This window comes from Sphaerodactylus townsendi, linkage group LG01 (assembly GCF_021028975.2).
Source record: "Sphaerodactylus townsendi isolate TG3544 linkage group LG01, MPM_Stown_v2.3, whole genome shotgun sequence".
NCBI lineage: Eukaryota > Metazoa > Chordata > Lepidosauria > Squamata > Sphaerodactylidae > Sphaerodactylus > Sphaerodactylus townsendi.
In genome coordinates, this window is record NC_059425.1 from 9,207,368 (window position 1) to 9,268,958 (window position 61,591).

At 48.0% G+C, this 61,591-nt stretch overlaps 2 protein-coding genes across 4 annotated transcripts; both read right to left on the bottom strand.

Moving 5' to 3' along the window:
* Positions 1-497: 497 nt before the first annotated feature.
* Positions 498-10,297, bottom strand: LOC125440711 (complexin-3-like). Of its 2 annotated transcripts, none has more exons than XM_048510631.1 (4): positions 10,211-10,297; positions 6,794-6,953; positions 1,388-1,475; positions 498-841 (listed from the first exon to the last, which is right to left on the bottom strand). In XM_048510631.1, the coding sequence occupies exons 2-4, from the start codon at positions 6,940-6,942 to the stop codon at positions 644-646; spliced, it is 435 nt and encodes a 144-aa protein (XP_048366588.1). In that variant the 5' UTR covers positions 6,943-6,953; positions 10,211-10,297; the 3' UTR covers positions 498-643. The 2 variants fall into 2 exon arrangements, with proteins under 2 accessions (XP_048366588.1, XP_048366598.1); XM_048510641.1 differs by having other exon boundaries at positions 10,199-10,265.
* Positions 10,298-20,881: 10,584 nt separating this feature from the next.
* CLK2 (CDC like kinase 2) lies at positions 20,882-60,028 on the bottom strand. 2 transcript variants are annotated; one of them, XM_048510587.1, is made up of 13 exons: positions 59,900-60,028; positions 48,789-48,952; positions 46,979-47,213; positions 42,232-42,325; positions 41,756-41,822; positions 38,491-38,607; positions 38,194-38,360; positions 36,146-36,240; positions 35,153-35,279; positions 32,833-32,915; positions 28,273-28,352; positions 24,942-25,032; positions 20,882-21,555 (listed from the first exon to the last, which is right to left on the bottom strand). In XM_048510587.1, exons 2-13 carry the CDS (start codon positions 48,950-48,952, stop codon positions 21,373-21,375), a joined length of 1,503 nt encoding a protein of 500 aa, XP_048366544.1. In that variant the 5' UTR covers positions 59,900-60,028; the 3' UTR covers positions 20,882-21,372. The 2 variants fall into 2 exon arrangements, with proteins under 2 accessions (XP_048366544.1, XP_048366537.1); XM_048510580.1 differs by having other exon boundaries at positions 35,153-35,282.
* Between the last annotated feature and the right edge of the window lie 1,563 nt (positions 60,029-61,591).

Genomic DNA, 61,591 nt, shown 5'->3' on the forward strand with positions numbered 1-61,591 from the left:
AAGTCTCTCCTCGTAGGGCATGGATTCCAGACCTTTGACCATTTTGGTTGCCCTCCTCTGGACCAATTCCAGCTTGTCAATATCCTTATTACATTCTGGTGCCCAGAACTGAACACAGCATTCCAGGTGAGGTCTGACCAATGCAGAGTAGAGTGGTACAATTACTTCCCTCGATCTAGACACTATACTTTTATTGATGCATCCCAGAATTGCATTGGCTTTCTTGGCTGCCGTATCACACTGCTGACTCTTGTTCAGTTCACGTTCAACCTCCAGAAGTTGGGTCTCGAAGGCTTAACATCGCCTGCCCCCACCCCCCGCCACCCCCCCAAGTTTACTCTAGAACATAGGTGCCAAACCCGCGGCCCTCCAGATGTTATGGACTACAGCTCCCATCATCCCCTGCCAGCATGATGCTGGCAGGGTATGATGGGAACTGTAGTCCATAACATCTGGAGGGCCGCGAGTTTGACACCTGTGCTCTAGAACTACAGAGCAGCAGGGCGAAGATGCCGCACAGGTGTTCCAAAAAGCCCCCGCCTCCCAAAACCCCAGGGGATCTTCGAGACGTCTGCGGTTCGAGCAAAGGAGTCCTGCGTCCCACGTGGCACCTGGTGTGACAATGAGCACCTGAGGCACAGGTTCACATGATGGGGCACTGAATCGGCTGCTGTAAAGACTGCACGGCATTCTGGGCCGTCATCCGGAAGGAGCTGAAATCCAGGCTGGGGAAGAGGGAGCCGGCTTCCGAGGGAGCCTTGGACTTCACAATAGCCAGCAGGTCTTGGGGCAGCGTCACCTTCTGCCCGGCTGCTTCCACCTGCTTCTTATCCTTCCGGCTCTTGGGAGAGAAACAGGGGGAAAACGGAATGAGTAGAATGCACTTTTATCCCGCCCTTCTGCCAAAGGACTCCGCAAAACAAAATACACAACGACCCTGTAAGGTAGGGCCAAACGAGAGAGGAGCGGCACGGCTGAAGAGTAAGGTTGCCAACTGTTGGATTTATATCCCTCCTTTCCCTCCTGTAAAGAGACTCAAAGGGACTTACAAACTCCTTTCCCATCCCCCCTCACAACAAAAACCCTATGAGATGGGTGGGGCTGAGAGAGTTTTGAGAGAACTGTGACTAGCCCAAGGTCACCCAGCTGGCGCGTGTTGGAGTGCACAAGCTAATCTGGTTCACCAAATAAGCCTCCACAGCTCAAGCGGCAAAGCGGGGAATCAAACACGGTTCTCTAGATTAGAGTGCACCTGTTCTTAATCACTACACTATGCTGGCTCTCAGGTGTGGCAGGCACCCACCGTGCCCACGTTGGGGATGCCTCCTATACACGTTCACCCACCCTTGTTCTCCCATCCTCACGTAGGAGCTTGAAACCTTCTTACCCTGGGCAGCTGGTATTTCTCCCGGAGATGGGCCCGCATAGCAGCACGCTCAGCCTTCTTTTGTACAAACACCGCATCCCGGTTGCTTCTGTGGGAAAGCAATAAGAGAACGGCGTCAGAGCCAGGTGTGGCCGAGAGAGATGGACAACCAAACCTTTATTGGCATATAGGACGATACAGGTAGGATACACAACACAAATTTAAAACAATCCCCAAATAAAATAATAAAAGAGAGTCTCTTAATGACAGAGTGACACAGCAAAATTAGAAGGAACAGAGCTATCTTCTGGGGCACAGGTGTCAAACTTGCGGCCCTCCAGATGTTATGGACTACAGTCCCCATCATCCCCTGCCCACATGATGCTGGCAGGGGATGATGGGAACTGTAGTCCATAACATCTGGAGGGGCGCGAGTTTGACACTTATGCTCTGAGGTATATAATTTCTAGCAAAAACTTGCCCACCAATTCACAAACTACAGGATCAGAATTATTTAGCAAGTGTAAGATAATTTGAGCATCTGATTTCCTGTCATAGTTCAAAAGAAGAGCATTTGCATATTTCCCCCTCATTCCCTCATATTTAGTGCTATGAAAAAGGAAGTGGGCTGAACTTTCCAGCTGATTTGAATTATAGGAGCAGAATCTCTTCGAAGAAGAAGAGGAGTTGGATTTATATCCCCCTTTCTCTCCTGTAGGAGACTCAAAGGGGCTGACAATCTCCTTGCCCTTCCCCCCTCACAATAAACACCCTGTGAGGTGGGTGGGGCCGAGAGAGCTCCATAGAGCTGTGACTAGCCCAAGGTCACCCAGCTAGCGTGTGTGGGAGTGCACAGGCTAATCTGAATTCCCCAGATCAGCCTCCACAGCTCAGGCGGCAGAGTGGAGAATCAAACCCGGTTCCTCCAGATTAGATACGCAAGCTCTTAACCCCCTATGCCACTGCTGCTCCTTAGCTGAGAGCAGAACAATACAATTAGCCATTGATATCGGCTCTCCTAAGACTAGGGTGGATGGGAGAGCATTTTGGGAAATGTATTGTCGAAGGAAAATGTATTGTCGATGGACACAGTGTGCAACAGACTTCTCTCTGTGATACGCCTCTGAAGATGCCGGCCACAGATGCAGGCAAAACGTTAGGAACAAGATCCACCAGACCACGGCCACACAGCCCGGAAAACCCACCGCAACCATTTTGGAAAATGATTTTTGTCTTACTTCCTATTAGAATAAATGATTTTAGGAGAATAACGTCACTTGATTTCGTAATCTCTGAGAGACAGCAGGAGGTGATCCCGTGGGGTTTTCGAGGCCAGAGACGTTCAAAGGAGTTTGCCGTTGCCTGCCTCTGTGTCACAACCCTGACGTCGCTTGGGGGTCGCCACCTGAATACCAATCAAGGCCAACCCTGTTTACCTTTGGAGATTTGATGAGATCAGGCTCACCTGGGACGATCCAGGTCATAACTCTATTATGGACCGATTCCCAAATTGCTGCTTGTGGGATTTATATATACCCTCTGCCCTTTCACGTATGAAAATACGGATACTCCAGTTCTCATCCTAAAGATCACGACCCAAGCTTCCACCGCTGTGCCTTGTCAATATTTCCATATTTATCTATTTTTGTATTGTTTTTAAGCTATCATATTATGTTTAAATTATTTTGTAAGCTGCCTCGAGCCCTTTGGGGGACTGGCAAGATGAAAAAAAGGAATTACTAAATAACTCTCTCTCTCTCAAATAAATAAGCATCTCTTCCCAGCCTCACAAGATTGGGACATGCACTGATTTTGCACCATGCTGTCTTCCGATGATTTAAAAGCCAGCTGGCTGTTTGTTCTCCGGATTAAAGATCGGCCAGAGCAGAATCATGCGGTGATAAGTTATCAGCCACTCAATGCATACCTAAGCTGTGACACTCTCAGCTGTGCAGGGAACTTTCGGGCTCATCTGCAGATGCTGCGAAAGGGCTATGCTCAGTGGTGGGATCCAAAAATTTTAGTAACAGGTTCCCATGGTGCTGGGATTCAAACTGTGGCATAGCGCCAATGGGGCTGGCAGGGGCATTCTGGGGGCGTGGCCGGGGATTCCGGGGGCAGGGCATTCCTGGGCGGGGCTGTGGCAAGGACGCAGCCACATACCGGTCCTTGGCTTAGAAATCTAATGCACGCGAGGCGCTTAGGCTTCATTATCGCGACGCCGGTGCAACCTGCCCCACTGCTTCAAGTTCTGCGCGCTACTGCTGAGAGGAGGGGCGTCACTCAGGCAAAAATCACGTGGCAAAATCACCAATCAGTAACCCCCTCTCGGCACACACAAATAACTAGTAACCTACTCTCGGGAACCTGTGAGAACCTGCTGGATCCCACCTCTGGCTATGCTAGGAGACAAAACACACCAGTCCCCCTTGGCGAGATTTAACTTCCGCTGTTCCTGCCGAGGAAACGGAACTTGGATGCGATGCTAACAAGTTGTGTCAACAACGCTTTAACAAGGGGTCCCCCCAAAAAAGGGATGGCCATAGAAGTGGGGATTAGGCCGGGGGGCGAAAAAATAAAATCATAGAATCGTAGAGTTGGAAGAGACCCCAAGGGCCATCAAATCCAACCCCCAGCCATACAGGAACACCCAATCAAAGAACCGTTGACATATGTTCATTATTTGTTTGTTTGTTTGTTTGTTTACATGTCTTGCCTGCCCTATTCCAAAGGGCTCAGGGCAGGTTACAACAACACACTAAAAAAATACAGTATTTAGCATTGAAACTAAAAATCCAGGCTCTGTTTAAAAACTTCCAAAGGAGACTCCACCACTCTCCATTTGGAATATAGCAGTATGCACTTAAAGGTTTTTTTTAAATAGCACATGTTTGACCTGGATGTTCCAGGCTGGCCTGATCCCATCAAATCCAGGAAGCTAAGCAGGGTTGGTCCCGGTTAATACTTAGAAGGAGAGTTTGGATTTATATTCCCCCCTTTCTCTCCTGTAAGGAGACTCCAAGGGGCTGACAATCTCCTTTTCCTTTCCCTCCCGCCCCACAACAAACACCCTGTGAGGCGGGTGGGGCTGAGAGAGCTCTGAAGAACTCTGACTCACTCGAGGTCAGCCAGCTGGCATGTGTTGGAGTCAGAGGTGGGATCCAGCAGGTTCTCACAGGTTCCCGAGAGTAGGTTACTAATTATTGGTGTGTGCCGAGAGGGGGCTACTAATTGGTGATTTTGCCACGTGATTTTTGCCTTAGTTACGTCCCTCCTCTCAGCAGTAGGCGCAGAACTTGAAGCAGTCTAGCAGGAGGTGCACCGGCGGGCGTGGCAGCCTGCGCCTGCGTGCATTCGTTTCCCGCCCAGGGACCGGCGCAGCGGCTGCGTCCTTGCCACAGCCCCGCCCAGGAATGCCCCGGCCCCAGAATGCCCGGTCACACCCCTGTCGTGCCCCACCCAGCCCCAGGTACGCTATGCCACAGTTTGAATCCCACCACCATGGGAACCTGTTCCTAAAACTTTTGTATCCCACCACTGGTTGGAGTACACAAGCTAATCTGGCTCACCAGATAAGCCTCCACAGCTCAAGCGGCAGAGGGGGGAATCAGACCCAGTTCTCCAGATTAGAGTGTGCATTAGATCCTTTCCAGGTGGAACTTGTGATTGACAGACAATTTCGTTGTGAAATAGCTGCCGCGGGAGGCAGGAATGCTGGGGTGGGGGCTAGGGGTATAAGTGGGGAAGGGTTGCCAGATCGAGGCTGGGAAACTCCTGGAACTTTGGGAATGGGGCCTGGATACGGCAGAGACCTCAGTGGGATACAATGCTGCAGAACTCAACCTCCAAATGCTCCACGTCCTCCAGGGGAAATTAACTCTGTAGTCTGGAGATGAAGTACACTTCTAGGGGATCCAGAGGTGGGACCCAGCAGGTTCCCACCAGTTCCCGAGAGTGGGTTACTAATTATTTGTGGGTGCCGAGAGGGGGTTACTAATTGGGTCTGCTTTTCTGTTAGAAATTCCATTAGGTCCAAAAATCATAAAGTCCTGTTGTTTCCTATGTGGCTGGTTAGCGAAGGTAGAAAACGGGATAATTCTCCCTGATGGGCTGTTTTAAAAACATGTTTTAGAAATATGGTCAAGTTCCTTGTTGAAGGAAAGTCTCCTTCTTTTGATTTCTAGAAACAAAACTAAGCATTTGAAAGTATTAAGTATTTGACAGGCAGTCGATTAGAGGAGAAGTAGTTGTTTCTGTTGGCAGTAGACGATAGGACTTGCTATAATGAGTTTAAATTATGGACAGAAAGATACCAGCTGGAAATTAGGAACTTTTTTTTACAGTAACAGAGAAATTATCAATGCCCCGCCCCCGGAATGCCCGGACACGCCCCTGTTGTGCCCTGCCCAGCCCCATTGGTGCTACGCTTCTGTTTGAATCCCACCACCATGGGAACCTGTTACTAAAATGTTTGGATCCCATCACTGAGGGGATCCTCAGGTTTCATTTGTATATAACTGTACTCATTTCAATACAAATTGTAAACCGTCTGAAGTTGTGAAAATTACATCATATAAATCATTGCTTGTGAAATTGTGTATTATATACACTGTGGATAAAATTACCCATGTTGTTCAGGGTTTAAGCCATTGGATACAGATTTATATTGTTGCCATATACATTCGGAAGCTAGACGAAAGAAAATGCGGCTCTTTTGGCTCTTTTGTAAACGTGGCTCTCCGCGAGCCACTTGGCAAATACCGCAAACCAGTGGTGGGATACAAAAATGTTAGTAACAGGTTCCCTCGCCAGCCCCCCCTCAGCAAAGGGGGCAGAGGCGTACCTAGGCAAACCTGAGCCCTGGGCAAAACCTGAGTTGGATGCCCCCCCCATGGGCAGCCACCCCACCACGACCCCCCCAATTATTTTTGCACCAGGTCATTTCTAAATCATCATCACATTATAGAAAATGCCCCAACTCACAAATCTGAACCCAGCAATGGTGAAACACACAGGTTCTTTGGTAGAGACTGGTGAGATAAAAGGTACGAAAGGCTGAGAATCCATGAATTGCAGTACCTGGAAGGGATTAACCCAGTTCAGGGAGTGACATTATTAGTCGCAATTGCTATATGGAACCTTCACGTTCAAAGGCAGGATGCCTCTTGGGGAGGCGAGGGCGTGGAGGTGGAAAAGCGGACCCAATGAGTAACCCCCTCTCGGCACATGCAAATAATTAGTAACCCCCTCTCGGGAACTGGTGAGAACCTGCTGGATCCCACCTCTGCCGCAAACCTTTGGAAACAGCCTGCAGAAATAATCGCCAAAAGGCTGTTGAGTGTGCTTCCGTTTGCTGGAATCTCCAGTTGCAGAAAGACCCTCCAATTCCATCGTCACCTGGCCAGGAGGAAAGGATTGGGGACTTACTTCTGTTTCGGGCTGAAGTTCCACTGTGGTGGGTTCTTGCTGGGGCACTGGGGGACGCTGGAGTCCTTCTCCCTGGGGAAGTCGCCCGAGATACAGCACAATAGTTGCCTGGCTGGGACACCACATGCCGATTTCGTGGTTGATCCCATAAGGAAGAGGGCTGGAATGGAGGACAAAGGGAAAAGTCAGACACTGGATATGCCTTGCGAGGTAAAAGCAGGAGTCCATCTAGTCTAGCATCCCGCTCAGTGGTGGGATCCAAACATTTTAGTAACAGGTTCCCATGGTGGTGGGATTCAAACTGTGGCGTCGCGCCAATGGGGATGGGCGGGGCACGACAGGGGTGTGGCCGGGCATTCCTGGGCGGGGCATTCCTGGGTGGGGCTGTGGCAAGGACACAGCCGCTGCACCGGTCCTTGGGCAGGAAACGAATGCACGCAGGCGCAGGCTGCCACGCCCGCCGGTGCCCCTCCTGCTAGACTGCTTCAAGTTCTGCGCTCTACTGCGGAGAGGAGGGGCGTAACTAAGGCAAAAATCACGTGGCAAAATCACCAATTAGTCACCCCCTCTCGGGACACACCAATAATTAGTAACCTACTCTCGGGAACCTGGGAGAACCTGCTGGATCCCACCTCTGATCCCGCTATGGAAAGTAATCAGCCCGATCAAGGTGGGCATCAGCATACGCCAGGCGGGGCAGCTGCCAGAACCCAAGATTATTGGTCAGGGATGGCGCTACACAAAAGTCTCCAAAGTATGACCAATGGGTTTTTGCGGTTCAGGAAGGTCCAATGTGACATATCCGGGACTCCATGTGACTTTTTGGCTTCCTATACTTGGTGTTAAAAAAAGAGAAAAGAATCCTTCTCTGTATTGTTGAAGGCTTTCACGGCTGGATTCAACTGGTTGTGGTGGGTTTTCCAGGCTGTGTGGCCGTGGTCTGGTAGATCTTGTTCCTAATGTTTCGCCTGCCTCTGTGGCTGGCATCTTCAGAGGTGCATCACAGAGAGAAGTGTGTTACACACTGTGTCAGTGAGAAGTGTGTTACACATTGTGTCTTCCCGCTGAACACAGTGCGTAACACACTTCTGACCCTTCTCACTGGACCCAGTGTGTAACACACTCGGAAAACCCACAACAACATAAGAACATAAGAACAAGCGAGCTGGATCAGACCAGAGTCCATCTTGTCCAGCTCTCTGCTACTCGCAGTGGCCCACCAGGTGCCATTGGGAGATCACCTGCAGGAGGTGAAAGCAATGGCCTTCTGCTGCTGTTGCTCCCGATCACCTGGTCTGTTAAGGCATTTGCAATCTCAGATCAAGGAGGATCAAGATTGGTAGCCAGAGATTGACTTCCTCCATAAATCTGTCCAAGCCCCTTTTAAAGCTATCCAGGTGAGTGTCCATCCCCACCTCCTGTGGCAGCATATTCCAAACACCCATCACACGTTGTGTGAAGAAGTGTTTCCTTTGATTAGTCCTAATTCTTCCCCCCCAGCATTTTCAATGGATGCCCCCTGGTTCTAGTATTGTGAGAAAGAGAGAACAATTTCTCTCTGTCAACATTTTCTACCCCAGGCATAATTTTGTAGACTTCAATCCTATCCCCCCTCAGACATCTCCTCTCCAAACTAAAGAGTCCCAAACGCTGCAGCCTCTCCTCAGAAGGAAGGTGCTCCAGTCCCTCAATCATCCTCGTTGCCCTTCTCTGCCCTTTTTCTATCTCTTCGATATCCTTTTTGAGATGTGGCGACCAGAACTGAACACAACCAGTAGAATCCTTCTCCTCTGTACACATCTTTTGAAGTAATTCCAAAAAGCACTGTGGTCGAGGTGGACTCTAGCAAACCTGGTCTTGTTTTGCAAAGAGAAAGGTCCCTTGTGTATCACCAGTAATAAAAGTGAAAGTCTCGATTCTTTTCTCAAAGTATGGGAACCTATGTTGCGATACTTGTATGGTGGTGACCCCCCAAATAAGACATTCATAATAGCAATGTAGAATCTGATTTGCAACACTTGGATGTACTGGGGTGCTGTGTGGTTTCCGGGCTGTATGGCCGTGTTCTAGCAGCATTCTCTCCTGACGTTTCGCCTGCACCTGTGGCTGGCATCTTCAGAGGATCTAACCCTAACTCTATCAGATCCTCTGAAGATGCCAGCCACAGATGCAGGCGAAACGTCAGGAGAGAATGCCGCTAGAACACGGCCATACAACTTGGAAACCACACAGCACCCCAGTGATTCCGGCCGTGAAAGCCTTCAACAATACTTGGATGTACGGTTTGAAATTTTTTATTCTCATCTGCATCAATTGTTATTGTTACTTATGTAAAAGTTAAGCATCAATCATTTAGACAGGCCCCTTCCGCGCATGCAAAATAATGCACTTTCAATCCACTTTCACAATCTTTTGCAAGTGGATTTTGCTATTTTACAGAGTAAAATCCAGCTGGCAAGTGCATTGGAAGTGGATTGAAAGTGCGTTATTCTGCATGTGTGGAAGGGGCCATAGTGTGGATTACATATATTATATTTCTTATCTGTTCTCCACATATATTACATTGACTTATTACTATGTAGATGATGGATGGATGGATGGATGGATGGATGGATGGATGGATGGATGGATGGATGGATGGATGGATGGATGGATGGATGGATGGATGGATGGATGGATGGATGGATGGATGGATGGATGGATGGATGGATGGATGGATGGATGGATGGATGGATGGATGGATGGATGGATAGATGGATAGATAGATAGATGGATAGATAGATAGATAGATAGATAGATAGATAGATAGATAGATAGATAGATAGATAGATAGATAGATAGATAGATAGATAGATAGATAGATAGATAGATAGATAGATAGATAGATAGATAGATAGATAGATAGATAGATAGATAGATAGATAGATAGATAGATAGATATTTATTACGGCCTTTAGGCCAGCCAATAGTTTAAGAACAGAATACATGTGAATACACAGCATTCCATTTATACAAAAATATAATATAAATTGTAAATCCATTATAAAATCTATTGATAAATAACATTAACTTCAGGCATTATGACAGTCCTCGTCACACAGTACAGCTCTTTGTCTTAATAAGGAACTACGCTTGTTGTGTACCAGTATACAAAATTTAGCTACCTTCTGTGAAATGGCGGAAACACGATCTTCTTATTACTATGTACATTCCCGCATTTCAAAAACCAATAAAAATATAATTTTAAAAAGTAATAATGACTGAACCTGGGCTTCTGCACTAAAAAAACCCAAGACAATCTTACTGGATCCTGGAAGATGGGGCATTATCTGTTTGGAGGAAGCAGAAATTAACGGGGAGGATGTCGCGCTCGTCCCTGCCAATGCAGAATGGGAAGATTCTCACCTGGACACTTACCTGGGCGCCTCCAAGTCTTGGGACTCGCCCCACGGCATAGGTAGCGCGTCTGTTCTCTCCGTGTCTCAGAAGGAGAATTACGCCAGCTCCTCGGCACGAGCTCCTTAAAAATAGGATCAGGGAGGATGGAAGGACTCTGGGTGACGAAGGCTTTCCCTGATCCTTTCAGGTGACGCCCGGGACCGGCAGTCACGAGTTGATAGCCAGATGGCACACGGCACACAGGAAGTCACGCCTGCCCTTGAGTACGCAAAGGACGTGTTTGGTGGCCAAAAACGAGACACATCTAATCCCTAGAGTCAGGGGTCTGAGGAATTGTTTTTAAAGCCACCAAGTTCCTAGTCCTTATGAGTATACTGGAGGATAAGGATTTTTTAAAAGATTCTCAGAAGGGACACCCACCTGAAAGATGGGCCAGGAGAGATTTGGACGCCCATATGTCAGCCCCTCTTCTGACAGGTACTGTATCCCCCTCTCCCGAGACGCTGATCCTTCTCAGCTGCCAATTAGCGTTGCCAGGAACAGACGGCACAATCTTCTTCGACAGAGAGGTTTAAGAGAAGAGAATCATTAGAGGTGACAATACCACCGCCATCCTTACCGTAAATTAAATGGGAGCCTGGGACGAGATAGTTCCTTGCTTTGTGAAATTGGTTTAGGCAGAATTGGACATTATTGTAGTTCCGAAATAATGTGACATCTCAAGTAGAAGAAGAGTTTGGATTTACACCCCACCTTTTGCTCCTGTAAGGAGACTCAAGGTGGCTTACGAGCAGTGGCGTATCTGCCTAGGGACAAGGGGTACCCCTTGTCCCCGGGCGCCACTCTTCTGGTCACGTGGGGGGCGCAAACTCGCCCCCCACGTGACCAGGAAGTCCTGCTGTCTCATTATTTTCGTATGCTTCGACCCCATCTGAGCGCCCTCAACCCCACCCTGGACTCCCCCCTCTCTTCAGAAGAGACTGCAGGCTGCCGGCTGGAAATCCCAGCCAGCAGGGGGAGTCTGGGGGGGGAGGTGGGCACCCTAGACCTTGCCCATGTCCATGGTGACATGGGCAGGGTTGAGGTCAGTGGTGGTGGAGCCTGGGGACATCAGGGGTGGTGGGGGGCAGAGCCTGGGGGGCGTCCTGGAGACAATTTGTCTCCGGGCGCCATTTGCCCCTGGTACATTTCTGCTTACAAGTTCCTTTCCCTTCCTCTCCCCACAACAGGCACCTTGGGAGGTAAGGCAGGGCTGAGAGAGTTCAGAGAGAACTAAATTCTAAACGGGACTGCTCTGCTATCCTTTCTTGCTTTGCTTATGAAGAATTAATCTTGCTTGGTAGGAATACTGAAGCATACTTAACAGGACTTGCATGGCCTATATTCCCTGTCAGTAGTTTTACAGCCCCAAATTGTCCATGATAATTAAACAGTTATCAGGTTTCTCAAAAGGCTTTCCAATAGTGAAAGAAGAAGAAGAGTTTGGATTTATATCCCCCCTTTCTCTCCTGCAGGAGACTCAAAGGGGCTGACAATCTCCTTGCCCTTCCCCCCCTCACAACAAACACCCTGTGAGGTAGGTGGGGCTGAGAAAGCTCCGAGAAGCTGTGACTAGCCCAAGGTCACCCAGCTGGCGTGTGTGGGAGTGCACAGGCTAATCTGAATTCCCCAGATAAGCCTCCACAGCTCAGGCGGCAGAGCGGGGAGGCCCTAATAAAGAAGAGTAATTACCTTTCACCTCTTTTTCTGTTTACAGTCCTTAACAGAGTCACAGAGTTGACTTCAGTGGTCTCAGAAATGTGTATTTCTGTTAAGGATTCCCTTATAAATTATCACATATAGGGAAACCCAGGATTCCCAAAGACAGCCCTTGTTAGTTGCCCTAGCACCAGTTTGACTGGTTCAGCAATTAACATGCTGCTGAAATGCAGGCGGTAGGAGTGTGGAAACACATCTGGTTCACCAGATAAGCCTCTGCCAGTCAGGTGGAGGAGTGGGGGGATCGAACCCGGTTCTCCAGATTAGAATCCACCTGCTCTTAACCACTATACCATGCTAAGTCTCACTTTTATCCAGCTCCGGCCTCCGAGGCATTCAGCACGGCATGGAGTATCCCCTCCCCCATTTTATCCCCACCACAACCTTGTTAGATAGGAACAGGTAGGGAGAACCCAAGACAAATAGTGAACTGAATAACAGTGTAAGGGTTCGAAACTGGGTCTGTCGAGTTGTTGTCCAGCCACCATATACTCTGGGGTGCTGTGTGGTTTCCGGGCTGTCTGGCCGTGTTCTAGCAGCATTCTCTCCTGACGTTTCGCCTGCATCTGTGGCTGGCATCTTCAGAGGATCTGATGGTAGGAATGGAAAGCAAGTGGAGTATATATACTGGGAGGTGAAAAGGTGAGGCCATCTGAATAGAGTAGCCTGGCATGTGAGTCACAGAGAAGTCTGTAGCATGGGAGTAACAATGAAGCTAGCAAGGTCAATAGGTGAATGGATCTGAATAGAAGTATCCTGGTCTTTGTTCCCTTTGAGTGCTATAGTCTATAGTTGTCCTGTGTTTGTGTGGAGCTGATCAGTCACTGTCTTGATTCTAGAGTTTTTCAACACTGGCAGCCAACTCAACCCTGAAACAATAAACTCCAACATTTACAACATAGCAAAAAACAAACAACTACCTTCCCAGTAGTTCCCAACAACATTGCAGTTACCTTAACAAGGTGTTAAGGGCTTATACAAACCAAGGTCCGAGTCCGGTAGCCTCGTCTCCTCCAAACTACATGAGCTCTGCAGCCTCTTGCTGCTTTGAGTCTCCACCCCTTTCTGGGTCAACCCATTCTGAGCATGGGGGTTACACTTTCACGGCCGGATTCAACTGGTTGTGGGGGGTTTTCCGGGCTGTGTGGCCGTGGTCTGGTAGATCTTTCTCCTAATGTTTTGCCTGCATCTGTGACAGGCATCTGTGATACACCTCTGACGAATGCACGCAGGCGCAGGCTGCCACGCACGCCGGTGCACCTCCTGCTAGACTGCTTCAAGTTCTGCGCACTGCTGCTGAGAGGAGGGGCGTAACTCAGGCAAAAATCCCGTGGCAAAATCACCCATTAGTAACCCCCTCTCGGCACACACAAATAATGAGTAACCTACTCTCGGGAACCTGTGAGAACCTGCTGGATCCCACCTCTGGACAGCCTACCGCTCTAGTTCCGGAACATTCTTCTGAGCAGCCCCACCTAGGGTACTTTCTGTTACGACAATCTGGGCATCATTAAGGGGTCTATCAATGCAGCCAAATCTTTGTCCTGGAAAAGGCACCCCCGAATCACCCGTCAGACCCAGATGTCTGTCAAGGAGATTGTATCTGGTGATTGAGATGTATTCTTAACCCAATGTGACTGCTGTTCTTATGTTCTTATGTAACCAGCCTTCTATATGTTACTGCTGCTGTCATAGAATCATAGAGTTGGAAGAGATCCCCAAGGGCCATCCAGTCCAACCCCCTGCAATGCAGGAACACACCATCAAAGCACTCCTGACAGATGGCCATCCAGCCTCTGTTTAAAGACCTCCAAAGAAGGAGACTCCGCCACACTCCGAGGTAGTGCATTCCACTGTCGAACAGCCCAGACTGTCAGAAAGTTTTTCCTGAAGTTTAGGTGGAATCTCTTTTCCTGCACCTTGAACCCATTACTCCATGTCCTAGTCTCTGGAGCTGCAGAAAACAAGCTTGCTCCCTCACCAACATGACATCCACTCAAATATTTAAACGTGGCAATCATGTCCCCACTTAACCTTCTCTTCGCCAAACTAAACGTACCCAGCTCCCTAAGCCTCTCTTCGAAGGACATGGATTCCAGACCTTTGACCATTTTGGCTGCCCTCGTCTGGACCCGTACCAGCTTGTCAATATCCTTCTTGAATTGCAGTGGCCAAACTGTACACAGGACTCTCAGTGAGGTCTGACCAATGCAGAATAGAGAGGTACAATTGCATCCCTCGATCTAGACACTATACTCCTATTGATACAGCCCAAAATTGCATTGGCTTTCTTGGCCGCCTGGGACATTCTTTCCTTGATCTTTGCTTTATGGCTTCACACGCCATGTAGATAACTAGGCTTTCCCCTGACACTTTAGTCTCACGGGGAACAGGGTTGTTTCCAGTGTCCCATGGGGCTAGGATGGTTTTATCTCTATCTATTGCCGACCTTGGGGCGCCTCTGTTCCAAACTAACTCTTTCTCACATTCCTTGGGAAACAGGGAGGGGAGATCATCATCATCATCATCATCATCATCATCATCATCATCATCATCATCATCATCTTCTTCTTCTTCTTCTTCTTCTTCTTCTTCTTCTTCTTCTTCTTCTTCTTCTTCTTCTTCTTCTTCTTCTTCTTCTTCTTCTTCTTCTTCTTCTTCTTCTTCTTCTTCTTCTTCTTCTTCTTCTTCTTCTTCTTCTCCTTCTCCTTCTCCTTCTCCTTCTCCTCCTCCTCCTCCTCCTCCTCCTCCTCCTCCTCCTCCTCCTCCTCCTGAGTCAGTTAATTCCTTCAAGGTTCAAAACCTAACCATATCAGAGGGAATCTTCAGAAAGAGGGCGGCCCTCCCCCCAGAACAGGCTGTTGGAAGGATTAGCCGAGTAATCTTTCCACCACCGCCGTAATCTAGATTACCCCGTAATGCAGCTACGTGCGACGGCCTCGGAAGGTGTTCAGAATCTTCAGTTGGTACAAAACGCAGCTGTCGTGGTCTTGACCCCATCGGGCTAAAAGGACACCATTTGGCACCACTGAAGCAGCTTCACTGGTTTCCGGCAGATTTCGGAGCCAATTCCATGTGGTGGTTTTGACTTTTAAGGTACCAAATGGTCCTCGGTATTTCAAGAAGAAGAAGAAGAAGAAGAGTTTGGATTTATATCCCCCCTTTCTGTCCTGTAGGAGACTCAAAGGGGCTTACAATCTCCTTGCCCTTCCCCCCTCACAACAAACACCCTGTGAGGTAGGTGGGGCTGAGAGAGCTCCGAGAAGCTGTGACTAGCCCAAGGTCACCCAGCTGGCGTGTGTGGGAATGCACAGGCTAATCTGAATTCCCCAGATAAGCCTCCACAGCTCAAGCAGCAGAGCGGGGAATCAAACCCAGTTCCTCCAGATTAGAATGCACCTGCTCTTAACCACTGCTGCTCTCTGGTTTCTTCCCATGTGGATTTACTTGGGATGGTTTCCGGATAAAGGGGGTAGCAAAAGCCACGTTCGCCAGAACTGACTTTAGCAAGCTGGGTGTTTCGTTGCCTTCCAGTAAACACTGCTGACCAACAATACAGAGTCCATTTATTGATCCAAGGTCCAAGACCTAACACGTGCCCTTGAGAACGTGCAAAGCACCTTCCCAATCTTTCCTGCATCCATACAACCAGCTCAGAACACGAGAGACTGTCAGATGTAAACTGACCTGCATCATTTTTAGAAGGGAGGGTCTGTCCGGGGCAACAATTGCCCCTCGCAGGCACCACCTCTCCTTCACAGCTTGTGAAATCTACACCCGTAAGTCACACCGAAGCACCTTGTACCCAATGAGGAAGACAGCAGTGTGATGCAGCAGCCCAAATAGCCAATGTGATTCTGGGCTGTATCAATAGTATAGTGTTTAGATCGAGGGATGTAATTGTCCCTCTCTATTCTGCATGGGTTAGACCTCGCCTGGAATACTGCGTCCAGTTCTGGGCCCAGCAATTCAAGAAGGATATTGACAAGCTGGAACGGGTCCAGAGGATGGTGACCAAAATGGTCTGGAATTCCTGTCCTATGAGGAGAGACTTAGGGAGCTGGGGATGTTTAGTTTGGTGAAGAGAAGGTTAAGAGGGGACATGATAGCCATGTTTAGATCTTTGAAGGGATGTCATGTTGGTGAGGGAGCAAGCTTGTTTCCTGCTGCTCCAGAGGCCAAGACAAGGAGTAATGGGTTCACAGGTTTTGGGAATTGTCCAATCAGATCACTGTGCCAACTATCTGTACATTCTGTGCAATCCCAAACAACGCAGAGCGTACACTTTGGCTCGTTTTAACGCTCTGCCTAACGCTATGACTCTTGGCAGGTATAATAACACTCCACATGCGAACGGGTTATGTCAATGTAATATGACCGTTGCTGAGACTGTTCAACATGTACTATTGGAATGTCCAATGTACGAGTCGTTATGCTCTATGTACATCTGTCCATTGATAGAGAGCGCAAACGCTGTCAGGCTACTGTCTGTTATGGATTTCCTACTCAACAGTCCCTGTGATTTTGTATGTGAGAATGTTGCAAGTTTTTTGAGGCACTATTTGGTCCGGCGCAATCATTGCCTACATAGTAGTAACGGCTAGATTATTTTATGTGTGCGGTTTACAAGGCGTGGTTGTGAATGTTCAACGTTGTTTTCATGTATTTTAACGTTTTAATGTCTCAGTAGATAAATGCCCCTTTTTACTAACTCTGTAAATTATAATGCCAAGAAAGGCTTTGGAATTGGATATTTGAAGGGATGTCATGTTGGTGAGGGAGCAAACTTGTTTCCTGCTGCTCCAGAGACGAGGACCAGGAGTCATGGGTTCAAGGTGAAGGGAAAGAGATTCCATGTAAACATCAGGAAGAACTTCCTGACTGTCAGGGCTGTTCGACAGTGGGATGCACTACCTCGGAGTGTGGTGGAGTCTCCTTCTTTGGAGGTCTTTAAAGAGGGGCTGGATGGCCATCTGTTAGCAGTGCTTTGATTGGTGTGTTCCTGCATGGCAGGTGGATTGGACTTGATGGCCCTTGGGGGTCTCTTCCAACTCTATGGTTCTATGCACATGCACAGGAAGAATCAATGATTGTGGGGTGTCCCGCCCCCCCCCCCCCCGAACAGTCTCCCGGCCTCAGGAAATGTCTGCTGGTGATGCACAGAGCTCATTTCCCCCTCCCCCCAAACGTGGCTCACAAAATAGAGCATCCAACTGGGCCTTTCTTGTCTGATTCAATTGATCGACATCCACGTGCCGGAGCCGACTGACGCAGAGGCTTAGACGATGGCCAGCAGATTGTGGAGTAAGCCAAGGACACTGGGACAAGGGCGAATCGTGACAGGTGTGACCCAGTCATCGTTCCTAAGCTCCTTACGGGAAAAGAGGGCAGAGAGAACGGAGGAACATATGTACATTTGATGAAACAGAGGGAGGGGAAGCAACGCACTGCATCGTGCCGAAAAGAAAAAAAACACCCTCGTGGTTGTAGGGAAAATAAGCACGGGAAGTCCAGCCAACGTATCTTTATTTCTCTCCTTGCCAAACAAAACGGAGTTTAAAACATGACAATCCTAAAACGGATCCAGAAGCTGGAATTGCGCAAGATTATTGAACACAGCAGGGCCTAATTTTGCCATCTGGCCTCTGTTTAAATTCCTCCAAAGGAGGAGACTCCACCACACTCCGAGGCAGTGAATTCCACTGTCGAACAATCCAGGTAGTCAGGAAGTTCTTCCTAACGTTTAGGTGGAATCCCTTTCCCTTCACCTTGAACCCGTGACTCCTGGCCCTCGTCTCTGGAGCAGCAGAAAACAAGCTTGCTCCCTCACCAACATGACAGCCCTTCAAATCAGAACAATTACTGGGGAGATATGCTAAAACACCAAAAGAGCTAGTTTAGATGTAGTTTAAATCAGTTTCAATCAGAGCGACGACACAATACACTACACACTTCATGGCCCTTTTTACGCTGCTATCCGCAACAAATATATCAATGATAGTGAGGAAGAGAAAGTTTGCTTTCTGATGGTGGACCTGTATGCCGAGGTTACATTTAAAGTAGCGATATTCATGTTTTTAGCAGCGAACATAAGAACATAAGAAATAGTCTGCTGGATCAGACCGGAGTGCATCTAGTCCAGCTCTCTGCTACTCGCAATGGCCCACCAGGTGCCTTTGGGAGCTCCCGTGCAGGAGGTGAAAGCAATGGCCTTCTGCGGCTGTTGCTCCTGAGCACCTGGTCTGCTCAGGCATTTGCAATCTGAGATCAAGGAGGATCAAGATTGGTAGCCATAGATTGACTTCTGCTCCATAAATCTGTCCAAGCCCTTTTTAAAGCTATCCAGGTGAGTGGCCATCAACACCTCCTGTGGCAGCATATTCCAAACATCCATCACACGTTGCTTGAAGAAGTTTTTCCTTTTATTAGTCCTAATTCTTCCCCCCAGCATTTTCAATGGATGCCCCTGGTTCTAGTATTGTGAGAAATATATATAAATTTCTCTCCTGTCAACATTTTCTACCCCATGCATAATTTTATAGACTTCAACTCTGTTATCCCCTCAGCCGTCTCACTCTCCAAAAACTAAAGAGTCCCAAACGCTGCAGCCTCTCCTCATAAGGAAGGTGCTCCAATCCTTCAATCATCCTCGTTGCCCTTCTCTGCACTTTTTCTATCTCTTCAATATCCTTTTTGAGATGTGGCGACCAGAACTGAACACAGTACTCCGAAAATCAGAGAACGTTTAACTGATGTTCAAAACATACAAGCTAAGTTGTAATAAAAGTGGTTAGAAAACCTTTATAATTACAATCAGATCCTGCTATGAGTAAATCTATGATACTTGCTTCGGTAACTTAACACTAATAGAACTGTAATGCTTCTACACTCTAAAGCTTGAAAAAAAATCCTCACAATGTGTTTTATATTGTTGTAAAAACTGTGGGGAGTAGGGCTTTGGTTGAAGTATCTGTTTATATGTGTATGGCCTATGGCTAATAAACATTGAATTGACAGCCGTTCAAATATCTAAACATGGCTATCATGTCACCTCTTAACCTTCTCTTCACCGAACTAAACATCCCCAGCTCCCTGAGTCTCTCCTCTTAGGGCACAGATTCCAGACCTTTGACCATTTTGGTCGCCCTCCTCTGGACCCATTCCAGCTTGTCAATACTCTTCTTGAATTGAGCTGCCCGGAACTGAACACAGGACTCTGGATGAGGTCTGACCAATGCAGAATAGAGAGGTACGAGCCCTAAGTACAAATCCTTCTTCTGCTATGAGGCTTGCTGGGTAACTCTGGCATTAATCTAAACTCTTCTTAATTTCTCCTGGCAAATCGGAATCCTCATACAATTAAGAACATAAGAACAAGCCAGCTGGATCAGACCAGAGTGCATCTAGTCCAGCTCTCTGCTACTCGCAGTGGCCCACCAGGTGCCATTGGGAGCTCACCTGCAGGAGGTGAATGCAAGGGCCTTCTGCGGCTGTTGCTCCCGAGCACCTGGACTGTTAAGGCATTTGCAATCTGAGATCAAGGAGGATCTAGATTGGTAGCCATACATCGACTTCTCCTCCATAAATCTGTCCAAGCCCCTTTTAAAGCTATCCAGGTTAGTGGCCATCACCACCTCCTGTGGCAGCATATTCCAAACACCAATCACACGTTGCGTGAAAAAGGGTTTCCTTTTATTAGTCCTAATTCTTCACCCCAGCATTTTCAATGGATGCCCCCTGGTTCTAGTATTGTGAGAAAGAGAGAAATGGGTTGCAACGTTCTTTGCGTCAAGCTGCGAGACGTTGTGAATCTAGGTCAATTAATTTTTAATGTTTTACCATGTGATGTTTTTGTTACGTTTATATAGTGTATGACATGATAGCCATGTTTAGATATCTGAAGGGATGTCATGTAGCTGAGGGAGCAAGCTTGTTTTCTGCTGCTTCAGAGACTGGGACCAGGAGTCACGGGTTTGAGGTGGAGGAAAACAGAGTCCACCAGAACATCAGGAAAAACCTCCTGACAGTAAAGGTTGTTCGACAGTGGAATTGTCCTCGGAGTGTGGTGGAGTCTCTTTCTTTGGAGGTTTTTAAGGAGAGGCTGGATGGCCATCTGTCTGGAGTGTTTTGATTAGTGTGTTCCTGCATGGCAGGGGGATTGGGCTTGATGGCTCTGGTGGTCTCTTCCGACTCTATGATTCCATTATTCTATTTTGCATGCCAATAAAGGCTTTGGGAAATATTTTTAATGCATTCTAAGTCAACAAATATTGCTTTGTTAGCTAAATTCCTTCTTCACGCTATGAGAGTTCAGGCAGCCCAGAACTAGGCATCCTTTCTAATATCACAGATGCGTTTCTCTCCAGTTTGAATTCTTTTTTTTCCTAGTTGGGATTGAAAATCTTGTCGCAAGGACACATGAGAGCTCCACCCCAACCCAGAGGATGGGTTCAAGCATTTTCTTGTCCCAAGCAAGGGGCCCCCAGTTGCCGGCAAATGACAATTTCATCTGGAAACTCTGCGGCACAGTGGTGTAGGAGGTTAAGAGCTTGTGTATCTAATCTGGAGGAACCGGGTTTGATTCCCAGCTCTGCCACCTGAGCTGTGGAGGCTTATCTGGGGAATTCAGATTAGCCTGGACACTCCCACACACGCCAGCTGGGTGACCTTGGGCTAATCACAGCTTCTCGGAGCTCTCTCAGTCCTACCTACCTCACAGGGTGTTTGTTGTGAGGGGGGAAGGGCAAGGAGATTGTAAGCCCCTTTGAGTCTCCTACAGGAGAGAAAGGGGGGATATAAATCCAAACTACCACTCCTCCTCCTCCTCCTCATAATCACTGGAAATCCTCCGCTGCTGCTGAGATGCCAAGACGAAAAGTTGGGCAGAAAACCAAGACAAAGGAAATCCTCGAAACAGCAGCCTGGTCAGCATTAGTTCATGTCATAGTTTATTTCTCACAAAGACTGTACAAAATCCATATAAAATTCTGGCGCTGGAATGGGCTATTATCCAAAAATAATTCCTCGGGGAGGGGGACATCCCACCAGCCTTATAACTTACAGAGTGGGACGGGGAAAGGGCGCTGCAAACGGGGAGGGGGCTAGGGGTATGTACAGCAGAATCCGGGAGAGAGGGGCACGAGACCAAGGGATTCGCTTTTACAGGATTTGGGGCGGAGGGACTCGGGAATCCCTCGGGACTCGCCGTGGGTTACATGTACACTATCTCACATATTCACAAGCTTTACACGATGATAACAAAAGGGCACCCAGAGCAAAGTCACGCCAGGAAACTCTTCTGTGTTACTTCTGTTTTTATAAAGCACCAAAATGCACCATCATAGAGTCTCAGGGGCCTCCACAGGGGCCAAACGGGCGGGGGGCGAGGAGACGGAAGAGGCGGAGGGCCGCTCCCGGGCTGGTCACCGGCTGATGTCCCGGCTGGCGTCCCAGGGCTTGGGGACCGGCTGGAGTTTGAGAGGGTTGAAGAAAGGGTGCTTCAGGGCCTCGGCCAACGTGAGCCGCTTGGCCGGCTCGTATTCCAACATGCCCTCGATGAGGTCGAACAGCTGGTGGTGCTCTTCCGCCTCGGACGCCAGGTACCTCTGCGGAGACAAAGGAGGGTCAGGGGAGCTGAGACCCTGGGCCAAGATTCCCCCCAACTCAACAGAGGATTATTGCGGAGGGACTGGACACATTGTAAGTTTATGGATTGATTTTTCACAGGCTAATATACTGTTATTGTGTTATTGTGATTGTATTTCTATCTCTCTCTCTCTCTCTCTCTCTATCTACCTATCTACCTACCTACCTGATCCCAAGGCCGGGAGGGGACAGTACTGATTAGATAGTATAGTGCTGTGATAGGGATTTCATCTTGATGTATTGTTCCAGTGCTGCTGTTGCTGTTTAAGTCGCCATCTGAGTATTTTGATTCTTAATTCTAGTTCTTCATGTATTTATTATTGTTTATTCTATTATAATGTCTATTATTTTATTATGTTGTTAGCTGCCCTGAGCCCTTCAGGGACAGGGCGGGGTATAAACTGAAATTGAAATCCCTTGATCTCTCCTCTCTATCTTACCTCTCCACAGGAAAAAAAAAAGGTGATTCACATGCAGAAGGTACCTGGCGTCTTGTCAGGCCTGGTTCCCGTCTTGCCTGGCATTGGTCACACCTGGGCTTGCTGTTACCTGTCTATGTTAATGGGCCTTTCTGTTCTAATTTTCTGTTCTAATTGCTGCACTTAGTAACATAGGTCGATTCCGCACTTGGGTTATCGACCTAAGTTCGAGCTGCGTTTGACCTAAGTGCTCCGCACAACCAATGGGATCGACGTGGTTTTGTACCAGCTTCACCCCGTGTAACCGTCAAATTTTCGACTCCAGTTGGGAACTACTACTTTTTCAGGGAACCACGCTCGAACTCAGCTCGATTCCAGTAAAGTGCGGAATCTCTGGTGCCAGAAGTCCCCCATTCAGCCCACAATCACTGGCGGGTGCACAATGTTCATCGCATTACCAATGTAAGTGGCCAATCAAAAAACACCACCTTCGTCCCTCCATTCCTGTGGCAGTTTTTTAAAATAACGTGTGTGGGGATAGACGGAACATGGCCATAGAACAGTAGCCAATCGGAACGGAGTGGCGAAGAGGCGCAGGATGATTCTGCCCCCCGAGCTGGGTTCAAGCTGGTTGCAGTGGGGAACAACAATGGCTTCGACCTAGGTTAGTACCCTTCTCAGGGAACTGGGTCGAACCTATTTTACTCATGTGCGGAATCGCCCATAGTGAACCAGGCTTCCTCGCCCCAGCCCCTACCGGGCCCTGGAGCGAAGTCTATTGCATGTCCTTGAGATACTTGAGTCCCATAACAACGCTGTTCTCACCTCCTTATTCTGTTGTTCTGTTAAACTATGAGAAGATGGGCGGGGGGAGGGAGGGGGAGGGGGGAAAGGTTTTGAGGTAAACGTGGCTGCAGAAACTGTGATGTTTAGATCTGATGGCTGATGCAGTTCAATAAAGGCCACTGAATTCTTCTAGAGTCTCAATTATTGACTGTTGTACAAGAACCTTACAGGTAAGATGTCCTCAAACAGAAGGGCTGAGAAAGTGTTCTTGCTGTCCAAGTTCTTGGGAGAGCTGCTGCCAGCCGGACATGGCAACGCTAGGGGCCTTTTGCACGCACGCACGAAGCTGCCTTGCCTTCTGCCAAATCAGTTCCCTGGTCTATCAGGGTCAGCACTGTCAACTCTGACTGGCAGCTGCTCCCAAGGGTCCTTCATGTCACCTGATAATTTTATCTGCCAGGAACCTGGGACCATCTGCGTGCATCGAATGAAGACTAAAGGCCTGAACAAAGTCTCTTGGTGCCAGAAAATTCGGGTTCATGGACGAATCATGGTTTGGCTTCCAAAAAGCTTCCGCAGAAGCATCCACCTGAGAAACTGAAAAAAGCATTTTTCTGAAAAACTACAGAAAAATTGGAAAAATATCCTTTTGAGAAACTGAAAATATTCTTCTGAGAAACCGAAAAAGCACCAATACTGAGAAAAATCCTTCAAACTGAAAAAATATCCTTCTGAGAAACTGAAAAAGCACTGAAAAACTGAAAAAATCCCTTCAAACCAAAAAATATCCTTCTGAGAAACAGAAAAAGCACCGAAAAACTGAAAAAAATTCCTTCAAACTGAAAAAATATCCTTCTGAGAAACTGAAAAAGCACCAAAACTGAAAAAAATCCAGAAAGTTGGGGTTTATTTATGAATCACGGTTTGGCTTCCAAAAAGCTTCCACAGAAACATCTTCCTGAGAAACTGAAAAAGCACCAAAACTGAAAAAATTCCTTCAAACTGAAAAAATATCCTTCTGAGAAATTGAAAAAGCACCGAAAAACAGAAAAAAATTACTTCAAACTGAAAAAATATTCTTCTGAGAAACTGAAAAAGCACCAAAACTGGAAAAATCCTTCAAACTGAAAAAATATCCTTCTGAGAAACTGAAAAAGCACCGAAACGGAAAAACCCTTCAAACTGAAAAAATATCCTTCTGAAAAACTTAAAAAACACCGAAAAACTGAAAAAAAAAACCTTCAAACTGAAAAAATATCCTCCTGAGAAACTGAAAAAGCACCAAAACTGAGAAAAATCCAGAAAGTTCGGGTTCGTTAATGAATCATGGTTTAGCTTCCAAAAAGCTTCCGCAGAAACATCTTCCTGAGAAACTGAAAAAGCACCAAAACTGAAAAAATTCCTTCAAACTGAAAAAATATCCTTCTGAGAAATTGAAAAAGCACCGAAAAACGGAAAAAAATTACTTCAAACTGAAAAAATATTCTTCTGAGAAACTGAAAAAGCACCAAAACTGGAAAAATCCTTCAAACTGAAAAAATATCCTTCTGAGAAACTGAAAAAGCACCGAAACTGGAAAAACCCTTCAAACTGAAAAAATATCCTTCTGAAAAACTTAAAAAACACCGAAAAACTGAAAAAAAACCTTCAAACTGAAAAAATATCCTCCTGAGAAACTGAAAAAGCACCAAAACTGAGAAAAATCCAGAAAGTTCGGGTTCGTCAATGAATCATGGTTTAGCTTCCAAAAAGCTTCCGCAGAAACATCCTCCTGAGAAACTGGAAAAGCACCAAAAAACCCTGAAAAAAATGTCCTTCTGAAAAACTGAAAAAAGCACATGCTAGGAGAAGCAGGCAGATGGGTTTTTACCAGCACTGGGACCATCCAGAAGTTGCTTCTTTCATGGAAAGGGAAGAAGATCCATAGCACAGGCAACGGATCCGCAATTGCTCTCCATACAGAGATCCAGGGACTAAAAGTCCATCACCCACCTCCGTCATCCCCCTCCTCAAAATTGTACCCTTCCTGTTACCATCCTCAAGGGGGACCCAGTCAGTCCTCCAAAGCTTCCCCACCAAGAACCTCAAATCCATCCCCACGTTTTCCTCTTGCCAACCAGACAACGGTCTTTGCCCCTTACCCGAAGAGGTTTGCAGTTTTCCCGTACGTAGCGCCCTGCGGAGGTGTTTTCGTCCCAGTCCAGCCGACCGTGATAGAAGTATTTCTGCTTCCTGTTGGGAACCGTACACAAGGAGGAGGAATGGGGGTGAAAAACCACAAAGCGGCTGTTTCCTGCCACTGTACGTTAGCGCAAGCATGCGCGCACACGCGCCGCACACACACACACACACACACACACACACAGAATGAGTCTACATTCTCACAATCACTTCAACACGTTTGTTTCCTAACCAGTTCTCCACAAGGGTGAATTATTCCTGCATCTACAGTAGAAAAGAAGGTCTTACTCTGACCTATTTTTGACCACGAAAAAAGGATATGAGCAATCATAGAATCACGGAGTTGGAAGAGACCTCAAGGGCCATCTAGTCCAACCCCCTGAAATGCAGGACCACACAATCAAAGCAGCCCTGGCCATCCAGCCTCTGCTTAAAAACCTCCACAGAAGGAAACTCCACCACCTTCCGAGGCAGCTGATTCCACTACTGAACAGTCATACTGTCAAAAAGTTCTTCCTTCCCCACCTTCCCCATATTGCCCCGGTAGGCCCCTCCGCTCCTCGGAGGAGGACCTACTCGTGATCCCTGGCCCAAAAATGATCGGGCTGGCCTTGACGAGGGGCAGGGCCTTTTCAGCCCTGGCCCCTACCTGGTGGAACAGGCTCCCTAGGGCAGTGGTGGCGAACCTTTGGCACTCCAATTGGCCATGCTAGCAGGGGCTGATGGGAAATGTAGTCCATAACATCTGGAGTGCCAAAGGTTCGCCACCATGGCCCTAGGGAGATCAGGGCCCTGTGGGACTTACAGAGTTTCCGCAGGGCCTGCAAGACGGACCTGTTCCGCCAGGCGTTTGGCCAGCCTGGTTAAAAATACATCTACCATGTCTTCTGGCCTCCCGTGGGCACAAGGAGGGGGGGAGGGGGGTAGCCAGACGCCATCCACATTTTAAAATGGGTTCTGTTTTTATGTAATTAATATTTAAATTATGTTTTAATGTATGTTTTAACCTTGTTGTGAACCGCCCTGAGCCCTCAGGGGGAGGGCGGTATATAAAACTAGTAAATGAAATGAAATGTTTGGCCTATTACTCGTGGAATGCTTACCCCAGGGCTGGTAACTGCACGGTGCGGCTGAAGTGTGGTCTCCTTGTTTACATGCAAGGAGGCAGCCCGGTGCCTTCCTTGTAGCTGCTTGCTAGTCTCAACCAGCCTTTCCTTTTGCTGCTTTTCTCTTAACTCTGTGGTGGCGAACCTTTGGCACTCCAGATGTTAAGGACTACAATTCCCATCAGCCTCTGCTGGCATGCTGATGGGAATTGTAGTCCTTAACATCTGGAGTGCCAAAGGTTCGCCAAAACTGTCTTAACTCCACCCAGCATTGGTTCTCTTAACTCCGCTGATATTTTGCCCCCTCCCTTCCCCTCCACACAACCTCTCTCTCTCTCTGCTGCTGCTGCTGACCTTTGACCATTATGGTCGCGGTCCTCTGGACCTGTTCCAGCTTGTCAATATCCTTATTTGAACTGCGGTGCCCAGAACTGAACACAGCACTTCAGGTGAGGTCTGACCAATGAAGAATCGAGTGGTACTGTTACATCCCTCCATCTAGACACTACGCTCCTATTCGTGTATGGCAGCCAAGAAAGCCAATGTGATTCTGGGCTGTATCAATAGGAGTACAGGGTCAAGATCGAGGGATGTAATTGTACCTCTCTATTCTGCATTGGTCAGACCTCACCTGGAATATTATTTGCAGTTCTGGGTACCGCAATTCAAAAAGGATATTGACAAGCTGGAACGTGTCCAGAGGAGGGCAACCAAAATGGTCAAAGGTCTGGAATCCATGCCCTGCGAGGAGAGATTTAGGAAACTGGGAATGGTTAGTTTGGTGAAGGAAAGGAAAGGAGCAGCAATGGCGTAGGAGGTTAAGAGCTTGTGTATCTAATCTGGAGGAACCGGGTTTGATTCCCAGCTCTGCTAGTCACAGCTTCTCGGAGCTCTCTCAGCCCCACCTACCTCACAGGGTGTTTGTTGTGAGGGGGGAAGGGCAAGGAGATTGTAAGCCCCTTTGAGTCTCCTGAAGGAGAGAAAGGGGGGATATAAAGATATTTGAAGGGATGTTGGTGAGAGAGCAAGCTTGTTTCCTGCTGCTCCAGAGACTTGGACCAGGAGTCATGGGTTCAAGGTGAAGGAAAAGAGATCCCATGTAAACATCAGGAAAAACTTCCTGACTGTCAGGGCTGTTCGACAGTGGAATTCACTGCCTCGGAGTGTGGTGGAGTCTCCTTCTTTGGAGGTCTTTAAACAGAGGCTGGATGGCCATCTGTCAGGAGTGCTTTGATTGTGTTTTCCTTCATTGCAGGGGGTTGGACTCGACGGCCCTTGGGGTCTCTCCCAACTCTATGATTCTACGAATTGCACTGGCTCTCGTGTCGCCCCTTAACCTTCCCTTTTCCAGACTTAGCTCCCAAAGCCGCTCATCATAGGACAGTGATGGCGAACCTTTTCGAGACCGAGTGCCCAAACTGCAACCCAAAACCCACTTATTTATCGCAGAGTGCCAACACGGCAATTTAACCTGAATACTGAGGTTTTAGTTTAGAAAAAACAGTTGGCTCCGAGGCATGCGTTACTCGGGAGTAAGCTTGGTGGTAGTCGGTGGCTTTGCTTTGAAGCAACCGTGCAACTCTTCCAATGGGTGAATCACGACCCTGGGAGGGTTTACTCAGAAGCAAGCCCCATTGCCAGCAACCGAGCTTACTCCCAGGTAAAGGATCACATTTTCGTTCTTCGCATGAAAATCAGTGGGGTTTAACAGCGCTAAACAGGGTTACCTACACTGCTTCCCCAAAACTAGGTCTTAGGTTTAATGCTAATAATCGAGCCCAGCGGCCCAGGCCAGCCTAGATGTGTGTGTGTGTGTGGGGGGGGGATGCGACTCTGTTTGCGCGTGCCCACAGAGAGGGCTCCGAGTGCCACCTCTGGCACCCATGCCATAGGTTCGCCACCACTGTCATAGGACATGGATACAGGAAGTCTTACACTGAATCAGCCCCTTGGTCCATCAAGATCAGTCTTCCCTACTCAGACTGGCAGCTGCTCTCCTGGGTCTCCGGCGGAGGCCTTTGACATCGCTTCCTGCCTGGTGCTTTCGACTGGAGATACCGGGCATTGAACCTGGAGCCTTCCGCATGCCAAGCAAATGCTATTGCGCTGAGCCACCACCTCTCCCACTGCACCCCCAAGTAATCCCTGATCACTCACACCCAAATACACCCCGAGAATCACTCACCTGGTCTTCCGGGTCATGCGGGATGGGACGGGTCCCAGGATCCGCTCCATCATGGCCAGATGCTCGCGGTTGTCGTGAGTCTGAAATACAAGGTAGGCTGGTGGTAAATTTCTCTCCGCGGAGGGGAACGAAAGAAACCTTCCCTCCCCCGACACCCCACGCAAGCGACTGTCAAAGGTGAGCCAGTGTGGTACAAGGGGTTAGAGCAGGGGTCTGCAACCTGTGGCTCTCCAGATGTTCACGGGCTACAATTCCCATCAATTCTATGTTCACCGCCCTGAGCCCTTCGGGGGAGGGCGGTATATAAACGTTAATAATAATAATAATAATAATAATAATAATAATAATAATAATAATAATAATAATAATAATAATAATAGGCGCCATCCCCAAAACACTAGGGCAGCACTTGAAACATCTTCGAATTGACAAAATTAACATCTGTCAAATTCAGAAGGCAGCCCTGCTGGGATCCGCACGAATACTACGCCGATACATAACAACTTCCTAGGCCTCTGGGTGTGGCTCGAATTGTAATGAAGGCCAACAACCAGCTAAAGATCTGGCAGCTGTGAAATCTACAACAACAACAACAACAACAACAACAACAACAACAACAACAACAACAACAACAACAACAATAATAATAGGCGCCATCCCCAAAACACTAGGGCAGCACTTGAAACATCTTCGAATTGACAAAATTAACATCTGTCAAATTCAGAAGGCAGCCCTGCTGGGATCCGCACGAATACTACGCCGATACATGACAACTTCCTAGGCCTCTGGGTGTGGCTCGAATTGTAATGAAGGCCAACAACCAGCTAAAGATCTGGCAGCTGTGAAATCTACAATAATAATAATAATAATAATAATAATAATAATAATAATAATAATAATAATAATAATAGGCGCCATCCCAAAACACTAGGGCAGCACTTGAAGCATCTTCGAATTGACAAAATTAACATCTGTCAAATTCAGAAGGCAGCCCTGCTGGGATCCGCGCAAATACTACGCCGATACATTACAACTTCCTAGGCTTCTGGGTGAGGTTCGAATTGTAATGAAGGCCAACAACCAGCTAAAGATCTGGCAGCTGTGAAATCTACAACAACAACAACAGCAACAACAACAACCACCACCACCAGCCCCTGCCAGCATGGCTGATGGGAATTGTAGCCCATGAACATCTGGAGAGCCGCAGGTTGCAGACCCCTGGGTTAGAGAGTCAGATGAGGATCTGGGAGTCCCAATTTCGAACCCCCGCTGTGCCACAGAAGTTTGCTAGAGGACCTCGGGCCGGTCACGCACACTCAGCCTAAACCACCTGACAGGTTTGTTACGAGGATAACGATGCGAACTGCCTTCTCCAACTGTGGAGAGAGGCTGGGTTTAGATGAAGTAACTAAAACAAAGAGACACAAGGAAGGGACTGGAGCACTTTAGTGCAAGAAAGACGTCAGGGTTTGGTTTTTTGGTTTTAAAAAGAGGGAGAAGAGAAGAGTTTTGGATTTATATCCCCCCCTTTCTCTCCTGCAGGAGACTCAAAGGGGCTGACAATCTCCTTGCCCTTCCCCCCTCACAACAAACACCCTGTGAGGTAGGTGGGGCTGAGAGAGCTCCGAGAAGCTGTGACTAGCCCAAGGTCACCCAGCTGGCGTGTGTGGGAGTGCACAAGCTAATCTGAATTCCCCAGATAAGCCTCCACAGTTCAAGCGGCAGAGCTGGGAATCAAACCCGGTTCCTCCAGATAAGAGCGCACCTGCTCTTAGCCACTACGCCACCGCTGCTCGATGGCCCTTGGGGAGAAGAAGAGTCTGGATTTACACCCCGTTTTTCTCAACTCTAAGGATTCTCGCAGCAGCTTACAAACTCCTTCCCTTCCTCTCCCCACAACAGGACCTCGTGGGGTCGGTGGGGCTGACAAGAGTTCCGAGAGAACCTAGTCGCCCAGCAGGATTCAGGTGGAATCAAACCCGGTTCCACACATGAGAGTCTGTCACTCAGGTGGAGGAGTGGAGAATCAAACCCAGATCCCCAGATTAGAGTCCACTACTCTTAACCACTACACCACGCCGGTTCTTTCTGCAGGCTGCTTTGCCTCTTTAGACTTCCTACAGCTCAAAGTAGAAGAGAAGAAGAAGAGTTTGGATTTATATCCCCCCTTTCTCTCCTGCAGGAGACTCAAAGGGGCTGACAATCTCCTTGCCCTTCCCCCCTCACAACAAACACCCTGTGAGGTGGGTGGGGCTGAGAGCTCCGAGAAGCTGTGACTATCCCAAGGTCACCCAGCTGGTGTGTGTGGGAGCGCACAGGCTAATCTGAATTCCCCAGATAAGCCTCCACAGCTCAGGCGGCAGAGCTGGGAATCAAACCCGCTTCCTCCAGATTAGATACACAAGCTCTTAACCTCCTACGCCACTGAGCCAATAGTCCCTCGAAGCATTCCTGGTCCTGCACGGAACTTGCAAAGGACTAAACAGAACTGAGTGGCCAGGTGGCCCCTCATATGCCCGGCACGAGTAACGGTGGTTGCATGGCTTACGGAGAACATTCCAAAGCACAAAAGAGCGTTTGGGACCTCTCAGCCATCAAAACACCAACAGAACCGTGCGAATCGATCTTGAGTCTGGGCTTGAGATAACCCCAAGTGCTGCTGCCGCCTTGCTGGAACAGGTGAAGGTCCACCAACGCTCATCTTGCTTTGCATGAATCCCAACAACCAGCAGCATTAAGGGGGCCCACTAAAATCTTGGCCAGATGGCTCAATATTTTTTCAGTCTTGACAACCCACCTCAACGCAGAGCATTTATGCTGGCTCGGCTTAACTCCTTCCCCTCTAAAGTGATGGAAGGACGATATCAAGGCATACCAATCTCAGAGAGAAGGTGTCCATGCCCATTAAATGAAGTGGATTCAATCCAGCATATTCTTCTAAACTGCCAGTTCTACTCTTCTCTACGTAGTATTTATATTACTCCGCTTCTTAAAACAAAGCCTAGCCTACCTGCAACATACATAGTATCTTATTTACTAAATGATCGGTCCCCTGAAATAACTCTTAAGGTTCCAACTTTCTTAGCAGAAGTAATAAACAACAAATGTTACCAAAAACCTGAGCTTAGGTAGTTATATAAGTTACAAATACACGGGCTTACATGTGATTTAATAAAATGACAATCGTGAGCCGTTCCCTACTGTAAATGGATTTTAATTGTCTGACGCTAAACAATATATCATGTATTCGATGTTTTGTATATATAATATTTTATTACAACCTGGATATTAGACTATTTTTGTACTTATGTACAGAATTATTGTTTGTATAGATTTTAACTTATGCCTAATAAAGGCTTTGCTGTGCTGTGAGATCTTGGCCCCCGGGGCCCTGCAGTGGTCAAGCATCTCTTTCAAAGAAAATCTACTAATACCGCTCAATGCCAGCAGGTGGAGCCCTGGCTCCCTCCTTCCAACAAGGCCCCTCCCTTTGATTAATGGCAGTCGAATCTTTGGCCCAGGAAATCCACAAAGAGGCAATCTAAGAAAGCTGGTTTGTATAAAATAGTATAGAGCCACAGGCCATCTACTCTGACCCCCGGCTTTGTCCAGCTGCTGCCTGAAGACGGCCAGGGATTGGGGGGGGGGGGGGGGCTCAGCACCTCCCTAGCCTGTTGATTCTGTAACTGAACTACCCTTACTGTAAAAAAAAAATAAATCTAATATCCAGGCTTTCTGCTCATTCTAAACGCTTCTTTGCTTTGCTACTCAGCGCCAGCATGGTGTAGTGATTAAGAGCAGGTGCACTCTAACCTGCAGAACTGGGTTTGATTCTGCACTCTGCCACTTGAGCTGTGGAGGCTTATCTGGGTAACCTGATTAGCTTGTGCACTCCAGCACATGACAGCTGGGTGACCTTGGGCTAGTCACAGTTCTTCGGAGCAGCAATGGCGTAGGAGGTTAAGAGCTCGTGTATCTAATCTGGAGGAACCGGGTTTGATTCTCAGCTCTGCCGCCTGAGCTGTGGAGGCTTATCTGGGGAATTCAGATTAGCCTGTACACTCCCACACACGCCAGCTGGGTGACCTTGGGCTAGTCACAGCTTCTCGGAGTTCTCTCAGCTCCACCTACCTCACAAGGTGTTTGTTGTGAGGGGGAAAGGGCAAGGAGATTGTAAGCCCCTTTGAGTCTCCTGCAGGAGAGAAAGGGGGATATAAATCCAAAACTCTTCTTCTTCTCTCTCTCTCAGCCCCACCTACTTCACAGGGTGTTTGTTGTGAGGGGAGAAGGGAAAGGAGTTTGTAAGCCCCTTTGAGTCTCCTTACAGGAGAGATAGGGGGGATGTAAATCAAAACTCTTCTTCTTCTTCACTTCTCTGCTAGTTCTCCACTATCCAGTTTACTTCTCCATCTAGAGACTCCAACCCTGCCCCCTTTCTTAGCTCCTTCTTTTGAGCCCGCAGCCAAATACCGTCGCCCCACTCAGCCGAATCCTCCGGTGCCTTTCAACACACAGGAGCAATTCTGTTTCGCCCACAGAGGCCCAAGAAGCAGGTCTCACCTGAAACAAAGTGAATCCCATGTAATACTCGAAGACGATGCAGCCAATGCTCCAGACGTCACACGGCTGGGCCCAGCCAAGCTCTGCGACACAGAGAACATACGAACATAAGAACGAGCCAGCTGGATCAACGAGCCAGAGTCCATCTAGTCCAGCACTCTGCTACTCGCAGTGGCCCACCAAGTGCCTTTGGGAGCTCACAGGCAGGATGTGAAAGCAATGGCCTTCTGCTGCTGCTGCTCCCGAGCACCCGGTCTGCTCAGGCATTTGCAATCTCAGATCAAGAGGATCAAGATTGGTAGCCATAGATTGACTTCTCCTCCATAAATCTGCCCAAGCCCCTTTTAAAGCTATCCAGGTGAGTGGCCATCACCACCTCCTGTGGCAGCATATTCCAAACACCAATCACACGTTGTGTGAAGGAGTGTTTCCTTTTATTAGTCCTAATTCTTCCCCCCAGCATTTTCAATGAATGCCCCCTGGTTCCAATATTGTGAGAAAGAGAGAAAAATTTCTCTCTGTCAACATTTTCTACCCCATGCACAATTTTAACAAGCTTCAGGGGAAGCCTGAGAGGTCGGGGTCTCGTCTGGGCAAATTCCAGAGATGCCCCCCTCCCCGGCATGGATTTGTAGGTTTATCACAACGCCCTTGCAAGGTGTCTCGTGAGCTGCTCATCCACATTTGCTCAGCACTGTCTACTCCGCCCAGCAGCCAATGGGCCATGCTAGCAGGGGCTGATGGGAATCATAGTCCACGAACATCTGGAGGGCTACAGTTGGACGCCTCCGCTCTAAAGTATAAGTCTGGATTGAACCATGGCTGTTTTTCATGCAAAGGATGGAATGTGCTCCTCCCCACAGCTATGACCCCTCTCTAGTTTCAAAAGAAGCCGGTATTTGCTGCTACTCTAATCAAGAGCTGAAGGGGGTCTCGGCCCCACTCCAATAGGAGGGGGGGGAAAGGAGGATCAAGGTCCACTGATTTAGTCTCCCTGGGGATCTAAAAGGTCCACTAAACCTAACCGCCACAGGCATCTAAAAGGTTCAATAAGTTAGCCTCCCTGGGGATCTAAAAGGTCAACAAAATTATTATTTTTTTCTACTCAGTTCGACTCGCCGAGATCCTTTTAGCCAGAGATTTTGAAGGATAAACTTGAGACAGGTTTTGGGCGCAAAGCGGGAGATCTCCCACTGAGAAGGCCCCCATGAGGAACCCTCTACTCTGATTGGCGGCAGCTCTCCCCTGGCAGAGATCTCTCTCTGCTGGTCATCCAGCCCCTCTTTAAAGACCTCCAACGAAGGAGACTCCGCCACACTCCGAGGCTGTGAATTCCACTGCTGAACAGCCCTGACGGTCAGGAAGTTCTTCCTGATGTTTAGGTGGAATCTCTTCTCCTGTACTTTGAACCCGTGACTCCTTGTCTTGGTCTCTGGAGCAGCAGAAAAACAAGCTTGCTCCCTCACCGACATGACATCCCTTCAGATATCTAACCATGGCCATCATGTCACCTCTTGACCTTCTCTTCACCAAACTAAATATCCCCAGCTCCCTAAATTTCCCCTCGTAGGGCGTGGATTCCAGACCTTTGACCATTTTGGTTGCCCTCCTCTGGACCAGTTCCAGCTTGTCAATATCCTCTTTGAATTGCTGTGCCCAGAACTGCACAAAATATTCCAGGTGAGATCTAACCAATGCAGGATAGAGAGGAACAACTACTTCCCTCGATCTAGACCAGCCATTCTCAACCAGGGTTCCCTGGTACCCAGGGGTGCTGTGAGCATGTCCCAGGGGTACCGCGGCAACACTACCGCCCCCCCCCCCTCATTTTTGTGGTGTCTCCCACCGGCACCAGCAAGGACATGGAACTGGCCCATGGGGCAGGGCCTGCCACAAGGTCAGCAGCCACCCCGCCCCCCAGGGCTACCCTTCACCCTGGGAGGGGAAGGTGGGGGGTGTGGCAAGCAGGGGCAATGGGAGGGGAAGGTGGGGGGTGGCGGCAGGGGTACCGTGAGATATGAAGAGTGAGGTCAAGGGCACCCTGACCTCGAAAAGGTTGGGAAACACTGATCTAGACACTATATTAATGATGTATCCCAGAATCGCATTGGCTTTCTCGGCTGCCGCATCACACAGCTGACTCATGTTCAGTTTGCGGTCGACTAAGACACTCAGAGTGGGAGAGTAGATGTGACCACGTTCCGTTAGCAGTGGACTCTTCCCTTGTCCTGACACCCACAATGCTTTTCCTTTCTTCACCCAGGGATGCCCAGAACTAAACCCGATAGCAGGATATGCAGACAAGAGCCGGGATCCTCACCAAGGATCACCTCGGGTGCCCGATAGTGTCGCGTGGAGACGATGGTGCTGTGGTGTTCGTGGTCGAACGTGGCGCTGCCGAAATCCACCACCCGGATGGACGTGTTCTTGACGCATCGCTCGTCTCGCTTCTTGTGGGGAGGGCGGGGTCGAAAGAGAGAGGCAAGAGGTGGTTAGCGGTCCCAGGCGGCAAAGTCACGTCACGCAAAGGCGTATCGCGGGATCCATATTACAGCAAGAGAAGAGGAAGAAGAGTGTGAGCAGCAGTGGCGTAGGAGGTTAAGAGCTTGTGTATCTAATCTGGAGGAACCGGGTTTGATACCCAGCTCTGCCGCCTGAGCTGTGGAGGCTGATCTGGGGAATTCAGATTAGCCTGTGCACTCCCACACACGCCAGCTGGGTGACCTTGGGCTAGTCACAGCTTCTCGGAGCTCTCTCAGCCCCACCCGCCTCACAGGGTGTTTGTTGTGAGGGGGGAAGGGCAAGGAGATTGTCAGCCCCTTTGAGTCTCCTGCAGGAGAGAAAGGGGGGATATAAATCCAAACTCTTCTTCTTCTAAATCCCCCCCTTTCTCTCCTGTAAGGAGACTCAAAGGGGCTGACAATCTCCTTTCCCTCCCCCCCCCACAACGAAACCCTGTGAGGTGGGTGGGGCTGAGAGAGCTCCAAAAAGCTGTGACTAGCCCAAGGTCACCCAGCCGGCATGTGTTGGAGTGCACAAATCCAAAACCTTTATTAGGCATAAAACCGGTGTGTGTCAAGAATTCCAAATACAATAAGATCATTATTGCACAACTTGCAGTGCACAGAGTAAAGGAGTGCACAAACTAATCTGGTTCACCAGACAACCCTCCACAGCTCAAGTGGCAGAGAGGGGGAAATCAAACCCGGTCCTCCGAATTAGAGTGCACCTGCTCTTTGCCGCTGCACCACGCCGTCGGCCACGGCTACCATCAAAGGCTGACAGGATTTCCCCACAAGGAAAGAAGACCCACCTTTTCCAGGTTGTAGGTCATCTCGTAATCTGAGTTGACGAAGAGGATGTTTTCGGGCTTCAGATCCGTATGCGTGAGCTTGTTCTCATGAAGAACTAGAGCGGAGGGGGGGAAGGAGAGAGAAGTCCACAATTTTAGCAAAGAGAGAACCATACAAGACAGGGATGTCCAACTCTGGCGCCCCAGACGTTCATGGACTACGATTCCCATCAGCCCCTGCCAGCATGCCATGCTGGCAGGGGCTGATGGGAATCGTAGTCCATGAACGTCTGGGGCGCCAGAGTTGGACACCCCTGATGTAAAGCAATGCTGCCTCACCTGCTAGAGACTCCGACTCTGTTTACCAGGCCTTTGTACAACAAGGGTTCCTATTGTAAGGAATCAGCAAGGTCCAGTCCAAAAGTAACCTTAATAGTTCTTTATCAGCTGGCTTTCATGATCGGCTCTACAGACAATGCAGATTCTAACCCTGTTGGGCTTAATGCTTACGGTCTCTCCTTCCCGCCAAGAACTGGACCTAAACAATAACCCATTCCCACAAGCCAGAAGCAGTTTCACACAGACAGAAAGCAAGGTTAAGTAAGCGATAACAACTATGCTGGGCAAACAGCCCAATGCGGCTGAGGAATCTCTTCCAAGGCCGAACCAGCCTTCTAACTAAATCACAACCTTACACCTATCCTTTTTAAGGCTACAGACACCTTTTGAATTTTGACATGGCGTGGTGGGTGCAAACCACAAAATGCCTGCCAAAGGGGACATCTGAAGGAGGAGAAGAGTTTGGATTCATACCCCACCTTTTTTTTCCTGTAAGGAGACTCAGGGTGGCTTACAAGCTCCTTTCCTTTCCTCTCCCCACAACAGACACCTTGTGAGGCAGGTGGGGCTGAGAGAGTTCTGAGAGAACTGTGACTGGCCCAAGATCACCCAGCAGGAATGTAGAAGTGCGGAAACACTTCTGGTTCACCAGATAAACCTCTGCCACTCAGGTAGAGGAGTGGGGAATCAAACCCAGTTCTCCAGATTAGAGTCCACCTGCTCTTAACCACAACTCTTGAAGATTCTTGTGTTGTAGTGTCAGCTACTACCAAAGCAATGTTGCCAGTGTAGTGCCTATGGGAGCCATAGTACCCACCAAACACTTTTTGGGCAGGTGGAACTTGCTGATCGGTTCCCCACCCTGGAACATGGACAATATACACCCCACTAAACATTCCCTTCTCACTGGACACAGCATGTAACAGACTTCCCTCTGTGATACACCTCTGAAGATGCCGGCCACAGATGCAGGCGAAACGTTAGGAACAAGATCCACCAGACCACGGCCACACAGCCTGGAAAACCCACCAGAACCAGTTGAGTCCGGCTGTGAAAGCCTTCGACAATACTCGTTGGAAACCTCATTATTCGCAATGTCTTGGAGGATGGGACAAATGTGACGGATTTACTGTTCAAATGGTTAAATTTAAAAAGGGGCAGTTCAGACAGAAATGCCAGCAGCACACACACACGTTCCCCTAGTTCAGGGGTCTGCAACCTGTGGCTCTCCAGATGTGCATGGACAACAATTCCCATCAGCCCCTGCCAGCATGGCCACTGGCCATGCTGGCAGGGGCTGATGGGAATTGTAGTCCACAAACTGTAAGGAACCAGTAAAGTCCAGGCCAAAAGTAACTGTTCAAGTTCTTTATTGAGCTGGCATTCTAAGTCGATCACAAGCAATGCGGGAACTTGCCTCCCAATGTTCGAACAGCCTCTTTTACGGGCTGCCCACCAGTTCCCGCCAAAGTTAGGTAAACACCTGTAGTTCCCACCCGAAAACCACATTGAAACAGTTTCACACAGACAGGCAAAAGAAACAGGAGATACGGATCCTAGAAACTACAGATACTAGAAACACTCCCCAATCTGGGAGTGTCAGACGAAAACCTTCCAAGGCTAAGCAGCAACTTTACACAACCATCTGCAGAGCTGCAGGCTGCAGAGCCCTGCCCTAGTTCCAATCCCCGCTCCCCCTGCTCTGTCCTATCCCCTCTCCCAGGACTCACATTTCACTGCCTGGCAGACTTGGTAGGCCATGTGCCGGATTTGGTACAGGGGATAAGGCAGGTAGTTGTTATCCTTCAGGAAGTCGAAGGTGCTGAGACCCAGGAGCTCAAAGGACAGGCACATGTGTCCGTGGTAGTCGAACCAGTCGTACATCTGCACGCACAAGCTGGAAAGAGGCGCAGGGCTGGTTAGAGGGAACTGGGTATGGGCCCCCTCTCGAGCAGGCCATTTGGGGCAGGCTGCGCACAAAGGCATCCGCCCCCGTCTCTGCCCCCGGATCCCGGCCGAGTGCTCACTTGTTGTTGTCAGGGTCCTTCTCGTTGATCTTCTCCAGGACGTTGATCTCCAGCCGGGCCGCTTCTTTGTACTTTTCCACGTTCTTGATTATTTTTAAAGCCACGCGGGTGTTGCCCCTGGGGAGGGAGGGAGGGAAGGATGCAGAGTCACGGAATCACAGAGTCGGAAGACGTGCCCAAGGGCCATCAAGTCCAATCCACCTGCCATGCAGGAACACACTAATCAAAGCACTCCTGACAGATGGCCATTCAGCCTCTCTTTAAAGAGACTCCACCACACTCCGAGGTAGTACAGTCCACTGTCAAACAGCCCTGACAGTCAGGAAGTTTTTCCTGATGTTTAGGCGGGATCTCTTTTCCTTCACCTTGAACCCATGACTCCTGGTCCTAGTCTCTGGAGCAGCAGGAAACAAGCTTGCTCCCTCCCCAACAGGACATCCCTTCAGATATCTAAACGTGGCTGTCATGTCACCTCTGAACCTTCACTTCTCCAGACTACACATCCCTGGTTCCCTAAGGCTGATTCCGCATGGGCCAAAAACAGAGGTATGAAAACGGTGTGAAAACTGTATGAACCCTTTTACACCACTTTAAACCCTTTTACATCATTTTCACGCCATTTTCACACTGCTGTTTTTGGCCCATGCGGAATCAGCCTGTGTCTTCCTTTTACAGACCATTTCAACATCACAACGCCCAGTTCTGTTCACTTACCCTAATGACTGCTTTTGCCCGTCTGAGTCTATGCGGGTTTGTACCAGAAGACGGGGCCTTTCACGCGGTGGCACCCATGTTCTGGAACTCCCACCCCGAAGAGACTCACCTGACAAAGCTGTTCTCATTCCCCCAAGCTTTTTAACTGCCCTGTCTTTTAATATTTGTCGCTGTAGATGAGGCCTGCTTTTCTGAGAACTTGACTGCATTAGTAATCATATTTCCCGCCCCCCGCCCCCCAAATGTGATTGATTGCTCCTTTTCAAACTGTTGATGCAGAGCGTTTTTGAAGCCAATTTGCTGGCTATTATGAATGCTGCTTGTCAACTCAGAGATAGGTAGACAGAGAGGACAGAGTAGTAGAAGAAGAAGAAGAAGAGTTTGGATTTATATCCCCCCTTTCTCTCCTGCAGGAGACTCAAAGGGGCTGACAATCTCCTTGCCCTTCCCCCCTCACAACAAACACCCTGTGAGGTAGGTGGGGCTGAGAGAGCTCCGAGAAGCTGTGACTAGCCCAAGGTCACCCAGCTGGCGTGTGTGGGAGTGCACAGGCTAGTCTGAATTCCCCAGATAAGCCTCCACAGCTCAGGCGGCAGAGCGAGGAATCAAACCCGGTTCCTCCAGATTAGATACACGAGCTCTTAACCTCCTACGCCACTGCTGCTCCACTGTCTTACACTCCATGTGTTCTGCATGAGACTGCTTTTGAAGGCATTTTGAGAAGAAGAAGAGTTTGGATTAATATCCCCCCTTTCTCCCCTGTAAGGAGACTCAAAGAGGCTTCCAACCTCCCCCCCCCCCGGACAACAAACACCCTGTGAGGTAGGCGGGGCTGAGAGAGCTCCGGAGAACTGTGACCAGCCCAAGGTCACCCAGCTGGCGTGTGTGGGAGTGCACAAGCTAATCTGGTTCACCAGATAGCCCTCCATAGCTCAAGTGGCAGAGCAGGGAATCAAACCCGGTTCTCCAGATTAGAGTGCACCTGGTCTTAACCAATGCACCATGCAGGCTGGTATCATGTTAGTACCAGATACGAGGCTCTTGATGGGGATTATTCTTCATTGCTAGTTGATGACACACACATCCCGAAACTTTGGAATTTGGGCAGCCAAATGATGGAGAAGAAGAGTTTGGATTTATATCCCCCTTTTTTGTCCTGCAGGAGACTCAAAGGGGCTGACAATCTCCTTGCCCTTCCCCCCCTCACAACAAACACCCTGTGAGGTGGGTGGGGCTGAGAGAGCTCCGAGAAGCTGTGACTAGCCCAAGGTCACCCAGCTGGCGTGTGTGGGAGTGTACAGGCTAATCTGAATTCACCAGATAAGCCTCCACAGCTCAGGCGGCAGAGCTGGGAATCAAACCTGGTTCCTCCAGATTAGATACACAAGCTCTTAATCTCCCACACCACTGCTGCTCCAGGGTTTTATATTAATTTTTGCACCAAAAGATGCATTAGGGCTTATTTTAGGGGAAATACGGTACCTTCACAATTGATTAAGGCGGGCTCTCGGCAGCCCTGTTGCTTCCTCGTCACGTGTGGTGAAAGCTGCATCCTCATTGGCAAGGAGCACCCTGCTGGATCACACCATTCTGATCTGCAACTACTGGTAGGGCTTATTTTTGGAGTAGGGCTTATATTTTAAGCCTCCTCCCAAAATGCCTGAAAAATCACGACAGGACTTATTTTCGGGGTAGGTCTTATTTTCGGGGAAACACGGTACTACGCATTAGTTCTTACCACGACGCCTTAATTTTTCTGCATGTACATTTATTGTGTGAAAAAGGCAAACTCTATGCTGGGGATCATTAGGAAAGGAGTTGAGAATAAAACTGCAAGGATTGTCATGCCCTTATATAAAGCCGTGGTGCGACCGCACTTGGAGTACTGTGTCCAGTTCTGGTCGCCGCATCTCAAAAAGGATATTGAAGAGATAGAAAAAGTGCAGAGAAGGGCAACGAGGATGATTGAGGGACTGGAGCACCTTCCTTATGAGGAGAGGCTGCAGCGTTTGGGACTCTTTAGTTTGGAGAGGAGACGTCTGAGGGGGGATATGATTGAAGTCTATAAAATTATGCATGGGGTAGAAAATGTGGACGGAGAGAAATTTTTCTCTCTTTCTCACAATACTAGAACCAGGGGGCATCCATTGAAAATGCTGGAGGGAAGAATTAGGACAAATAAAAGGAAACACTTCTTCACGCAACGTGTGATTGGTGTTTGGAATATGCTGCCACAGGAGGGGGTGATGGCCACTAACCTGGATAGCTTTAAAAAGGGCTTGGATAGGCTTATGGAGGAGAAGTCGATCTATGGCTACCAATCTTGATCCTCCTTGCTCTGAGATTGCAAATGCCTTAGCAGACCAGGTGCTCAGGAGCAGCAGCAGCCATTGCTTTCACATCCTGCATGTGAGCTCCCAAAGGCACCTGGTGGGCCACTGCGAGTAGCAGAGAGCTGGACTAGATGGACTCTAGTCTGATCCAGCAGGCTAGTTCTTATGTTCTTATGTTTTTTGCAGCTACAAAAGAAAACCTCCAACGGTGCGCCTACCTGCGGTGATCGATACACTGGACCACTCTTCCAAACGTCCCCTCTCCGAGGGTGCTGATGATCTCGTCTACGAAGGGAGAAAGAGAGACACAGAAAAGGGAGGGAGGAGGAAACAGGCGTGAGCGTGAACGGCATCCGGTCGCAGCGCGTGAACACACCACCACAAAAACCGTCCTTCCCGAGCCAGTCCTAAGAACCCACCCTGGAGACTGGAGCAAACTAATTAAAATCCCTGGCCATTCGGAGCACAACACAGAAAAATAGAGAAGGGAGAAGGGAAGGAAAGGAGAAAGGGTCTTTAAAAGAAAAAAAGGGGAAAGCTTTTTTTTATAAAAAAAAAAGAAAACAGACACTGCAAAGAGAATTAAAAGGAGCAGGCAGGAGGGGGATCAAAAAAACAACAGCTAACAGAACAATGTTTGCGACTGCAATGGGAGCTTAACTAGAGACTAGATTATGTTACGATTTGGCTGTACATCTTTCTTGGAGCCAGTCGCCGACGCGATAGACGAGGTGGCCTTCGTCGTCGTCTTCCACGCTCTTGGCCCGCCGGCTGCTCTGCTGACTCCGCTGCAGGGGCCCCGAAACGCAGGCGCGGAGGTTGGGGGTTTGTTTTCATTCATTCATTCATTCACCGGGCCAAACCGGGGCGTTTTCAAAGCGGCGCGGGCAAGTCAGCCGGCCAAGCGTCACCCGTGGCAAGTGGCAGGCGGGCCCGTGGCGGATTGGAGGAGGAGGAGGAAGAGGAGGGACAGGATGATTCCCGGGCCAATTCATACGGCACAAGAGGCGCATATATGTACAAAAACGATAAGGGGATAATGGCAAGGGGAAACAAAGTCAAGATAACACACACAAGCTCAGGAAAATAACTCTAGTAAAATATACTTATATACACGAAAAGAAGAGGGGGGGGGGGAATATTGCCAGTCCTCCTGCGAACGGGCCCACCCAAGCCAAGACACGAGGACAGGGCAGAACAAATAGCTGAGCTGTTACATCATTAGGGAAGTCAAACCCGTGATGAATCTTGATGGCTACGTGGGAGGGGAGGCACACATTCTCCAGGAAGACACCATCCACACCAGCTACCCTGCCCAGCCAGATAAATCCGTGAGGGCAACTAAGAACATAAGAACATAAGAACGAGCCTGCTGGATCAGACCAGAGTCCATCTAGTCCAGCATTCTGCTACTCACAATGGCCCACCAGGTGCCTTTGGGAGCTCACATGCAGGATGTGAAAGCAATGGCCTTCTGCTGCTGCTGCTGCTCCTGAGCACCCTGGTCTGCTAAGGCATTTGCAATCTGAGATCAAGGAGGATCAAGATTGGTAGCCATAGATTGACTTCTCCTCCATAAATCTGTCCAAGCCCTTTTTAAAGCTATCCAGGTGAGTGGCCATCACCACCTCCTGTGGCAGCATATTCCAAACACCAATCACACGTTGCGTGAAGAAGTGTTTCCTTTTATTAGTCCTAATTCTTCCCCCCAGCATTTTCAATGAATGCCCCCTGGTTCTAGTATTGTGAGAAAAAGAGAAAAATTTCTCTCTGTCGACATTTTCTACCCCATGCATAATTTTATAGATTTCAATCATATCCCCCCTCAGACGTCTCCTCTCCAAACTAAAGAGTCCCAAACGCTGCGGCCTCTCCTCATAAGGAAGGTGCTCCAATCCTTCAATCATCCTCGTTGACCTTCTCTGCACTTTTTCTATCTCTTCGATATCCTTTTTGAGATGTGGCGACCAGAACTGAACACAGTACTCCAAGTGCGGTCGCACCACGGCTTTATATAAGGGCATGACAATCCTTGCAGTTTTATTCTCAACTCCTTTCCTAATTATCCCCAGCATAGAGTTTGCCTTTTTCACAACTGTTGCACGAGTAGTTTCCTCTCCCAAGGGGAGAAACTGCCTTAAATGTATACAGTCCGTAGCGAACCTGGTACTTTTCACAAATTCTATCCACTGGCCAGAAAAGTTACATCAGTTATTCCAAGAATTGCATGACAAAAAAGTACCCCTGTGACAAAGGAGGTTGCCCACTGTGCCTCTGCATGATTTAGTGCTCCAGTCACATCTTCTCCCAGTTAGTTTCTACTGGTAGTTGTGGGCTGGGGAGGGGGGGGGCAAGGAGGGCAGTATGTCTACATTGGGTGCAACTAGGACCTCTTAAATGACACACAAAGCAGAAATTACCTTGTGTCATATAAAAGTTCTCGTCGCACCTCTGGATGAGTCAACTGCTCTGGCCTATCAAGAGGAATGCCCTTTAGTGGGAAACTCGAGAGGACGCTCTCCTATGAGGGCAGGTGATTTTGTGGGCATGCTTCTAGCTGTTTTTGTGCTGGGGGAGAATAAAGGCGATAGTTTTGCTATTTCAATTTGGGGAGGATATTAAGTGAAAAGCTGCGTGAAGCAAGCAACGATTTATGGGGGAGAAAAACATCCCAGAACGGACAGAGTGGAAGACTACTCGTGAATGAACGGCTCTGCAAAATAAAGTTTTACCGTTGCTTCCTCTTCATCAAGCCCTACAGATTTATCATAGTATAGCCGTGGTGGCGAACCTTTGGCACTCCAGATGTTATGGACTACAATTCTCATCAGCCCCTGCCAGCATGGTCAATTGGTCATGCTGGCAGGGGCTGATGGGAATTGTAATCCATAACATCTGGAGTGCCAAAGGTTCACCACCACTGTAGTATAGGTTGGATGGCAGCTAAAATGGCAAAGTGGAAGCTGGGTTCGAATTCCGGTTCAACCCTGAGGCTCCGCCTATGACACCAGGATTAAAGGGGGATGACCTTCAGCACCCCAAGCTCCTTGGAAGGGACAGGTGATTTGCTTAAAATTGTCCCCTCCCACTTACCTTCCTTCCTTCCTTCTTCCTGCCTGCTCTAAGTTTTTGAGAAGTCCCAAACGCTTTCTTCCTCGCCGCTGCATCGGGATGACATCCATCTGGCACAGAGAGCGCCAGCGTGGCGTAGTGGTTAAGAGCAGGTGCACTCTAATCTGGAGAATCAGGTTTGATTCCCCGCTTTGCCACTTTTATTATTATTTTTATTATTTTTATTATTTTTATTATTTTTATTTATTTATTTATTTATTTATTTATTTATTTATTTATTTATTTATTTATTTATTTATTTATTTATTAGGTTTATATACCGCCCTCCCCCCGGAGGGCTCAGGGCGGTGAACAACATATAAATAGAGCACATATATCAGATTAAAACCATTAAATAGCAATTAATACGGCTCTAATAAATATAAACCCTACCCCGTTAAAATGCAGCATATTTAAGATCAACATAAAGATGGCACCTACTATCAACTCCCTTAAAAACCCAAAAGGAAGGGGCGGTAGGATCCGCTTGATGTTATAAGGAGCTGTGGAGGCTTATCTGGTGAGCCAGATTAGCTTGTGCGCTCCAACACATGCTTGTTTGCGGTGGGGGGGGGGGGAAGGGAAAGGAGTTTGTAAGCCCCTTTGAGTCTCCTTACAGGAGAGAAAGGAGGGGTATAAATCCAACTCTTCTTCTTCAAAGAGCCTCAATTCAAACTCTACCGGAGAGTCAAGTTGTAGAAGTGGTGGGATAGAAGTACCAGCGGTCAGAGGCAACATAGATGCCCGCAGGTCACTAGTTGGCCACCCCTGAGCATTTTACAACTTTTGGTTTACCATAAATGGAGCCACTCTCTTTCCACGACTGAGCAGAGCCACCCAACCCCAGACTCTACTATTAAGATCGACTGCCAAATGCAGCACCAACCTCGCAGGATATTGCCATTGTATTTTTATTGTATTGACATTGTCCATGTATTGATACTTTTGCTATGTTGATATACTGTTAATGTATTGTTCATATACTGATTTATTGTCAATGTATTGATATAGTATGGATTTGGTGCTGAGATGTACTGATTTGTATTGATATTGTATGGATATTGTGCTGCTCTTATTGATACTAGCAAATGGGTTAGGTTTGTTGTGTCCCCATCTGTAATTTGATTCCTATTTTTTAGTTTTTATGTATTTTATTAGTACTTATTCTGTTACAAGGTATATTGTTTTGCAATGTGGTTAGCCACCCTGACCCCTAGGGGGATAAGGCAGGGTACCAATTGAAATACAAATACACTGAAATAAAGGGGCCTCTGTGATTGAGCCAAGGAGAAGCACGGTAAGATTACGTGGCTACAACTCTCTGAAACTGTGCACCCGTACACCCTAGGGTGTTGCACCCAGGTCAATTAACGCTGGGTCTCAATGGCAAACGCACACCCTTAGCCCATTCCTACGACGAAACAAGCAAAGTGCTCGATTTCTGACAAAAAGGGACGCTGATTTTCCTGACCCCTGCCAGATAACCGGCCTGGGTACAAATCCAGAAAGCACGAGCTAAGTAAACCCCCTCATTAGGATGAATCAAAAGGACAGAATCGCACGCAAGCTTCCAAGTGCTCTAGAACTCTTCAGGAACTGTGCTTTGGGGATGTCCCTCGTGGGTGGTGAATGAGAATATCACCCAGCCTGGCCTACTTTGCACCCAGTGCTGCAGCCTTCAACCTGGCCATCACAACACACACAAACACCCAAACATCTGCTGGGTCAAAAACCCCAAAATGTCATTTTTGCTGTTTTTGGAAGAACCTGCTATTGTTGCACGTGCGAAGCGAACACAAATGCACATCTCCTGAGAGCCAGCGGGGTGTAGTGGTTAACAGCAGGTGGATTCTAATCTGGAGAACCGGGTTTGATTCCCCACTCCTCCACCTGAGTGGCGGAGGCTTGTCTGGTGAACTGTGCGGAGCAGCAAAATCCACTCGCAAACAATTGTGAAAGTGGACTGGAAGTGCATTATTCTGCATGTGCGGAAGGGACCTAAAAGGCAGAAGCCACTGTGGGGTTTCTGTTGCAGTAAGCGAATCTGACATAAATAAGCTCCAGGAAATACAGCAGGAACAGGAAGCAGGTCTCAGCCGACAGCCAGGGATGGTGCTAATCTTGACCACCTAATGGCGATATCTGATCCTGATTGATAAGAAAAGGGTCGTAGGGATTTCTGGGACCAGGAACCAGATCTGGGACTGCCCTGGGGATCACAAAGCACATACCCTGCACCTCTGCCCGCCGCCACTCCATGCCCCACAGGGTGCGCTACCTTCCGAGCACATAAACACGGGGTGGGAGGGAAGGAGCCAATGAATGCTCACCGATGAAGAGCGGCTGAAGGAGCGGCTACGGCGGCGTCTCCGCCGGCGCTTCCGCCGGCTGCTCTTGCAGCTGCGGTAGCTGCAGTCTCGATCCCGGGAGTGCTGGTATTCGTAGGAGTGGTGGTACTCCGCCTCGTAGTAGGCTTCGCCCCGCGCACGACTGTAGCCATCCTGCTGGTAGCCGTCGCAGTACCTCCGGTCGTAGGCGCGCTGGTCGGACGAGTGGCCTCCGTAGCTGTGGGGGGGAAGAAGCGGCCCGTTCAGGTGGGGACAAGCGGAGACGGTTCCAAGGTTGAGAGCGACTCCAGCTAAGCTACCGGCTCAGCCTGACCTCACTCAGGTCAAGTATTTTGACTCCTTGTTATTAAGAACATAAGAACATAAGAACTAGCCTGCTGGATCAGACCAGAGTTCATCTAGTCCAGCTCTCTGCGACTCGCAGTGGCCCACCAGGTGCCTTTGGGAGCTCACATGCAGGAGGTAAAAGCAATGGCCTTCTGCTGCTGCTGCTCCTGAGCACCTGGTCTGCTAAGGCATTTGCAATCTGAGATCAAAGAGGATCAAGATTGGTAGCCATCCAGTTTAGTGGCCATCAACACCTCCTGTGGCAGCATATTCCAAACACCAATCACATGTTGCGTGAAGAAGTGTTTCCTTTGATTAGTCCTAATTCTTCCCCCCAGCATTTTCAATGGATGCCCCCTGGTTCTAGTATTGTGAGAAAGAGAGAAAAATTTCTCTCTGTCGACGTTTTCTACCCCATGCATAATTTTATAGACTTCAATCATATCCGCCCTCAGATGTCTCCTCTCCAAACTAAAGAGTCCCAAACGCTGCAGCCTCTCCTCATAAGGAAGGAAGGAATTATTTTCGACTTCTTGCATGGAAACCTTTTCTTTCTTTTTTTCTTATGCCAAGAAAGGCTTACTTGACCTGACTAACCTCACTCTCTAATTTGCATCCATTGCAAACATGCGCCCAGCTATCCAGGCGATCCCTGGAACGCAAGACGCTTATTTCTCCTCCAATATGGCACAAAATATACAACTGCTCTATAAGCAAGGCTCAGAGGTAAAGCATCTGATTGGCACACGGGGCGGGGTGTGGGTGGGTGTCCCAGGTTCAATGCTGGCATCTCCAGTTCAAAGGATCGGGTAACAGAAGAAGAAGAGTTTGGATTTATACCCCACCCTTTCTCTCCTGCAAGGAGACTCAAAGGGGCTTACAATCTCCTTTCCCTCCCCCACCCCCCATAACAAACCCCTGTGAGGTGGGTGGGGCTGAGAGAGCTCTGAAGAACTAGCCCAGGGGTCTGCAACCAGCAGCTCTCCAGATGTTCATGGACTACAATTCCCATCAGCCCCTGCCAGCATGGCCATGGGAATTGTAGTCCATGAACACCTGGAGAGCCGCAGGTTGCAGACCCCTGGGCTAGCTCAAGGTCACCCAGCAGGCGTGTGTTGTTCTTATTATTATATCAAATTTATAAACTGCCCTCCCCCGGAGGGCTCAGGGCGGTGAACAACAAATTAAAATATAAGCCTCAAAACATAAAGTTAGAACACAATATAAATACCCCATATATAATCTACAAAAACAGGAACCATAAAACAACCGATGGTGTCAGGCGCCCTCCCCCCTTTCATACCCACGGGAGTGCACGGGCTAATCTGGTTCCCCAGATAAGCCTCCGCAGCTCAAGTGGCAGAGCTTGGGCTCAAACCCGGTTCTCCAGATTAGAGTGCACCTGCTCTTCACCACCACGCCCCGCTCGGTTTCCTCTGGCCAGCCGCCCCTAACCCCTGCTCACCTCCGGGATCGGACGTGATAGCTGTCTTCCCGCCGATGCTGTCGGTCGCTGCTGCTTGACCGTGAGCGACTCCGCCGCCTCTTGTGCTTGCGGCTTCTGTAGCGCTCGTGGTAGCTGCCCCGGCTGCTGCGTTCCGAGGAGCGGCACCTTCTGGAGTGAGGCATCTGGGAAGAAATCGAGGGGTGGGTTACGCGGACGTCGGAACCCATCGAGCCTTAAGGCCGCTGCATGTCAGCGGAAGACCCCGTTTCGAATCCTGCCGCCTTTTCCCGGTTCGGCGGTCAGATGTACCCGCATGGCGAGAAAGATGCCAAACAGGGAAACGTAACAGAGATTCGAGGAATGACGCCCTGTAAAGCTAAAACCTATCCCCCGGCTACTGTGGAGTTTAAATTTAACAATGATGCCAAGAGCTACTTAATGGACTCTTGCCAGAAGGTGGTTTCGTAGAGGCAAGGACTTTCACAGTTGATTTTGGTAGCTACTATAATACTTACTGGGCAAGGATCAGGCCATTACTGACCCGTGTGGTGATCTCACAGTAGCTATCTAAATAAGTGTTTGTCATTGCTGGTCCTGGATGGCCAAGGCTAGCTTCATTTCATCAGACCTTAGAAGTTGAGCGTGGCGTAGTGGTTCAGAGCAAGTGCGCTCTAATCTGGAGAACTGGGTCTAATTCCCTGCCCTGCCACTTGAGCTATGGAGGCTTATCTGGGGAACCTAATTAGCTTGTCACTCCAACAGAGGCCAGCTGGGTGACCTTGGGCTAGTCACAGTTCTTTGGAGCTCTCTCAGCCCCACCCACCTGACAGGGTGTTTGTTGTTTGGGGGGGGGAAGGAAATTGTAAAGCCCTTTGAGTCTCCTTACAGGAGAGAAAGGGGGGGGGGATATAAATCCAACTCCTCTTAAGAGCATAAGAAAGAGCCAGCTGGATCAGAGCAGAGTCCATCTAGTCCAGCACTCTGCTACTCGCAGTGGCCCACCAGGTGCCTTTGGGAGCTCACAGGCAGGAGGTGAAAGCGATGGCCTTCTGCTGCTGCTGCTGCTCCTGAGCCCCTGGCCTGCTAAGGCATTCGCAACCTCAGATCAAGGAGGATCAAGATTGGCAGCCATAGAGCGACTTCTCCTCCATAAATCTGTCCAAGACCCTTTTAAAGCTATCCAGGTTAGTGGCCATCACCACCTCCTGTGGCAGCATATTCCAAACACCACACGTTGCATGAAGAAGTGTTTCCTTTGATTAGTCCTGATTCTTCCCCCCAGCATTTTCAATGGATGCCCCCTGGTTCTAGTATTGTGAGAAAGAGAGAAAAAATTTCTCTCTGTCGACATTTTCTACCCATGAATAATTTTATAGACTTCAATCACATCCCCCCTCAGATGCATGGTGGAGTGAAATTCAGATCTGTTTTATTTTATTATTAAATAGGCCATAACGTTTTTAGTCACGGGTCACGGAGGAGAGGTATTAAAATAACCGGGCCGTGGAGAAAAATTTTGGAAATGCTGCCCTAGATATCATTGTCTAAAACACAGGATCCTTCTCCTGCCCCAGTCAAACCTTCAAATTCCTCCTGAATGGATACAAGGTAGGAAAACACTCTGCACGCGGCGTGAGGTTTGGCACAGCTCCACTCATGGCCTTGTTGTGCCATACCTGAGGTCGCACCGCAGCAAAGCAATTTAACATTTAACAATACAAAACCCGCCTTCCGACAGCCGCGAGCCCCGGCGAGCTCCCTTCAGAAAACGCCAAGTCGACTGGCAGGCTCCAAAAATAAACCCGGAGCGTGCAAAGATCAGCATTTTCATCCGGCCAGACGGGTCTGTGCCGTGCAGCTCAGATGGCTGCCTGCAAGGAAAGGCTGGGCAAGCAGATAAACCAAGAGAGGTTGGGGGGTGGACATGATTACTCTTTTTGAGTATCTGAAAAGCTGTCCCCGAGAGGGCAGGGAAATGTTCCTGTTAGCAGCGGAGGAGAGGATCTGCAATAATGGGTTTAAATTCAGGGACCAACTGGGTATGAGGAGATGATTTTGGATTTATATCCCCCCCTTTCTCTCCTGTAAGGTGGCTTACAAGCTCCTTTCCCCTCCTCTCCCCACAACAGACACCCTGTGAACCAGGTGGGCCTGAGTGAGTACTGAGAGAACTGTGACTGGCCAATGCGGAACACGTTTTGAACGCTGAAGGCCCCGCGTTCAAGTCTTGACATCTCTGGAGCAGAGCTCGGCCGGAAGGCTCTCTGCTTGAGACCCTGGAGAGTCACTGCCGTCAGATGATAGAAAGCTACAAGGTATTCCTTTCCGGGGGAGGGCCCAGAGTTTATGGCAGAGAACTTGCTTTGAATGGAGGTTCCAAATTCAATCCCAGGTGTATGCGCTCAGCGGGAAAGCAACAACTTGGCCTGAAGAAGGTCCCGGGTTCAATTCCCGGCATCTCCTGATTGAGGGTTCAATTCCCAGTATCTCCTGATTGAGGGTTCAATTCCCGGCATCTCCTGATTGCAGTCAATAATGTGAAAGACCAGTAGACAATACTGACGGTGATGCTCTGATTCTGTTTAAGGCAGTTTTCTGCGTTTCTCTCAACACACTATGAGATCCAGCGTGGGGTAGTGGTTAAGAGCAGGTGGACTCTAATCTGGAGAACTGGGTATGATCCCCCCCTCCTTTACATAGAAGAAGCGTTCGGATTTATGTCCCACCTTTCTCTCCTGTAAGGAGACTCAAGGTGGCTGACTAGCTCCTTTCCTTTCCTGATACTGCCGTACAGGTATGTGACAAGAATGCATGTAATGGGAAACAGGCAGATTATGCATAGCAAACCCATACACAACTGACCAGGGCGAAGAGACAGGGTACAGGAGAGAAAAAGATTCTGAAATAGAGGCACATTATATCTGGTCACTCTCAACAAACAACTTTTATTACAGTCCAAAGACACATTAACAAAAGAGTTAAATAGGAATAAAATTAATGGACAAGGACTATAAAATTGTTTCCGTACAATATAAAATGGAAATAAGCAGTATAAAACATGACATTAATAAGCTAAAAACTATAAATTCATACCTTTGTTAACTTAGCAGATCTAATTCTTAACGCTTTCAGACAGGAATTTTGCCACAGCTAAGGTTAATTTAGAAACTCTGTCCTCCAGAGATATTTGACTGAGGCCCCTTCCGCACATGCAGAATAATGCACATTTAATCCACTTTCACAATTTGTTGTCGAAGGCTTTCACGGCCGGAGTCACTGGGGTGCTGTGTGGTTTCCGGGCTGTATGGCCGTGTTCTAGCAGTGTTCTCTCCTGACGTTTCGCCTGCATCTGTGGCTGGCATCTTCAGAGGATCTGAACAGAGATCGGCCATACGGCCCGGAAACCACACAGCACCCCACTTTCACAATTGTTTGTACGTGGATTTTGCTACTCCACACAGCTTCAAAGTGAACTGAAAGTGGATTAAAAATGTATTATTCCGCATGTGCGGAAGCAGTCCAAGAGCGGTTCAGAACATAAAGATCTTTCGTTTATCCGAGGCAGCATCCATTTCTCAAGAGGCAGATAATACCAAGAACATTTAAGCAAGATGTGGAACACCGTTTCAATATCATTATTAACGTATGGACATAAGCCAGTGATGGTGAACCTTTTCGAGACCGAGTGCCCAAATTGCAACCCAAAACCCGCTTATTTATCGCAAAGTGCCAACACGGCAATTTAACCTGAATACTAAGGTTTTAGTTTAGAAAAAACGGTTGGCTCCAAGGCATGCGTTACTCAGGAGTAAGCTTAGTGAAGTAACTGTGCAATGCTTCAAATGGGTGAATCACGATCCTAGGAGGATTTACTCAGAAGCAAGCCCCATTGCCAGCAACCGAGATTACTCCCAGGTAAAGGATCATGCCCAGGCCAGCCTAGATGTGTGTGTGTGTGTGTGTGGGTGATTTTCCACCCCCCTCCCACATGATGAACTCTGTGCACGAGTGCCCACAGAGAGGGCTCTGAGTGCCACCTCTGGCACCCGTGCCATAGGTTCGCCACCACTGACATAAGCTGTATCCAAAGGGAATTCCCTTCAGCCGGCCAGGCAACACTTATGATTCCAGAACATTTAATCACGCTCTGGAAAACAAGTTCTTATAGCGAGCAATAGTTCGATTATTTAAATAGCTTGCAGCTTTAAATGGGTTGGGATATTCCAACCCAAATATTATTGGAGAACAACTAGCAAGGCACATGACCTTAATTCTGCATATGAAACTTCTTGAAAACTTTGGTAAACAGATTTTATGGCCATCTCATGACCTAAATAAGATTAAAAAAAATAAGGCGAGAGGCCATACATAGTAATTTTCTTTTCTATTGTTTTTTGCTAATGACTAGCAAAGACCTCTGATGCCACATGGTGCAATAATCCTGTGACTTCAGGAAAAAATAACAATTCTTAGTCATAGTTTAATTGCAGATAACTAAACTTTTATGGAAAGGGGATATTTCTCAGCTTCCAAAAAAGAGAGCAAAAGATAATATCATGTCCAGCATACATTTTACGAAAGAGGGGTCCCATAAATTTACTCTCCCAACTCGCCACGTTCCACGAAATAAGTTGTAGGTCTTCCATTTCTGTAGTCAGGCGGCGTCGGTCTGCTGGTGTAATTTGTTTTAATGAATTTCCTTTTTCTATGAAGATGCAGCTATTTTGGCATTTCTCTCTCTCTCTGTATTAGGGGATTGTTCTTTCATATTGTTTACTGGAATTTGGGCATCCATAATTGGGTTTGAGTTTAAAGAGGAACTCGCAATTTCAAGTCCTTTTAAGTTGCACCTCATCATGAGCACCGATTGGTGAATCGCTGTCCCGTAGAGAGGTGTCTAAACCTGTAGAGAGGTGTCTAAACGGGTATAATCTGAGCTTCACTAATCAAAAAGTTCTTGTTATTTCTCAGGTCCTTGATTTCTGTAGATGGTCCTACCTCTGTCTGTTCCAAAATGATGATTGTTCTGTTCTTAAAATTGAGGGTATATATTGATGGGCTAGTTCGGCCCGTTCCTGTGCTCTTTTATCACATTACATTTCCTGTTAGACAACTCAACTGAACCATCTATCTATTTCCATTTCCATGGTCAGGTTACCGCTTGGGTGTTGATCTGTTTGTATCGGTATCAGAGATTCACTGTCGAATTCTTCCGGCAGAGGTGAGTCTAGTATGATAAGATCATCCCGACTGTTTGTACAGTTTGACTGAATTATGGTCTACTTTTCTGATGCTGACGACCTTTTATTCTTCACAAATTCCTGCTTTAGCGTTTCGAGTCTGATTATAATCCCCTCTTGTTCTTCTGCTGGTAAAGACAGAAAGGATTCTGAAAGGTTTCCTTCTAATATTTGGTCATCAACAGTTTCCACTGGAGAACTCGTATGATGGGTAGCCAAGAATTTCTTATGATCAGCGGGATCAGACGTTCTCTTATTCAGCTCCAAGGGATTAATTTGAGATCTTTTAGCTTCCTTTGTGGTTTGTGGCGTTTTTCCTTTTTGATCATGTTTTACATTGAAAAAGAGTGGGCAAATGAGAGGGTCTTTCAAAACCCAAGCCAAAAACACAACCTTAGAAGCTAAAAAAAAGTCCTTTGGTGTAACGTTATTGGGGGGATTCTGTTAGCGTTAAATGTCAGGATCACTCGGCTGTTGTTGTGTGGATTCCAGAGCTTCCACAGTTTGTAGATTTACATAATTTATTTCACTCTTGAACAATTCTCTCAAGTTTCTCTGTAATGTTGCTCCTGCCTCTGTAGTTACACAGTTAAGCATATCTTGTTTGGAGCCAATATCAGATTGCTAGAGTCCCTTATTAAGTTCTTTTTCAAAAGAAAATTGGAGCATGTTTCTTTAACAGATCTTAGCTGTTTCTTTAACTGCTTCTGCACTAAGCCCTCCTCTTCTGAGTTCCCCTTCTGTTTAGTAATTTCTTCCATTTTACTATTTAACTCCTTGTATATGCATTCAACTGTGATAATTATAAGGGATAAGAGACTCCTAAGTTCTTCCCTACTCTTCAATTCATTTACAATACATTCCTCAGCTTCCTTTATGTTGATCTTCTCTTTCAGATTGCTTGTTGCATCTCTGAAGGTGCTCATTTGATTTTCTGTTTACCTTTGCATTACTTTCAGATGTTAACAGAGGCATTTTCTAAGTCTTTAGCTACTAAAATTTCAAGGCGATCGGCAGTATCTACTTGAATAAAATCTATTATTTTTGTATTGTTGAAAGCTTGTGGTGGGCTCTCCAAGCTGTGTGGCCGTGGTCTGGTAGATCTTGTTCCTAACGTTTTGCCTGCATCTGTGGCTGGCATCTTCAGAGGTGTATCACAGAGAGAGGTGTGTTACACATTTATTTATTTATTTCTTAAATTTCTATACCGCCCGATCCCCGAAGGGCTCCAGGCAGTGTACAACATAAAATTCATACAGTACTGAACAAGGAGCAAATCATACAACACTATAAACAAATAACATAGGCTCCACCAAATTAATAATCAATAATCACTTCTGACCCTTCTCACTGAACACAGTGTGTAACATACTTCTTTCTATGATACACCTCTGAAGGTGCCAGCCACAGAAGCAGGCAAAATGTTAGGAGCGAGATCCACCAGACCACGGTCACACAGCCCGGAAAGCCCACAACCACCATTATTTGTGATTGTTTAGCAAGGGGTGGGGGAGTTTTCCTCCAATTCCCTTGGATGTTTTTCACGACCCATAAGTAAAAGTTACAGACCCAAGAGCTCCTCAGTACTGCCAAATAGTTCACTGATCAACTTGGTAACATAAACATTGGCCTTAACAGAGCTTTTTTTTCGCCGGCTGCTGCCTCTTGACACTCCGAACTAGCTCCTCTGGTCACTCTCACTAGCAAGAAGAATCCAGTCCCACAGAAAATGGGGAACAGAAGACTCATCCACAGGGCCCAAGTCAAATCTCCTTCCTCACAAGTCCAACCACTGAGAACCCAATCTCCTCTTATCAGCGTGGCTTCACCCAAAGTTCTGTTTCTTAGCAGAAGAAGCAGTGGCGAGCAGCAGTGGCGTAGTGGCTTGAGTTGTGGAGGCTTATCTGGGGAATTCAGATTAGCCTGTGCACTCCCACACACGCCAGTCGGGTGACCTTGGGCTAGTCACAGCTTCTCGGAGCTCTCTCAGCCCCACCTACCTCACAGGGTGTTTGCTGTGAGGGGGGAAGGGCAAGGAGATTGTAAGCCCCTTTGAGTCTCTTATAGGAGAGAGAGGGGGGATATAAATCCAAACTCCTCCTCCTCCTCTTCTTCTTCTTCTTCCTCTTCCTCCTCCTCCTCTTCTTCTTAGCATACGAGAGGAACATTGTCCATTGACATATACAATATATATAGATACAGCCCTTGCCTCTCTTCCCTCAAATGTGTGCGCAAAGTGATCCCACAGGATTTTCAAGGCAAGTGAATAAGCAGAGGTGGTTTGCCACGGCCTTTCTCTGCAGTGGTGGTCTCCCATCCAAGTACCAAACCAGCACAGCTTCCAGAATCAGGGCATACTATCCCCTTCCAAACCCTCATCTTCCCCCCAATCCCCTCCTTCAAACCCTATCCCCTCCTTCAGTCCCCTATCCATCAGGCCAACTCTTTCAGCCTCCCCACCTGTAAGCAACTGATAAGTATCTGCAGCTGTAATTGTTCACGCCCATCGTTTGTTGTCCTACCTGATGTTAAGAACTGGCTGAATTAAACCGAGAGTTCAGTTACTCCTAGCCTAGGTCGATTCCTCACGGTCGGGATCATTCTAGGATTGAACCGGGACCATTAAAGGACAGTCCCCACCCCCCACCCGAGGTCTCATGTTGGAACCGCGCCCAGAGGGCGGGGTCACCTCCGCGCCTCTTCTGCTCCTCATTCCCGATCTGACAAATGTCTGACAAAATGGGGTTCGCAGGTTTCCACTAACTCGTGGCCCTCCAGATGTTGTGGACTATAGTTCCCATCATCCCCTGTCAGCATGATGCTGGCAGGGGATGATGGGAACTGTAGTCCATAACATCTGGAGGGCCGTGAGCAGTGGTGGGATCCAAAAATTTTAGTAACAGGTTCCCTCGCCAGCCCCCCCTCAGCAAAGGGGGCAGAGGCGTACCTAGGCAAACCTGAGCCCTGGGCAAAACCTGAGTTGTATGCCCCCCCATGGGTAGCCGCCTTACCACGACCCCCCCAAATTTTTTTTGCACCAGGTCATTTCTAAATCATCATCACATTATAGAAAATGCCCCAACTCACAAATCTGAGCACAGCAATGGTGAAACACACAGGTTCTTTGATAGAGACTGGTGAGATAAAAGGTACGAAAGGCTGAGAATCCATGAACTGCAGTACCTGAAAGGGATTAACCTAGTTCAGGGAGTTACATTATTAGTTGCAATTGCTACATGGAACCTTCACGTTCAAAGGAAGGATGCCTCTCGGGGAGGCGAGGGCGTGGAGATGGAAAAGCGGACCCAATTAGTAACCCCCTCTCGGCACACACAAATAATTAGTAACCCACTCTCGGGAACTGGTGAGAACCTGCTGGATCCCACCTCTGGCCGTGAGTTTGACACCTGTACACTACAAGATGAACGTGAGTGGTTTAGTGTGGTGCAGTGATTAAGAGTGGTGGAATCTGGAGAACTGGGTTCAATTCCCCATTCCTCCACATGAAGCCTGCTGGGGTGACCTTGGGCCAGTCACAGTTCTCACGGAACTCTCTCAGCCCCACCTCTCTCAGAAGATGTCTGTTGTGGGGAGAGGAAGGGAAAGGAGCTTGCAAGCCCCTTTAAGTCTACTTACAGGAGAGAAAGGGGAGATGGTATAAACCTACAGTTCTACAATCCATATTGAATAATAACTCTTCTTCTTCTTCAAGGCTATACGAGACTTCCTTATTTTTGCTGCCACAGATTCCTTTCCTTCTGGAACTGGTCCTCAAAAGCATATCCATTATTAACACCACCACAACAAAGCCAGCCTCCTGCCAAGCGAAACTCACCTCATGCACACTGATAAGCAATGAATAAAATTCAGACAAAAGCTCACGATATAACAGTGATGGGGAACCTTTTCAAGGCCGAGTGCCCAAATTGCAACCCCAAACCCACTTATATATCGCAAAGTGCCAACACGGCCATTTAACCTGAACACTGAGGTTTCAGTTTAGAAAAAAACGGTTGGCTCCGAGGTGCGCGTTACTCAGGAGTAAGCTTGATGGTAGTCGGTGGCTTTGCTTTGAAGCAACCATGCAACTCTTCCAACGAGTTAATCACGACCCTAGGAGGGTTTACTCAGAAGCAAGCCCCATTGCCAGCAAGCGAGCTTACTCCCAGGAAAAGGATCGCACTTTAGTTCTTCACATGAAAATCAGTGGGGTTTAACAGCGCTTAACAGGGTTACCTACCCTGCTTCCCCAAAACTTGGTCTTAGGTTTAATGCTAATAATTGAGCCCAGCAGCCCAGGCCAGCCTAGATGTGTGGGGGGGGGGGGGGCAACTCTGTTTGTGTGTGCCCACAGAGAGGGCTCTGGCACCCGTGCCATAGGTTCGCCACCACTGTGATATAAAGTAACATCAAAAGAAAAACTAGACGCCTCCCCTGCAAAATTGCCCTTCTCAAACCCCTCAGGCCCACTGGCAGCGTTGCATGTGGGTGAAGGCATTATCAACCATTCTAATAGGATGACCACACTTAAAACTATGACTACTATGACTGTAAACAAGTCAACTTCCTGAGTTGCAGAAACACCCCGGCTGCTGCACACATAAACACCAATGGGGCTGCAGACATGGCTGGGGAGACACCAGCCATTCTTTTACCACCCTCAATGTTACAGCTGTCGAAGGCTTTCACGGCTGGAATCACTGGAGTGTTGTGGGTTTTCCGGGTTGTATGGCCGTGTCCCAGTGGCATTTTCTCCTGACATTTTGCCTGCCTCTGGGGCTGGCATCTTCAGAAGAAGATGCTGGTGAAATGTCAGGAGAAAATGCCACTGGGACACGGCCATACAACCCGGAAAACCCACAACACTCTAATGTTATAGCTGGCAATACAAGAGGAAGCAGCCTCCTGCCTTGCAGATCGGTCCTCGTGTGCCACTGATGGGCCAGAGGAAATTGTGCACAATATGCAGGTGTGCCAACAATGTTGTTTAACTGGTCCTTCTTTGCCTCGGCGTTTGAATTCACAAAGAAAGAGGGAAGGGGCAACTCCCAGCCATGCAGAGACGCCTGCTCCCCACAGCACAGACAGACAGTGCCCATCATTAGCAGCCACGTGCACAAAAAGGGGCAGACCTGACCCCCCCCCCCAAAGAGCCACTCTTTCGACAACCCAAAGCGGCTATTAATTAGTAGCGTTAATAACAACACAAAGCTGCTATTATTAGCATTAAGGACAACCCAAGGCTGTTATTCTTACTAGCATTAATGACAATCGAAGGCTGTTACTAATTATTAGCATTAATGACAACACAAGGCAGCTATTAATTGAAAGAATTAATGACAACACAAGGTTGTTGATATTATTGTTGATATTATTATTAGCATTAATGGCAACCCAGGGCTATTAATTGTTAGCGTTAATGACAACTAAAGGCTGCTATTAATTATTAGCATTAATAACACAAGGCTGCTATTATTAGCATTAACAGCAACCCAAGGGTACTATTATTAGCATTAATGACAACACAAGGCTGCTATTAATTGCTAGCATTAATGACAACACAAGGTTGTTGATATTATTATTAGCATTAATGGCAACCCAGGGGTTATTAATTGTTAGCGTTAATGGCAACTGAAGGTTGCTATTAATTACTAGCATTAATAACACAAGGCTGCTATTATTAGCATTAACGACAACCCAAGGTTGCTATTATTAGCATTAATGACAACACAAGGGTGCTATAAGTTATTAGCATTAATAGGACCCTCCCCAGCAGAGCTGCCCCTCCCCCCAGTGGCCCCCTCCCGGCCTCCCCTGCCTCCCTTACTCTCTCCCCGGGGATCTCTTCCCCCCACCCCGTCCTGCCCCCTCCCGGCCTCGCTCTCGCACCCTCTTGGCCGCCAGCCCGGTGCGCTTGTCCCACAGGAAGTCCGTCTTGACGGCCGCCCTTCCTCCTCCTCCTCCTCCTCTTCTTCCGTCTTGACGGCCGCCCCCGTCTTTTCCTGCCCCCCCCCCCTCCGAATTGAGGGACGGAGGCAAACCGAGCAAATCCGGGGACGTGCAGGTATTGTCGCGCATGCGCAAGCGCCCGTAATGTGCGTGCTGGCGTAAGCGTACGGGCTGACGCGATCGCGCATGCGTAGATAAAGGATCAGGCGGGCAGAGGAAGCGGGTGGGTCACGTGACATCTCCTTCTCTCTCGCCCGCGCGCGCTCTCTTTCGGGAAAGGGGAAAATGAGTGCCGCTGAGAAGGGGAGGAGCCAATGCGTAGCCACGCCTTCGTACCATCCCTGAGCCGCGCCCCCTCCGCCAATAGGACGTCATCTGTCAATCTTGTGCACCTTCGTCCAGAACTTAATTCGCTTTTATAGACAGGGAAAATTAATATTCTCTTGGGGATGGGGCGGTATAAAAATCTAAATAATAAATAAATTAAATAAATTAATAAAATGAATTATTTGTTGGTTGGTATTCAATCTGCCCTTCGTATGGACTATAGAAAGGCGTGGTGGAAATAGTTTTAATGGGATAAATATTAATAAAATGAATTATTAGTCATTCAGTATGGATTATAGAAAGGCACAGTTGAAATACTTTTGATGAATAAATAAATATTAATGACATGTATTGTTGTTATTATTTATATATGGACTGTGGAAAGGTTGGGTAGAAATACTTTTATTCAATAAATAAATATTAATGAAATGGATTATTAATTGTCATTATTCAATAGGTACTATAGTTTTAGTTAATACATTATTAATAAAATTTTTATAATATTTTATATTACATTTTATATTTATGTTTAGCTTGCGCATCTGATATGTAGGTGTGTGAGGGATCGTTGGAAAACGGCAGTAACTCGGAAATATTTGGAAGGTGGCTTAACATCAACATAGCCTGCATGATGTAGTGGTTTGACTATGTTGTGCCGTTCCAGGTTCAAATTCCCACTGTACTACAAAAATATGCTAGGTGACCTTGGGCCAGTCTTTTCCCTCCTCAACCTCGCCTACCTCAAAAGGTTGTTTTTCTAAGGATAAAATGGAGAAGAAGAGGATGATGTAAGCCGATCATGACAGAGAGGGCAGGAAGGGATGAATTAGTGCTTAGCATATGTGGCCCTTTCTTACATGTCCAGTTGCCACTTTGGGGTCAGGAAGGAAGAAGAAGAGAAGAAGAGTTTGGATTTATATCCCCCCTTTCTCTCCTGCAGGAGACTCAAAGGGGCTGACAATCTCCTTGCCCTTCCCCCCTCACAACAAACACCCTGTGAGGTAGGTGGGGCTGAGAGAGCTCCGAAGAACTGTGACTAGCCCAAGGTCACCCAGCTGGCGTGTGTGGGAGTGTTCAGGCTACTCTGAATTCCCCAGATAAGCCTCCGCAGCTCAGGCGGCAGAGCGGGGAATCAAACCCGGTTCCTCCAGATTAGATACACGAGCTCTTATCCTCCTACGCCACTGCTGCTTATGTGAGACAAGGAAACATAGTTAACTTTATAACCTCTGACCTATGTGACTTGTCTCACATAAGCAATGCCGGGGTTAGCTGATCAATAGCTTAATCAATGAACTGGTCATA

Excerpts from the sequence above, each read along its gene's own strand:
- LOC125440711 (XM_048510631.1), bottom strand. The coding sequence starts at position 6,942 with ATGGGATCAACCACGAAATCGGCATGTGGTGTCCCAGCCAGGCAACTA. Across the intron at positions 1,476-6,793 it reads AACTTCAGCCCGAAACAGAA|AAGCAACCGGGATGCGGTGT; the intron begins GTAAGTCCCCAA and ends GCTTTCCCACAG. Across the intron at positions 842-1,387 it reads AGAAATACCAGCTGCCCAGG|AGCCGGAAGGATAAGAAGCA; the intron begins GTAAGAAGGTTT and ends TTCTCTCCCAAG.
- CLK2 (XM_048510580.1), bottom strand. The coding sequence starts at position 48,952 with ATGCCTCACTCCAGAAGGTGCCGCTCCTCGGAACGCAGCAGCCGGGGC. Across the intron at positions 36,241-38,193 it reads AGTCTGCCAGGCAGTGAAAT|TTCTTCATGAGAACAAGCTC; the intron begins GTGAGTCCTGGG and ends CCTCCGCTCTAG. Across the intron at positions 32,916-35,152 it reads GGCACCCGAGGTGATCCTTG|AGCTTGGCTGGGCCCAGCCG; the intron begins GTGAGGATCCCG and ends TCTGTGTCGCAG.